Source organism: Aethalodelphis obliquidens, unplaced genomic scaffold (assembly GCF_003676395.1).
Source record: "Aethalodelphis obliquidens isolate GAN/ISIS:26980383/991018 unplaced genomic scaffold, ASM367639v1 scaffold7, whole genome shotgun sequence".
In the NCBI taxonomy this organism is placed as follows: Eukaryota; Metazoa; Chordata; class Mammalia; order Artiodactyla; family Delphinidae; genus Aethalodelphis; species Aethalodelphis obliquidens.
In genome coordinates, this window is record NW_020837951.1 from 26,170,310 (window position 1) to 26,242,398 (window position 72,089).

Below are 72,089 nucleotides of genomic sequence, written 5' to 3' on the forward strand. Positions count from 1 at the left end.
TTCTGGAGACAGCAAAGAACATTCTTCTTCCCTTTCTCCTTTCATCCTTTCCTTCTTTCCCTCTTTCTTCCTTTCAACAAATAATTCCTGAGCTCCAACTTCATGTGGGGTGCTACCTTAAATGCTGCGGTACACAGAGAACAAACAAAGCTTTGTCAGAGGAACTTATGATTTACTGGAGGAGAGACGTATAAACCCAGAATCACAGTATAGTGTAGTAAGAGCTGTAGGCACTGTGAGCTGCTTAGCAATGCCTGCTGTGATTGAAGGAACTAGGAAAGGCTTCCTAGAAGTGGTGACTCGAGCTAGATCTTGAAGGCAATAGGGAAGGGCTCAAAGTGTGGGAGAGGGTGGTGTCTTCAAGGAAATGTGCACAGTTGTGTGGCTGCTGATTGAGGCCATCTCAGGGCAGACAGAAGCGACATGAAGTGGCTGGAAGGACAGCCTAGAGGTCTGAGCTTGCAAGCCTAACATTTTGCCACTGAAATCACCAGTATGGACAACACCATGGCACCAGAAAACTTTTTTTTTTTGCTTGGAGTATAAGTTGATTTACAGTGTTGTGTTAGTTTCTGATGTATAGCAAAGTGATTCAGTTATGTACATATATATGTATATATATATTCCTTTTCATATTCTTTTCCATTATAGTTTAGCGCAAGATACTGAATATAGTTCCCTGTGCTATACAGTAGGTCCTTGTTGTTTATTTTATACACAGTAGTTTGTATCTGCCAATCCTAAACTCCTAATTTATACCCCTCCCTTCCCCCTTTGGTAATCAGAAGTTTGTTGTCTATGTCTATAGGTCAGGTTCGTAAATAAGTTCATTTGTATCATGTTTTAGAGTCCACGTATAAGTGATATCATATGATATTTGTCTTTCTCTGTTGGACTTACTTCACTTAGTATGATAATCCCTAGGTGCATCCATGTTGCTGCAAATGGCATTATTTCATTCTTTTTTATGGCTGAGTAATATTCTATTGTATGTATGTACCACATCTACTTTATCCATTCATCTGTCAGTGGACATTTAGGTTGTTTCCATGTCTTAGCTATTGTGAATAGCGCTGCTATGAACCTCAGGGTGCATGTATCTTCCTGAATTAGAGTTTTCTCTGGATATATGCCCAGGATTGGGATTGCTGACACCCGAAAACTTTTTTCGTTGTTAACATCTTTATTGGAATATAATTGCTTTACGATGTTGTGTTAACTTCTGCTCTATAACAAAGTGAATCAGCTATATGCATACGTATATCCCCATATCCCCTCCCTCTTGCATCTCCCTCCCACCCTCCTTATCCCACCTTTCTAGGTGGACACAAAGCACCGAGCTGATCTCCCTGTGCTATGCAGCTGCTTCCCACTAGCTATCTATTTTACGTGTGGTAGTGTATATATGTCAGTGCTACTCTCTGACTTCGTCCCAGCTTACACTTCCCCCTCCCCATTCTCTATGTCTGAGTCTTTATTCCTGTCCTGCCCCTAGGCTCATCAGAACCATATTTTTTTTAGATTCCATATATATGTGTTAGCATACGGTATTTGTTTTTCTCTTTCTGACTTACTTCACTCTGTATGACAGTCTCTAGGTCCATCCACCTCACTACAAATAACTCAATTTCGTTTCTTTTTATGGCTGAGTAATATTCCATTGTATATATGTGCCACATCTTATTTATCCATTCATCTGTCGATGGACACTTACGTTGCCTCCATGTCCTGGCTATAGTAAATAGAGCTGCAGTGAACGTTGTGGTACATGACTCTTTTTGAATTATGGTTTTCTCAGGGTATATGCCCAGTAGTGGGATTGCTGGGTCGTATGGCAGTTCTATTTTTAGTTTTTTAAGGAACCTCCATGCTGTTCTCTATAGTGGCTTTATCAATTTACATTCCCACTAACTGTGCAAGAGGGTTCCCTTTTCTCCACACCCTCTCTAGCATTAATTGTTTGTAGATTTTTTTTTTTTTTTTTTGCAGTACGCAGGCCTCTCACTGTTGTGGCCTCTCCCGTTGCGGAGCACAGGCTCCAGACGCGCAGGCTCAGAGGCCATGGCTCACAGGCCCAGCTGCTCCGTGGCATGTGGGATCTTCTCAGACTGGGGCACAAACCCATGTCCCCTGCATTGGAAGGTGGACTCTCAACCACTGCGCCACCAGGGAAGCCCTGTTTGTAGATTTTTTAATGGCCATTCTGACCAGTGTGAAGTGATACCTCATTGTAGTTTTGATTTGCATTTCTCTAATGATTAGTGATGTTGAGCATCCTTTCATGTGTTTGTTGGCAATCTGTATATCTTTGGAGAAATGTCTATTTAGGTCTTCTGCCCATTTTTGGATTGGGTTGTTTGTTTTTTTGATATTGAGCTGCATGAGCTGCTTGTATATCTTGGAGATTAATCCTTTGTCAGTTGCTTCATTTGCAAATATTTTGTCCCATTCTGAGGGTTGTCTTTTTGTCTTGTTTATGGTTTCCTTTGCTGTGCAGAAGCTCTTAAGTCTCATTACGTCCCATTTGTTTGTTTTTGCTTTTATTTCCATTTCTCTAGGAGGTGGGTCAAAAAGGATCTTGCTGTGGTTTATGTTGTGGAGTGTTCTTCCTATGTTTTCCTCTAAGAGTTTTAGAGTGTCTGGTCTTACATTTAGGTCTCTAATCCATTTTGAGTTTAGTTTTTTATGGTGTTAGGGATAACATGTTAGGGATAACATCTTTTACATGTAGCTGTCCAGTTTTCCCAATACCACTTATTGAATAGGCTGTCTTTTCTCCATTGTATACTCTTGCCTCTTTTATCAAAGATAAGGTGACCATATGTGCATGGGTTTATCTCTGGGCTTTCTATCGTGTTCCATTGATCTATATTTCTGTTTTTGTGCCAGTACCATACTGTCTTGATTACTGTAGCTTTGTAGTATAGTCTGAAGTCAGGGAGCCTGATTCCTCCAGCTCTGTTTGTCTTTCTCAAGATCTGAGCAACCTTCTTAAAGGCTCTGCTGTTAACTTTTGTGTAAGACAGCATTACATGGTGGAAAAGCTGTAGAATTTGTATATTAGTTGTTGCCCAGTGATGCACCAGCCTTACATCCTGTTAAGTTTCTGTGTTTCTCTCAGCCTTCTTTGCTTCCTTAGAAGTCCTCATACGCTAGCCTTTGATTAACCTTTTCTTGGGAAAGCTGCAGCCACGTGGACTCAGGGGTTCCATAGTAGAAGTACACATACAATGAGAGGGAAAGAGAGTGGACTCCAGTCTCTTCAGGGGTGGATGCCAGAGCCACCAGCTGGAGTTGCAATGAAAGCTTTGGGGGAATTAGAGCATGGTTACCACCAGCTTCCTGGGTGAAGTAAAGGATTTAGAAAATCAAAGTTCTCCAGTCAGTAGCCTTTGGCTTCAACAGGGCCATTCTACTCAAAAGGCACACCCAGGCATGGAAAATCACAGACTAGAAGAATCATAGGGCACCAGTACAAGAAGGAACCTTGTAGATCATTGAGTCAAATTCCCACATTGCACAGAGGAGAAACCAGGACTGGGAGATTCTAGGGGGGCTCAGCTAATCAAGCATCATTAAGCACCTCTTTAATCCCCTTTATTAGGAACTTTAGTAGTGGAAACCTGGTGTTGGAAACAAGCTTATTTTGCCTGAGCAATTGGTTTGTTCCTTGTCTTTTGGGCATGGAAAACATAATTACCGTTAGTATTACCAGGTAAGATACAGGAAGCCCAGATAAAGTTGAATTTCTGGTGAACAATAAATATTTATTTTGTATAAATATGTCTCAAATATCATATGGGACAACTTACACTAAAGTTATTCATTTTTTAAAAACAAATTCAAATTTAACTTGGCATCAAATTATTATTATTACTATTATTATTATTATTTTGCAGTATGCGGGCCTCTCACTGCTGTGGCCTCTCCCGTTGCGGAGCACAGGCTCCGGACGCGCAGGCCCAGCGGCCATGGCTCACGGGCCCAGCCGCTCTGCGGCATGTGGGATCTTCCCGGCCCGGGGCACGAACCCGTGTCCCCTGCATTGGCAGGTGGACTCTCAACCACTGCGCCACCAGGGAAGCCCCTAATTATTATTTTTTTAGCAACCCTAATCATAGTGTCATTTCATGTATCACCATTGCCTCCTAATAGGACTTTATGGTATGCACTTAACTTTATCTTTCCTTCCCATTTGTTTGTGTTCCCTTCACCTTCTTTTGTTTATTAAAAAAAGTCAAATTGTTATAAGTATCTCAGTAAGCCATATCAAAAACTTTGCTTTTATATGATTTAAAAAAAGAACAACACAAGATTAAGTAATTATTAAGGGCCAGACCTTGTACTGTATCCTGCAGATGTTAATGTGAGTAATAATTGCTATTTCATCTCAAAAACCCTAGTCATGTGGAGGAGATAGTCATTCATGTAAACAATGATAATGTAGAGAAATGAATGATGAATATGGCCCAAGGTCACATAGCTAGTTGGTGGCAGAGCTAAGATGTATTTCATCATGCTATATTCCATGTAGTTGGCTAGCTGACAACTCTTTCTTAAACATGTCTACCTGTAAATGCCTATAGGACAGTGCAGAGGACACTGGCTTTCTCGGAACTCATCCTTTTTCTGGAAATAGCACCCCCTTTGGGGGCAAAATTGCTCCCCCTCTTACTTAAACTTTGTAATATGAATAGGAGTTAACAATCAGAGAACTTGTCCTCCACAGTCTCGGGTGATTGCTTCAGAGTGTGGACACATGATCCAAGCCAGGCCCGAGTCCTTCCCCAGGAATTTCCAAATCGGAAAAGGCAAAAGCCAGTCCCTCTCTGGTGGCAAAGAAGCAAATATAAGTATCCGCCGTATTGTCTGCTGTGTCGACAAAGCCTGGCTGAGCACATACAGGTAATATGCAGAGAGCAGCAGAGACAAGAGATGAGATAGCTCTTGTAACAAGTGAGTTTTTAATTTCAGCTGTTCTCAGAGCTCAGCTGCAAATCTGCTTAATCCTTTTAGCCTAAAATAATTTGAATTGTGTTCTGTCACTTGCAATCAAAAGGGCTGGAGTTAATAGAGATGGTTTGAGTTGAATAGCATTATCATCTCCCCAACTCCTAAACCATAAAGGGGCACCAGAGTGGGCTTTTGGAATTCTGTGGCTCAGAGCACAGTTTATACACAGAGCTGCTGATTCTGCCTCCAAACAGTGAAGAAAACCTCCTGACCTTCTAAAGACTCTGCCCAAACCAGTGTTTTCCCGACCTGCTTCCATGATGCCCTCAAAATTCTTTCACTTATGACAAGGTTGTATCCAGCAAAATCAAACAGCACTGCGATGGGTCGATGCTGAAGAGCTAAGCTGACCTCAAGATCTCTAAACTAGCTTCATGCTGCTGTTATAACTGCTTTGATTTTAAAGATGGGGACATTGAAACCCAGAGAAGAAAAGTAGGTTATTCAAATTCATACATACTTGGCTAGGTGTATTCTAGAATCTATATCTTTTGCCAATTAGAACATTGCATCTTTCCAAGATGCTCGCTCTTAATGGCTGGTATCATTCATTGAGGATCCTCAATGTGGAAAGAAAGTGTTGATTGTGATGAACATAAAAAGAGCAAAAACTTTTCAGGCTATGTGGTTGTGTATTTAAATGAAACGGTCATTTGGGGGAGAAAAACCGGGAACGTTGTTAAGACATAATATTCATTTGAGCATCTCCATTTTGGGTACACATCACAGTCATTTGTGAAACTTTTCAAAAAGAAAGATTTTGGGGTTTCCTCCACTCACACCAAGATCTACTGAGTCAGAATGTTTGGGAGGTGGGTGTCAGATTTTATATATTTAAAGATCTCCAAAGATAATTTTGGATTGAACTGATCTAAGGACCAGCATTTGGCATTACTAATATAGATTTCTTGGTCTACATCATCTGTTATTTTATTAACAACACTTAGGAAAAAAACCTCTGTTAGGTGTATTGATGTAAAATCAACACAACTGTTTATACAACCAATGTAGACCTGCTATTTAAGCAATGCTATAACCCACTCGGTCAACAAATATTTACTACTTCCCTACGAGTTGCTGGGTTCTGTGCTAGGCTCTTGGATTCAAAGATGAGTCGGATGGAAACCCTGCCCTCCAGGAGCCTAGAGGGGGAGATAACACATGTTCAAATGAGGTTGGGATGTCAGAGCACCATGGGTGAGTGTTCCAGGGAAGAAGTTGGAGAGAATTAGGCAGAGCTTTGTGGAAGAATATTTGAACAGGGTCCTGAAAGCCAGGTAGGATTTGGATTAACAGATGAGAGGAATCAAGTCAGACAGAGGAAAAAGCATTAGCCTGGGAGCAGGGAGATAATAGCAATAATTATGATGATAGTTATAATAATAAAGCAGCAAGCCATTTTTGAGAGCTTGCCATATGTACCAGTTACTTTTATAAGTGCTTTACATGGTCATCTCTTAATCTTCACCACAAAGCAATGAAGTAGGTCCTTCTGTTATTCCCACTATACAGCTGAGAAAACTGAGTTCATGGTAGATTTGGTAACTCGCCTAAGGTCCTGCCTAAGTTCAAATAAATTAGGTGGTGGAAGAGGGGCATATCTATTTTGTTCTATATTTGTTTGTGGAATGAATAGATATTTTAATTCAACACCTTCATTTCACAGATGAGGAAACTGAGGCTCAGAGAGGTCAAAGGACCTCCCCAACGTCACCCAGCTGGTTAGTGGCAGAGCCAGGATGAGAGTCATTTTAGTGCGCTTTGTACTATGCCACGGTGCCTGCGTGCACTATGCATGCAGTGTGAGACTGAGTGAGAAGAAAGGGTTAGGATAGCATTTCCTTTTATCATAAAAATTTGGAGGAAATGTGATATCTGGAAAGGTAACTAAATCCAGAGCTGACCCCTAACCAAGCTAAAGCTTTTAAATGCAGGAGAACAAATACAAGGAAGAGGAAGTAAGTAAAGCACAATAGAGTAGAACTCATTTTGGACAAACCTTACCTTTGTGTCCTCATCCGTAAAATGAGGAAATTAGATGGTTCTTCCGTTTTGGCTATTCTGTGTGATCCTAGGAAGGACTAGAAATAGAGATCATGTCCATGTCTGTCTGTCTGTAGGTTTAATGGCCTGAAATATAGCCAGCAATGGATAATCATGGTCTGTGAAACCTACATCTGGGGGCCACAGGGCAGCTGCTAGATAAACGGAGAGAACAGCATTCTTCGGCTGAGATCTGATTCTACACGTATGGGGCTGAGAAAAATCTCTTTATCCATTTATGGAAACTTCCAGGACCCAATCAGTTTCCTCCTTCCAAACGAAGGGACGTAGCAAGAGAGAGCATCATTTTCTGTGGTGGGAAAGCTGAAGAAAAGACAGAGCAGATCTTGGGTCGAGGCCACCTGGCCTTTTCTGGTTGTTGTTTGTTTTAGCCCAGACAGCATGCCTCACTTGACCCCAGAATCAAAAGCTTTACCCCCTTTAAGTAACAACACAGGTTCACATGTATTCCTTGTGCTGTGCTATATTTTTTTTAATTAAAATAAAAACAATTAAAATATATGAGAGTTGAGGGTTGTTTATAATTCATTTTGATTTATGCCTTTGCAACTAATGCCATCTGTAGCTGCTTTACCTCTTTAGCAGCCTGAGAAGAGCAGGGATCCTGGAAAACATTTTTTTCCACACAGAAGCAATGATTACACTTTGAATTTAAACAGCACCCATTTCTGGAGAGCCTCAGAGAGACCTTGAGAATATTTTTTCATTTCTCATTTTAAGAAGACTGTGAGGCTGGTTAAAGAGGGTCTTTTGCCAGGTAGACAGTTAGACAGTGAGGCAGACAACTAGCCTCCTGATTTCCTGAAAACTTCTCCAGTGAGTCTTTTCATTGCCAAAGTCAAGGTTTTACATGACCCAAGCACTAAAGGACAGTGCTTATTTATTGAGTCCCTGTTCTCTGGTGAAATGCAAAGGCAAGGAAAGTCCTTGCTCTCAAGTTTTGTTTGTTTTGTTTTGTTTTTTTTAATATCAGAGTCAATATTGAGCATAATCAGAGAAGAAATTTATAAATATGGAAAAGGGAAGTCTAGAAAGAAACCTGAGGTGTTAGTTTGTAATTGAAGAGGGAATAAATTCATAGCTTTGCTTTGAAATGTCTATCTATCTATCTAGATATAGAAATACACATAGATATGTATACATGTATGTATATGTATGTGTGTTAATGTATGTATATATGTGCACAAGTTTCTTACCTCTGTCTGCTGAAAGGGCCTAGAAGCAATGCCATTCCCATAGCAATGAGCACACCAGGCCCCCACATCTTGCTTTTCAAGTAGAATTTTCCACTAAAAGGAGTCAAGGCCCCTTGGAAAAAAGGGTTGACTCCAGAGTTGGGGCATGAAAAGTGTAACATGAGCTTCCCAATTTTTGGCAACAGAAAGTAGGAAAGGGCTGGAAGAATATGGGGACAAGTCAAAAGGAATCAGGGGTTTCTGCTGACCAAATCTAGGACAATTTAAGAATCAAAAGAAATGGTTGTAGCAGATTGCCTCCTGTTGCAGAAAACAGGAATTACTGGGTCTGTCGTGAAGAGAGAGAGAAAGAGGAAGAGAGGGAGAGAAGAGAAAGCTCTTCCTTGTAGTAAAACGCCAACTAATCAACGATAAATGTAGTGAGGATGAGGAAAATAGGAAGTGCTTATCAGGGCAGTGGCTGTTTCAGGCAGGAATTATTAATGAATGCCAAAGCAGGTGAGTGGAGGCTTGTTGAAGTACAAGATATTGGTTAGTTTGGAATATCTTGCTATAAAATATTTATTAGTCACAAAGATAAATTCCAGAGTGGAGAAACCTGGCAGAAAGCAATTTGGACCACCTGGTTGACCAATTGGGGCTGGTTAGAGTGACATTAGATACCTCCCCATGGAATGCATTATGAGGAACAGAGCAGCAAGTCTATGATATTTTTGCCAAAAGTACATGCTCTGGGTCTGTTCATGAGGAGACATTGGATGAACCCAGATTGAGAGACATCCTATGGAATGAAAGGCTTATCATCCTGTCAAGTTCAAGAAAGACTGGAAAAGATGGAGGAACTCAAGAGACATAGCAACTAAGTGCAATTCATGACACTGAATTGGATTCTAGACCATGAAGTGAAAAAGGGACACTGTTTAGAGAGAGAAACAGCTGAATGGGACCTGTAGATGATGGTGCTATATTGATGTTGATTACCTGAGTTGAATGGGGACACTGGATTTTGTTGGAAAGGGTCTGTCTCTGTTTTGGGGATATACATATTGATCTCAACAGATTAAAAAAAGAAGAAGAATATTTAATGTGTGTGTGTGTAGGGTGGGGAGCAAAAATACAGCCCAAGGCTGACAACTGAGAAATCTGGGTGAAGAAGATATAAGATCTCTTTGTACTGCTCTTGCAACATTTCTTTTTAATTTTTTTAATTTTTAAATTTATTATCATATCTATTTTATTTAGTTTTTAAATTGAAGTATAGTAACTGTATAGTATTATATAAGTTACAGGTGTACAATATAGTGATTCACAACTTTTAAAGGTTATATTCCATTTATAGTTATTATAAAATATATCCTTGTAGCTTCTTTTATACCTAATAATTTGTACCTCTTACTCCTCTACCCCTGTATTTCCCCTCCACCTTCCTCTCCCCATTGGTAGTCACTACTAGTTTGTTCTTTAGATTTGTCATCTGCTTCTTTTTTAAGTTATATTTGGTAGATTGCTGTATTTTTTAGATTTCACATACAAGTGATATACAGTATTTGTCTTTTTCTGTCTGACTTATTTCACTTAGCATAATGCCCTCCAAGCCCATCCATGTTGCTGCAAATAGCAAAGTTTCATTCTTTTTAATGGCTGAGTAGTATTCCATTGTATGTAGACACCACATCTTCTTTATCCATTCATCTGTTAATGGGCACTTAGGTTGCTTTCATATCTTGGCAATTATAAAAACTGCTGCTATGAACATTGGGCTGCATGTATCTTTTCAAATTAGTGTTTTTGGCTTTTTTGGATATATACCCAGGAGTGGAATTGTTGGATCATATGGTAGTTCTAATTTTAGTTTTTTGAGAAACCTCCATACTGCTTTCCACAGTGTGCTCTTGCAACATTTCTAAACATTTAATACTACTAAACAATCAGAGCTAGTTTTGTGAGTTCAGATGAAAGTATGCTTCAGTCTGAAGCCTTTCTCATGTCCCCACACCCTAATCGCAAATATAGTCATTAAAAGAATCATTCTCTCCACACCAAGAATTTGTTTATTTATTCAACAAACATTTTCATGTACTTAGTACAAGGTACAAAGTATGGTAGTAGATGATAAGAAAGGTAGAATTAAGCTATGGAGCTCAAAAGTAAGAGATTGTATTTCATTGGGAGGACAGATGAGATTTCATAGAAATGAGGTTTGAGATACGTCTTTAAAGCAGGTTAAAATGCAGTCAGGGAGAACCAGGAAGAAGGCATTCAAAGCAGAGGAAGGAGACAGACAATGACATATAGTTAGGGAAAGAGGAGTGCTGACATCAGTACTATTTGGATTATAAGGGGCAGAAACCTATTCAAACTTCTCAAGAACAAAAAGAGACCTTATTGTTTCCTACAAATGAAAAGTATATAAGTAGTCTAGCGTTAGGTATAGTTTGAACCAGGTGCCTACAATATGCCAGTGGGACCAGATTCTCCATCTAGAGTGGCTCTGCTTCCCTCTGTATTGACCTAATTCTCAAGTCACCTCTCCCTAGTACTAGCTGCAGTGGAAAGGCGCAAGAATCTTGGTGGAAAAAAGAGTTTTTCTTTCCCAAGAGCTTGGGAAAGAATTACACACCAATTATCCCCCATTGGTGTAGCTTCAGTCTCAGGCCTGTTTCAGAATCAATCACGATAAAAAGAATAGAATACTCTAATTGCCAGGTCTTGCCATTATTCTTTACTGGGGTTGGGGTGGGGTTAGCCCTGAAGAACCACAAGACTGAGAGTTGAAGATTAGCAGTTTTCTAAAGGAAAACTCAAGTGCTGTAACCAGAAAAAGAAAAAATGGGCATGGAGCAATCTAACTCCACCATTGAGTGTTTGGGGAGCACTGACTGGTCCAAACTGACTCTAACATGGGCCATGTTAAAAGAAGAATAGTAATTAAAGTGGGAAGCAATTGTTTGGAAGGTCTTAAATGCTAGACTGAGACCATGGTTCTTACTTTTTTTAACATACATTTTTTAACAAATTTATTTTATTATTTTATTTTATTTTATTTTATTTTTTGGCTGTGTTGGGTCTTCATTGCTGCGCGTGGGTTTTTCTCTGGTTGTGGCGAGCGGGGACTACTCTTCGTTGCAGTGCATGGGCTTCTGATTGCAGTGGCTTCTCTTGTTGCGGAGCACGGGCTCTAGGGTGCACAGGCTTCAGTAGTTGTGGCACGCGGGCTCAGTAGTGTGGCTCGCGGGCTCTAGAGTGCAGGCTTCAGTAGTTGGGGCTCATGGGCTTAGTTGCTCCACGGCATGTGGGATCTTCCCATGTCCCCTGCATTGGCAGGCGGAGTCTTAACCACTGCGCCACCAGGGAAGCCCCATGGCTCTTATTTGATGGGTTAGAGCAGGGAGTAGCAAGCTCTTTCTATTAAAAAAAGATGGAAAATGTTTTAGGCTGCAAAGGTGATATCGTCTCTACCACAACTACTCATCTCTGCTGTTGTAGCGTGAAAGCAGCCATAGACAATACATAGAAAAAGAACATGTCTGTGTTCCAGTAAAACTTTATTTCTGAAAATAGGTGGTGGTCTGGATCTGGCCTGTGGGCTGTAGTTTATAGATATGTGATTAGAGGAAAAGCCATCTAAAGTTTTGAGCGTACAAATGATATCATCAGAATTATGCCTTGGGAAGAGGCATCCAGGTCCTGGATGGAAAATGGATTAGAGGGAATAGATTGAAAGTGGGAATACAAATTAGGAGGCTGTTGCAATGGTCCAGATGTTTGTACCATGAAGAAACCACAGCTTTTATGAGCCAAATGTACCTGGGAGTTTGGCCTTACAGACTTTAGCTGGCGCACAGCTGGGTCTGTCTGTCCTTAGCTGACCTAGTTTCTCAACATCTTGCCAGTTCAGCCACCTCTGAAATCCTAGCCACCTCTGAAATCCTGTGTCGGAGTTTGTAAATCATCTTGGGAACTTGATTATTCCTTTTCTTTGCTCTACAGTATTTTTGATTTTGAGGACTAAGTCTGTACTATTTGTATGAGACGGAAAAATCAATAGAAAGAGAAAGTTTAATAAAAAAAATACATTCTCCATTGACTTTAATTAACTTGGCCTTAGGTTTACAACTCTGGCAAGTATGGAAAATAGAAAAAAAAAAAAACCCCAACCTTACATCTCACCCTATACACCAAGCTTTTTAAGACTAAAATCTCAAATTAAAATTCATGTGTATCAGCAATTTATTTGCCAGCAATAAGTGGAAGAAAAAGAATAAGAAAGGAAAGAAAAGCAATTTTCTAGTAGGATCTGACTGAACAGCCTGGCACTTCTGATTCCCACGATAAATGACTGAGTACCAAAATCAGGTCAATGATTTACTGATGTCAGAGAACCTTGCATTTTTCTCAGATGCTCATGGCTTTGCTGTGTTCTTCAGTCTCATGACTCAAGACTCATAGTCTTTAAGACCTGTCTGCTTGTCCCTTCAGCATGGCTGCTTTCTGCTTTAGGGTGGGGTTCTCTTGTGAGGGGGAATGACATGACATGGGTACCTGCCTTCTGCCAGGTGCCTGCAGAGAAAGCCCATGAATTTGCAGACAGTTCATATAACTGTGAGATTTTCCTATCATTTACAGTGACACATGGCTATCTGTAGACATGTACGCTAGTGTAGTACATAAACACACACACACACACACACACACACACACACACACTCATGCATATGGGGTGCCACTGCAGTCCATAAACTCACATGTACATTCAATTGCACGATAGGTACATGAATGAACCATTATACCATTATCATAGGTATAGCTTATCTAGACATAATCAAATGAACTGTGTCACACAAATATATACATACTATTTCTATTTCTCTATATGTATATAACATATTTAGACAATAAAAATACACATAAGGCTAAATGCATTTAAGACTAAAAATATAAACATGTCTCTGTGTGTATTCCACATACATGCATAGCATCATCGTATTGTACCCATATGCTTTATATGATCTGGTCCCCAGCACCTCTCTGACTATATTCCCTAATACTCTCCCTCCATCCTTAACATTCCAAGATACTCCTTGCTGTTCCATAATGTCAGGTTACATTCTCACCTCAGGGTCTTTGCACTGATGGCAACTGGAAAACCCTAGCCAGCAGCTATCACATAGACTATTTTCTCACTTTCTATAAGTCTTTGTTCAAACATCAGCTTCTCAATGAAATCTACATAACACTCTATCACTCTGTTTAAAATTGTAACCCACCCACTCCAGCCACATTTCTCATCTCAGTCCATAGTAGCACTTACCTTCTAAGATACCATAAAATTTATTTATTATGTTTACTCTTTAACATTGTGCCCCCCCACCCCAGAATGTAATTTCTAGAAGGGGCAGGGATATTTGTCTGGTGTGTTCACAGACATATTCCAAGCATCTAGAACAGAGCCTGATTCATAGGAGACATTTGGTATATTTGTTGAATGAATGAATAGATATATTCGTATATGAATATGTAAATATTTGTAAATCAACATATATGTATGTATGCTTGCTGGACCATATCCATATAACAAGAGTGGCAACATCCATCCCTATAAAAATGTGCATTGTGGCATAATCTGAATACATGTATATATACGTGTGTGTGTGTATGTGTGTATGTTCAAAGAAACTGAGACACATTGGTAAGGGGTGTGTGTATGTGGCTGTGTGTGTACTGAAAGTATTTGCTCCTGTTAACTGTGCTCAGCAAAATTCACATTAGGGTGTGGAAAGAGTTGGATCTCACGACTCTCTGTGAGCCCAGCTACAGGAACCTATCATTACAATCCATAGAGAGAGAAGTTCAGGGTGATAAGAAGTTTTGGAAAAGAAACTTCCTGGACACTGGGACACAGATTTTGGACTACAAGAACTATGTTAGTTCTTAGAACCTAAAGTTTACGCATTTAGCTCTGTCTTCTGTTAAGCTTGATAACGAACACAGAATTTCAACTTTGAAAACTTTGCCATAAGGTGAGCTAGAGGAACAAGGCAGAACAGCTTTTACGGCTTTGGATCTGGGCTCAAATATATCTCTCTCTTTCAAGATTTCCATCGCGTTCAACCTGGGGAATATGAACAAGATGGGATGTTTAAGTCAGAAGCCTTGACTTTTGGAGATTAGAGAAAATAGAAAAAGTCACATACTTCTCTGCTTCCCTCATCACTAACTAACTCTGTGTCTGTGTGTTTGTGTGTATGTGCGTGCACGTAAGCATGTGTATAATGGGGTAGGAAATGTTTAAGAGATAGTTTGATTTTTTCCACTAATGTAACAAAGAAACCAAGTCCAGATCTGAGCCTCCCTCAAGGAGTTAGATAGATGCAGCCCATCAGAGACTCAGGATACCCCTAAGGCTCCTTGAGCGTCTTCTGGAACTACCAGAATTTGAATTGTCCTATCTGGCTTTCTGACTGCCTTGTGACTTCTCTAGAGACATGGCAAATTTCCAGGTCCTAATCTCCCTCACATCCTTTGTTCTTTGACCTAAAAATATCTATGAGACATAGCTATGGTGACCATATAATTTATTGGCCAAACTGAGACCCTTTGGAGAGTAACGGGGACTATATTGCTAGTTATGTCTCTTCTGCCTGTTCTTCCTCCTCTTCGTCTTGCTTCCTACGTATTCACATGACTGTTGAGTATGTATTTTGTGCCAGCTACTGTGCGGGTCCTTAGGCATACAATGATCTGCAAAAATAACAGTATATGTCCTCATGGAGCTTTCGAGTTTAGTGAAAGAGAGGTGCTGACTCATTCTTTCAACAAATAGTTCTTGAGTATCTACTGTATATTTGGTGCTATTTTAGACACTGGGACACAGCAGTGATCAAAATAAATAAAGTCCCTGCCCTGCCTTTATGAAACTTAGAAACAGACATAAATAAAATTTTCATTATAAACTGTAATTCCTTCTCTGAAGCAAAGAGGTACAATGCTAGGAAAATCAAACAACACCCAATTCTATTCTGGGGTCAGGAACGACTCCTCTCAGGAAATGATATTTGAGTGAAGGGTTAACTAGATGAAGGAGAGCAAAAGGATAGAGAAGGAACCTTTGGGGCAGAGGAAAGAGCATGTGCAAAGGTCTTGAGGCAAGAAGAAATATGGTGTCTTCAAGGAACCAGGAGATTGGAGTACAGATGCAGGGTGGAGGTGGGTGGTGGGTGACATGAGGTGAATCTGGAGGAAGCAGGAACAGACCTCATAGAACTTTGTAGGCTGCGGTAAGGCCCTACTTTCCACCTGGTTGCCCAGGGAGATGGTGTGTTCCTGAGATAGTTCCTGGGGTATTGCAGCAGCTTCCCAAAGTGCTCAGGAAGATGAGCCTGAGTGTAGCCCCACAGACAGGGTCTAGGGCTCTGATAAGACACAGAGAACAGTCAGATGTCTTCCTGTGTGGTCACACACAGGACAGGAAGTGGCAGTGAGAACTGGTGGGACAGAGGAAACCTGTGGTCATGATAAAAAGATGCGGTCTCAGATGAACTGGTAGAGACCATGCCTGGGGGTACTGTTTATATTCATGCATTTATTCAGTCATATTTACTGAGCCCCTAGAAACCTTGTTAGGCAGTGAAGAATCAACCATTACCATGATAGATGCTATTTCCACCACCAAGGGAATTATATTCTATTTGACAGAAGAGGTCTAGGCACCATATTTTAAGAGGGACACTGAAAACTAGAGTCTGGGCCTTACAAAAATGATAAAGAATCTAGACGTCGGAGCCCATAGAGAGTTGAAGATCAAAGGTCAACACGGTGATTGTCTTTCTGTTCTCCGCAGGAGAGGGTGCAGGAGTATTCTGTTGTATTTCAGGAGGTGGGAGTTGAAGCAGGGGATAAGAGTTCTGAAGAGGTCTGTTCTGGTAAAAAATAAGCAAGAAGACTGTTTTCACGGCAGAAGAGTTTTGAGATACAGTAAGGTTCCCTTTCACAGGAAATGCTTCAAGTTTGATCTAGTGAGCATCCAGTATAGATACTGCTTCCAGGGACAGAAGATGAGCTGAGAATTTTCAGTTTCCTAAGGGACCAAATGTATGTATATAATGTAGAAGAAGTAAACCCAAGAGTGGGGAGGTGAAATGAGGTTGGTGAAGAGAAACGGTTAGTTGTGCAACACGGAAGGCTCAGGCTTCCTGGTTGTACCCTGAATCACTGGTGGTAGGTACTTCATTATTCAACGTGCCATCTCAGAGCTCTGGTAGGTAAAAGGATGTCCTCTCAGGTTTGGGAACAGAAAAATTGTCTGGTGCGACACTGTGCTGCTCTATCAGCTCCTAGCCAAGTGGTCAATGGGAGGCAAATCTCTTGGATCTGGAATCTTTCAACTATAAAATTTTTTAGTTTTAAGTCTCGGATTCTATTAGGCAATGTTTAAGCAGTGGATTCTGATCCTTAATGAAAGTCTGGTGATAAAGTTCATCGAAGATTTTTGTTATCCCTGAGACTGCTCTTCACCTAAAGCCAAACCTTGAAAGAAATGTGTTGTGAAGTCACTTTGAGAAGGTAAATTCCTCCATCCTTAGATAATCTGGCAGGGACGCTGTTAAAAGGATTTAGTGTTTGTGTGCTAATTTTAGATCCTTGGAAGAGCTGATGAGAGCAGCTATTATTATAGTTATCTCCATTTTAGAGGTGAGAAACCTGATGCTCACAGAAGCAAGAGTTTTGTTCAATCATCTACGGAAAGGACTTGCATCAGTCTGAATAGACTGGATTATATGGCAGTAACAGGCAACCCCCAAATCTGTGGGATATCAAATAATACAAGTTTAATACCCTCTCATGCGAAGTGTGGAATTGAGGGTCCACTAGGAGGCCTGCTCTGCATCATCAGGGTCCTCACTCTGGGACGCAGACTGACGGGGCAGCTGTAATTGGTGCATTGGCCATCACCATGACAACAAGAAACGAGAATTCACCAATTCTTTAATCTGCCATTGAGAAGTGGCTCACCCGACTTGTGCTCATGTTTCATTGGTCAGACTTAGACCACAGCTAACTTTAAGTGGGTGGAAAATTCAGTCCAGCCTGGGAGAGGAACTGGACTATTTGTAAATGGCCCTAGTGACTGCCAAAATGCTAGGGGTGGGATTCCAATTCATTTCCTCCATCCTAGCAAATCCATTTCCTTTTCTCTGAACTCATTGTCTCTTCATGCTAAGTGTGGAATCAAGACTGAGGTTGACATAAGCAGTCCTAGCTGGAAAACTAGCTGGAAAAATCCATTACTTGCTCGCTTCTTAGTTTTGTCTCTTGGTTTCTTTTTTTTCCCCTAGACCACAGCCTTTTGGATGTTAACATATGTCAGGTTCCTCCTTCCATGTGACAGTGTGGTCTGGCTGGGAGACATTGGACTAGGCTCCTCCGAGAAAATTTAACTGTTATAAACCTTGTTATATTTCCTTAAGTGAATTGTTCAAAGATTTACCTGGAACACAAGTCCAAAGGAATGATAGCTATTCTCTCCATAGAGGAAACACATTTCATCTACCATTAAAACATGCTTCCAGCTCTACCACCAGCCTTCTCAATACATACATACATACATATATACATACATACATAAAAATTCATAAATACATAAAATTATTGGTGGGGGGGAGACAGTGGAGGAAGTAATCCCAGAAACATTGTTACTTATTGTTCCCAAATGTCATCTTTGATCCTGTGGACACTGTGTCTTCAAGAATCTCTAGCCTAGACTACTATGTGTTGAGTTTTTTTCAAATAACTTGAACTACTGCAGACAAGAGAATCCTAGAGTCCCTCATTTCTCCAGTAAATTAATCCTAACATTCATAGCGGCATCAGAAGTGAGAGAAACAGTATCAGCTAAAAGAGAGAAATGAGATATTTATTAAGAATTCACACAACAAAAATAATAAATAATCAGGTAAGCAGTAGTAAGAAGGAATCTCAGCAAAACCAAAAAAGGTAAATGGTGATGATTTTTGACTGAAGTTTCTCTTCTCTGAACCCAGTGTATATAACTGGAGAGTTTTGAACCAATACCCTTTTTACTCTTTTGTGCCCTGGATGTTAAAGACATCTAGATAAAATGAACATATAGACAGAATTGTCAAGTCGGTAGAAGATGTGTGTACTTGCTACACCTTGATTTATGGCCCCTTATGCCACAGAGCCCAATAGGTTGATGGGAAGAAGGAGAAAACATAAACTGATCAGGATCCATGCTTGGTGGTCTTACATATATTAACTTATTTAATACTATGCAATCCCTGCAAGTTAAGTGTTACTATCCAGTGAGGAAGGGAAACAAGGATCAAAGAGATTTAAGAGCTTTCTTAGGAATACACAATTGGCAGAGCAAAAATTCAAACCCAGATCTGGCTGACTCTCAGATGCAAGCTTTTTTTTTTTTTAAACATGCATTACTTCCTCTTGCTGACCATAGGGCTCATACCTGAGAGGACTAGCTAATGATTTAACCAAATTGTAATTCCCTAGAGAAATGCCAACAAGGGCTAAAACTGGGCAACCCCATCATGCAAGGTGGTACAATCCACTGGCTGTGGTTGGAGCGTAGGTAGTATATGGTAGCATCCTGGATGCAGCTGTTCATTTGCCACGGAGGAGGGTGTTGGAACAGATTTCTATTGTGAATGTATGCTGTACACAATTTGCACAGCTGTATATGGCACTGTTTCCTGGACGAAAGGTTTAGAAATGTGGACAGCACTTAGCTTTCCATAGATGGGTGTAGGCAAGAGTTAGCGTGGAATCCAGGGCCCAGCCAGGCCTGCTGGGCTGAGAGCTGGACTCCATTACCAACAAGTAAGAAAGTGCTAGTTAGCAAAGAGAATCCAAATGTCTTCATACACACTAAGTAAACACATGTAATATAAGGACCCAACATTTCAAAGTCGATCAATCATTGCTAGAGATAGGCGGAATGTTTAATTACTTGGGATTACAACTCTGTAGATGGGACAATGGCCAAAATAAATGACCTGCTAAGCTTCTTGGATATGGTGACGTCTGAGCTTAGTCTTGAAGGACATATGTGAGTTAGCTCTGAAAGGTCGGGAAGGACACTTCAGTAAAAGTGAGCGGTATGTGCAAAAGCAGAGAAACAAAAAGAAGGTACTCCCCATTCCAAGAATATGTATTTCAGCGTGGTTAAAAGAAGTAGCACTGAGATATGACCCTGAAAAGGAGACAGGAACCAGATCACGAAGGGCCTTTTATGCTATGCTAAAGAATTCCAACCTTATCCAAGGGCAAGAAGAGTCCACGAAGTGTTTTAAATAGAGGAATACCATAAGCAGATCTGTAGTTTAGGTAGACACCGTGGCCATAGAAAACAGATTGTTGGAGGCAAAGGAGGGGGACAGAGATTGGGACAGAAAGATCAGTTGGAAACTTGCAGAAATCCAGCCCCCAAATGGAGCAAGGCAGGAGGTTATGGGTAAGGAATAAGGAAAAGACAAAAGAATCTTTAAGTAATAGTCCCATAGAACTTGGTAATTTACAGGATGTGGGGTTGGGAGGAAGAATAGAAGTCAAGGATGAAGCCCTTATTTCTGGGAGCGTGAGAGGGTGGTACATGCAAGCAAATGAGGAATAAAGGAGGAGGAGCAGGTTGGGGATTAGAAGAAGGGATGTGCTAAGTTTAGACTGGGGTACATCCCCCAATCTGAGATTCCTTGGGGACATCCAGTGAAGACATGCCATGGGATGTCATGCGTATGAGTCTGTTGCCCAGGAGAGAGGTGTGGGATTTGTATTCCCCGGATTGAGTTGGGACTCATCCAAGCACGAGCCATGGTTGAAGCCACAGGGGTAGTGAGATCATTCAGAAAGAGCAAGCAAATTGAGAAGATAGCCAAGGACATGACCCTGGGGAATATCAGTGTGTGCAGTATGGGCAGAGAAGGAGAATTCTGGCGAATTAGATATAGAGGAATGATCAGAGAAAGAGCAGAAAGGCCACGGAAGTGGAGTGTAATGTAATGCAAGGGAAGTGAGAGAGCCAAGGAAGGCATGTGCAACAGAATTAGATGCTACGGAGAAGGCAAGTCGTATAAGGACTAAATAATTTTAAGTGAAGTTGAGGACGATAGAAGCCAGACGATAGGGAGTTAAGTATGAGGTGCAGACAGGGAGTGTAGACTATTCTCCAACTTGAGTCTAAGGACATTTATTAAATACAAAATAAGTATGTAAATTCCCACACGATAGTAACTATTCCTTTTTCAGCCAACAGTTGCCCCTTGCAAGTTCTCTGTCTGTTCCACCAGGACCCCAGATATTCCCAGCTCAGAGGCTTCAACTCCTGGGAGCTCTTTGAAGGAAGAGTCCATGTGAGGGGAAAGTGTAAGAAAGGTTGTCTCTAAAAGGTTGAATGTTTTCTGCCCCCCTCCCCCAAGATGGAAGAAAATGGAGTATGCTTCTATAATAGTAGCAATGAAATACGTTTGTTGTCATTAAAACCTGAGGTAGATTTACCTGTCATTCCTACAATCCTCATAGCTATGAGGGAAAGATATTATCACGCATGTTCCTGCTTCCTCATCTACCAAATTCAAGTGGGAAAATAGGTTTCCAAAATTATGATTTAATGTTAGTAACTATGTAAAATAAAAAGTTGACTTCTGCTTCTATCAAAAACAATCATATTTATGTTTAAGAAATGAACAACTATTTGTAAGAAAGTTCTTTAATAAATAAAAAATTTAAAGCTACTTTTAAAGATTATTTAGTTATGAAGCTTCAACTATTTGATTTTGGAAAAAGATTATTATTCTTTTCTCTGACCATGTTATCCTTGGCTAATCTAAAGAAATAGATTAAGAACCAGGAACAATTGCCGGTCCCCCTCCCTATCCTTATACATGTAGGGAATGTACCTTAGGGAGAGAGTCTCTTCTTGGGCAAAGTGTCAACCTACCAGAGTCTTGGTTTCTTCATCTTTAAATGGAGAGATTTATCTTTACCTTATGAGATTGTTTTGAGAATTAGAAAATTAACACAGCGCCCGACACATAGGTGTTTCATAGATGGCAGCTCTACTAAATGCTCATGATGAGATTAATTGCTCACAATAAAGTGAAAATCTTAGCTTTATAATGGAGTGATCAAATTTAGCATCACTAATCACAGAACAGCCTGACATTATGTGTTTCTGAAGGAATATGGAATACTCGGCATCACCATTGAAACATTCTTGCAAAATACCATATTTAGCTTGAATCGAATCAAGTTTCTAGTCTTAGCTTCTAGGTTAGAGGAAACACAGGTAATTGAAGAAGCAGTTAAATGACACCACAAAGAAACCATGAGACAAATTCAGAATGTGGATATTTTAATGACAACTGACATGGTATCTCCAAAAAGTGTCATGATACAAAGTTTGTGTGGGGACTTTTGTAGAGTAGAAGAGACAAAAGTGACCGAACAATCAAACAAAATGTAGGAGCCCTCATGGATCCTAATTTTAAGAAAATCCATAAAATATAATTTGGGATCAGTTTGGAAAATTTTTAATATAGACTAGTCATTAAATGAAGATTATTTTCTGGATGAAATGGTGGTATTGAGGTTATGTAGACTAATGCTTTTATTTTTAGGGGATGCAGGTTGGAATATTTAGGAGTAAAGAGTCATAGTGTTTATGAATTATTTTCAGCAAAAAATAAACACATATATGTATAGATAGAGGTATAAAATAAATACAGCAAGATGTTAATTATTGAGTCTAGATGGTGCGTATATTAGTGCTCATACAATTCTTTCAACTTTTCTGTGTGCTCAAAAATTTGATAATAAATATTCAGAAGAGAAATGGAAAAGAAATTACTTAGTAAGATGACGACAGCCAAACTGACTTAATCAAAAGCAGCAAATTTAGCAACAGAATCTCAGCACACTATCCATAGCATGGAAGAAAAGTGTTTGTATATTTTTATATGAACATGGAATGCTAAAAATAAAATAGAGATAAAATGTAAACAGTTTATTATATACTCTAAGCAATTTCATAAATTATTTAAATAAAAATACATTCAGGAAGCTAAGGGTTTATCTGGCACTAACTTGAACTTCTTGAATTTGCTAATACTGAGAACTAACCAGGTGGTAATAACTATTGCTCCCTCTTTTGGAGAAGAATGTAGATCTGTCTCACTTTTATTTTTTTCTCTTTTGGGTTCTGACCATTGTAGCAAGGGTGGGTGGAAATTTTTCATCCATCCCTCCATCCATTTATCCATCATTCATTTATTCTAGTCACTGAGTTCTAGGGATACGGAGATGGAGAAGCCCACAGCATAGTGTGAAAAACGAGCATTTGCGTGAATAACCACAATGCAGCATTATAGGGGGATTAGGAAAGGCTATAAAAAGTGCTGTAGGATATTAAAGAAGGGAATATCCAACTCTGGCAAGGAAAGTTTGAGAAAGTTGAATTTGAGTTAGTTAATAGGAGAAAGCAAGGGACAAATCAAATGCACTACTTTTTTAGAACTCCATTTGAATTTATCTACAGACTTGTAATTTATACCTATTAAAAACTTTTGGTTCTTGTACCATTTCACAGAAAACATAAGACTTAGTGAGAATTTCTAGAGGTCCTTCTCTATATAGCTCTCTTCTTTCTAGTACCTTGCCTTGCAAATTCTAGCTGCCATAGCAGCCCTGAATTCTGATCTACCTTTCCTGTTGCCCAGGGAGACTGATGCTTTCTGTTTGGCTCCACTTCTGTGAGCAGAAGTTTAAAAAATACTCCCATGCAGAAACCTAGGATGAATGTGGAGCTCACCTTATGTGTTTCCCTGCTCTCAGAATTAGAGTTCTGTACTCTGCTGTGCAATGCCTGAAAACAGTTGCTTCATGTAGTTGTCCCATTTTAGAGTTGCTTACAGTGGGACAGTGAGAATGATACCCATTAATTCATCATGGTTGAACTCCATGACTATTAAAAAGGTCACAGGAGAGTATTGTCAAGCCCATGTTATAAGGTACAGAGAAGATATGTATATATCTAAAATATATATACATACATATTACATGCATGTCACTGTATCACTGCATATCAATAAATATCTATATAGAGTGATATATACAAAAAATATATGTATATACCATGTGTTATTTTACATTTCCCTCAATGCATTCTTTCAGAAAGATGTTTTAAAAGGGTCCTATTTATTCTTCACTCAATTTAAACCAGTTTGTAGACATAAAAGACCAACTTACCAATTTGGGAGAATTTGTCAGTGAGGCCTCCAGGACTATGGATAACATCTAAACCCCCAGTGGCATTGTAGTTAAGCCTTCCTCACCCTCTGCCCTCATTTCCTGTTATTTCATATCCCATCCCAACCCCTGTACCATTTAAGGCCCCTAGAAATCTACTTGTGATTTCCTAAATATATCATACTCTTTCACACCTCCATGCCTTGCATATGCCATTGTCTCTGCTTGGTATGTCCTTCATTTCTCTGCTTTTTTTTTTTCTTTAAAGATAACTGTTTCACCTTTTCTTCAAAGGCTGTTTATTTTCCACCAGAAAAACTAATTATCCTTCCTTATTGCTTCCATAGCTTTAAATTCTTTCCTCTAATATGTCATTTATCTCAGTGTCTTGAAATTATATCTTTATGTATCCATCCCCCTACATCCCATCCCCATTAGACCATAAAATTAGAGTCGGATCATGTCTTATTAATTGGTGCACATTCCCATCACATTCGCAGTACCTGGAACGTAGTAGATTCTCCGTGAATGTTTGCTAATTAGATGAATTAATAAATATACATATGGTGAAATGAAAATAGATGTTGCTACTTTCTAATGATAATACTCCTAACTCCTGGACAGTAGGATCTAAAGACCAAGTCACATGCTTCCCAAGCTGTCCAACATTCACTCTTTTGTCTCCGGGTGCAGATCTGAATTGTATCATTTCTCAAAGACCATTAAGAAGCCTTCAGAGAAAGCACGAAAAATTACCGCCAGTGCCGGTTTGCAATAATGTCCTTTTGTTCTCAGATAGTCTCCAGTTGACAGTTATCAAGGTTGTTCTAATTTGTGTCAAACGGGCCATCTACAGGGAACATTTTAGAATAGGGAAGGTTCAAGAGACAGAAAAAAAAAGTAATGAATATAAAGTGTAAATGCCATAGTAAAGTAATAGAGACGTATAATAACATCAAGGGAAATTTGACCTTCTGGCCAGAAACTCGATCGTGAACCAATTGGAGAACTTTAGAAAATTGGATCAGCCTCAATAGTCACAGAGTAAACATGGGAAGTGCAATCCAGTCTTATTAAACATAATGCACACTTAATGCATAATTTTATTGCAACCAATTTCATGCTGCTGCTTTAAGTGAAGCTGGGTTTACTTCCATTGCACCAGTCCACTACCATTAGTGCCCCTTAAGAGAACAGCAAGGCCAGTAAACTGTTACTGAGCTGATCTCTTCCTCAGCCCGTATTTTCTGCTCCATAAATTCACCCTGCTCCCACTGCTTGTACTGAGATCTTGTCTCCATTCAGAACATGGCTTTTGAAACACTACACTATTTTGGCAAGTTGTTTGCATATGGGAATGTTAGAGCATTTCCATTTTATGCCAGCATGGAAAGCAGTGAACCTTTGTCATGGTAGAATGTTTGTTGAATCCTAGACCCAAGACCTAGGGTTCCTATTATCTGTACATTCAGTCTGGGACAGAGGTAGCCTCTGCTCTGTGATAAGAAGGGAGATGTGATTATGAACCAAATAAAAAAAAGAGAGAGAGAATAAAACCCACAATATGCCTCTTCTTTGCCTCTTCTTGAGGCAAATTTTTTCCTGTTAATGTTAATTTTGGAAAATATGTCCTCACATTGTTATGTTTGTCTTGCTCTGGGGTCTGGTCTTCATATGTCTAAGTATAATGGGATAAGGTGAGATGCTAAGGAGAGATTATAAAATCCAAAGCCTGATTACTGATTTTGGGGTCCCAGTTCCGCTGTTACCTGTGTGTGCACTCAGGAGATCATGACACCTCTCTCAGCCTCTTTCTTCATCTCTAAGATGAAGTCCATAGTCATCTTGCGAGCAGTAGTTGAGGGCAGGCTGCAAAAGTACTTTGTAAGCTTAAAAGTGGTTTGCACATGTTATTGGAATGAAAGAAAAAATATCAAATGTGTTAAGTTATGAGCAAACAAAATCCTGGAAAAGCCACACATCTTCCTGTAATCTAATAGACATTAGATTTCTAAAGATACCTGAAAGTGTATTGGATGCCTTTTAATTCTTCCACAGAATTCTGAATTCACCTCTCCAAAAACAAAATCTACATAAAATTTTTGTGTGGAAACAAAATTTCTGAAAATATTTTCCATCTGCTATGAGGTGAGAAAGCAGATAGTACCAAAGTCTATGAACATAGGCAACAGCAGCAGAAGAGCTTCAGAGATTTCCGGGGCTCTTTAAATCTTGTACAAAGCTTTGCTTTCCCCTTGAACAGCTCACTCACCACAGGACTCCCTTGAACGCGCCTCTCTGCAGGAGCCGTGGAGAGCTCTGACACTGGGGTTTGTAGAGGCCTCGTAAGAAGTACTCTCAAGGAGGCCACGGGAGATCCAGAAAGAACAAGACTCATCTGCATTCTGAATTCTGGATTCATCTGTATTTCAAAGAACATCTATAGAGGAAGGCAACTGCTTCCGGATAGTTAAACATTAAGGCCAGTCAGAGTTTTCTACAATTTCCAAAATCTACCTAGTGTTGTAAAGGGAACAGTGTTCAGTTGTGCATCACGCTATGGCTGTTCAAAAACGCTAAGCGAAGCCGCTCCAATGTAGCAGAGGATTGGGGCTGTGCCGCTGGGGAAACTGAGGCTGGTTTGGGGAAGGGCAGAGGCAGCATAGGCTACAAATTCCCTTTGCTTCTGAGATCACCAACATTCTGACATTGTTTTGTTTGTTTTTTAAATTCTTTATATGTGTACTCTGTCCATTTCCAAATGGAATTGGAGGTTCATTGATTTGTTCACCAATAAACATCAGCAGAACCCAGGATACTGTTAGCTGGTCCTGTGCTAGGCCCCCAGGATACAGAGAGGATTCTTCGCTGAAGGATTTATAATCTATCAAAGAAACAATCCAGACCTGAAAGTAGCATAATAGAAGATAGGGTGCAATTAAGACCCCAGAGAGAGAGATGAAATTCAAGGTTAGAGAAGTTCAGAGGAGAGATTGGTCATCCCAGCTGAAAAGATATTTATTTTGTACTATATCAAAATTAGTTATTAGTACTCTATTATTATTAATATTATTCTTATATAATCTTTAAAAATCCTTTCCAGATTTAAAACATAATGTTTTAAAAATCTGGGCAGCACACATCACCTGCTCTAGGGCACATCAAGTTATCTACCAGATGTGTGGCACCCACAGCATGAGGTACCAAAGCTCAATGTTTAGTATGTTAGGAATGAAGCTGTAATTGGTGAGTACAGTTTTAGATGACCCCTGACATTAAGTGATGGGTTGAAAGGACCATGTGAATCTGGCATTTCAATGAATCTAATCTTCATTGAAGAGGTGGCCAGCTTACCTTCGGGTCATTTTTCTGCATTCTTGGACATCATTGTCCTTCTTTACTTCCATGTGGTAACTCGACGTTTAACATTTGCTACCTTACTTCTCTCTCTCCTCCTCCGTTCCCTTCTCTTTATTCTCTTTCTTCTTCTCCTCTTCTTCCTTTTCTCCCCCTCCTCCTTCTTTACATCTTTAAATTGAGATATAATTCAAATATCACCATTCACCATTTGAAGTGTACAACTCACTGGTTTTTAGTATATTCTTAAAGTTGTACAACCATCACCACTATCTAAATACTTCACCCTCTGAAAAGAAACCCCAAAACTCTCAGCCATGACTTCCCTGCCTCCCACAAACTCCTCTTTGTGCTTCCCTAACCCCAGTCCTAAGCAACCACTAGAAACCTTTGTCTCTATGGGTTTGCCTTCTCCAGATATTTCGTGTAAATGGAATTGTACAATATGTGGTCTTTTATGCTGCCTCCTTTCATTTAGCATGTTTTCAGTGTTCATCCGTGTCGTAACACGTATCCTTTGTATGGTTGAGTAATATTCCTTTGTATGAATATACCACATTTTGGTTATCCATTCATCAATTAATTGACATTTGGGTCGTTTCCACTTCAGGTTATTATGAATAATGCTACTATAGATATTTGTAGACAGGTTTTCCTGTGGACATAACGTTTTTATTTCTCTTTGTTATATACATAAGAGTGGAATTACTAGGCAATTCTAAGGCAAGTCTATGTTTAACATTTTGAGGAACTGTCAGACTGTTTCCCAAAACAGCTACACCATTTTCCATTCCCACCAGCCATGTGTGTAAGTTATAATTTCTGTTCGTCCTGGTCAACATGTGCTCTTGTTCGTCATTTAGATTATAGCCGCCGTAGTGGGTATGACGTGGTATCTCATTGTGGGTTTTATTTGCATTTTCCTAATGGCTAATGATACTGAGTAATCTTTCATGAGCTTACCGGCCATTTGTATATCTTATTTGGAGAAAAGTTTTTTGCCCTCTTTTGATTATTGAGTGATAAGAATTCTCAATATATTCCAGATAAAAGTTTATCAAATATATCATTTGTAAATATTTTCTTCCATTCTTTGTGTTGTCTTTTCACTTTCTTGATGTCCTTTGAAGCACTGATGTGTTTGCTTTCAATGAAGTCCAGTTTTCCTATGTTTTGCTTTACTCACTGTGCTTTTGGTGGGATACCTAAAAACAAGGCTTTGCTTAACCCAAGGACACCAAGATTTACTTTAATGTTCTCTCCTAAGAGTTTTATAGTTTTAAGCTTCTACATTTAGGTCTCTGATCCATTTTGAGTTGATTTTTGTATATGGTCTGAGGTAGAGGCCAACTTCATCTTCTGCCTGTGGATATCCAAATGTCCCAACATCATTTGTTGAAAAGACTACCGTCTCCCATTGAATGGTCTTTGAACCTTTGTCAAAAATTCACTTCATTTCTTGATCAGTACAAGACATCCACAGTGGAGACTTGAGAGAAAACTACCACATTATTCTAGACAAGGGAATAAAAGAAGTCTAGGCATCTAGATAACCCTGATAATTGTGTGTTGCTGTAAGATTGGAGGAAAAATGATTAATCCAGGAGTAATAAGCAAAAGGAAATATGGCAATATTACGTGAGTCCAGTTGTTTTTCCTATCCTTCTCTACTAATACTAAGTGTGTGCTACAGGCTAGAGATTGGCAAAGATCTTAGAGATCTGATAGCAATATACAGAGTTAATGTTTCTCATTAGAAAGAATGCTTGGAGTTTTTTTGGGGGGTGTATGTGCAAATCTGGGAGCAGTACACATTTCAGAGGCATTGAATAAGGACACAGGAAGGAAGGAAACCTCTCTCTCTCCGTCAGCATCCATGGGTGGACAATATGGGCATTCATAGACTCAGATGGCCTAGCATCGTATGTAATTCACAGGCATAATGCTTCTTGTTTTGTTTTTTTATGTATTTATATATGTTTATTTGACATGTTTATTTGGCATGATGATTACAACAAACATATCCTTCATTTTGGGGGGTTTTTTTCAGCCATAGTTTATTCTTGAAAAGATGATTAAGGAAGGTAAGATTATAATTTCTTATTTTAACAAAAAGAAATATCTTTGCCAAAAATAAAACTGCTACATTAACATTTTTAGATAATTCTACATTATAAAAGGAATGAGAATTATTTCATATTCTTTGTGTAATTTTACTTTTCTGGTCACACACTACTGGAGAGGTACTATAATATGAAAAATTAGTTCTCCCTCAATAGAGTAGAGCAATGGTAAAGAATATTGCTCAAGAGTGATCATCCCCAAAACATGACTTTGATACCTACTTTTACATTTACATTTGAGTTAGGGTTATAGTTAATGATCGGGCACCTTTACGTGCTAAAAGAAATATATTTTGCATCTTATGTAAAAGACCTAGTTCTTAAACATAATTAATTTAAGTAGTACTTTGAAAAACATGCAATACAATGCAAATGACCTATTTAAAAATTAGTTTTTTTATTTATAAAAATTTATAAAAAATTTATAAAAAATTTATAAAAATTAGTTGAAAGAAATGTGTAATTTTTTAATATAGGAGGAAACCTAAAAATACTAACTCCTTTAGTCAAAGAAAATATGAGTCTTGGAATTTCTCATTTGGTACCTTTTATAAGTACTTTAATTCCTTTCATTTCATTGATATATTTATCTCTGTTTAATTTTTTGTCATTGTTTTTTACTTTTTACTGTGAAAAAAATTTTTTTGATTTCAATTTTATTTTATTTATTTATTTTTATACAGCAGGTTCTTATTATCTATTCTATACACATCAGTGTATACATGTCAATCCCAATCTCCCAATTCATCACACCACCACACCCACCCCCCACACCCCGCTTTCCCCCCTTGGTGTCCATACATTTGTTCTCTACATCTGGGTCTCTATTCCTGCCTTGCAAACCAGTTCATCTGTACAGTTTTTCAAGATTCCACATATATGCGTTAATATACGATACTTGTTTTTCTCTTTCTGACTTACTTCACTCTGTATGACAGACTCTAGGTCCATCCACATCTCTACAAATGACCCAGTTTCATTCCCTTTTATGGCTGAGTAACATTCCATTGTATATATGTACCACATCTTCTTTATCCATTCACCTGTCGATGGGCATTTAGGTTGCTTCCATGAACTGGCTATTGTAAACAGTGCTGCAATGAACATTGAGGTGCATGTGTCTTTTTGAATTACGGTTTTCTCTGGGTATATGCCCAGTAGTGGGATTGCTGGGTCATATGCTAATTCTATTTTAGTTTTTTAAGGAACCTCCATACTGTTCTCCATAGTGGCTGAATCAATTTACATTCCCACCAACAGTGCAAGAGGGTTCCCTTTTCTCCAAACCCTCTCCAACATTTGTTGCTTGTAGATTTTCTGATGATGCCCATTCTAGCCGGTGTGAGCTGACACCTCATTGTAGTTTTGATTTGCATTTCTCTGATAATTAGTAATGTTGAGCATCTTTTCATGTGCCTCTTGGCTATCTGGATGTCTTCTGTGGAGAAATGTCTATTTAGGTCTTCTGTCCATTTTTGGATTGGATTGTTTGTTTTTTTGATATTTAGCTGGATGAGCTGTTTATATATTTTGGAGATTAATCCTTTGTCCATTGATTCATTTGCAAATATTTTCTCCCATTCTGAGAGTTGTCTTTTCGTCTTGTGTATAGTTTCCTTTGCTTTGCAAAAGCTTTTACATTTCATTAGGTCCCATTTGTTTATTTTTGTTTTTATTTCCATTACTCTAGGAGGTGGGTCAAAAAAGATCTTGCTGTGATTTATGTCAAAGAGTGTTCTTCCTATGTTTTCCTCTAAGAGTTCTATAGTGTCTGGCCTTACATTTAGGTCTTTAATCCATTTTGAGTTTATTTTTGTGTATGGTGTTCAGGAGTGTTCTAATTTCATTCTTTTACATGTAGCTCTCCAGTTTTCCCAGCACCACTTATTGAAGAGACTGCCTTTTCTCCATCATGTGTTCTTGTCTCCTTTGTTGTAGATCAATTGACCATAGGTGTGTGTGTTTATTTCTGACTTTCTATCCTGTTCCATTGATCTATATTTCTGGTTTTGTGCCATTACCATACTGTATTGATTACTTTAGCTTTGTAGTATAGTTTGAAGTGAGGGAGTCTGATTCCTCCAGCTCCATTTTTTCCCCTCAGGTTTGCTTTTGGTATTCCAGGTCTTTTGTGTCTCCATACAAATTTTAAGATATTTTGTTATACTTCTGTAAAACAAATTGCCATTGGTAGTTTGATAGGGATTGCACTGTAGCTTGCTTCGGGTAGTATAGTCATTTTCACAATATTGATTCTTGCAGTTCAAGAACGTGGTATATCTCTCCATCTGTTTGTATCATCTTTAATTTCTTTCATCAGTGTCTTATAGTTTTCTGAGTACAGGTCTTTTACAGGTAGGTTTATTCCTAGGTATTTTATTCTTTTTGTTGCAATGGTGAATGGGATTGTTTCCTTAACTTCTCTTTTGGATCTTTCATTGTTAGTGTATAGGAATGCAAGAGATTTCTGTGCATTAATTTTATATCCTGAAACTACCAAATTCATTGATTAGCTTTAGTAGCTTTCTGGTGGCATCTTTAGGATTCTGTATGTATATCATGTAATCTGAAAACAGTGACAGCTTTACTTCTTCTTTTCCAATTTGTATTCCTTTTATTTCTTTTTCATCTCTGATTGCCATGGCTAGGACTTCCAAAACTATGTTGAATAATAGTGGCAAGAGTGGACATCCTTGTCTTGTTCCTGATCTTAGGGGAAATGCTTTCAGTTTTTCAACATTGAGAATGATGTTTGCTGTGGCTTTGTCATATATTGCCTTTATTATATTGAGGTCGGTTCCCTCTACGCCTGCTTTCTGGAGAGTTTTTTTTTTTTTATTATAAATGGGTGTTGAATTTTGTCAAAAGCTTTTTCTGCATCTATTGAGATGATCATGTGGTTTTTATCCTTCAATTTGTTAATATGGTATATCACATTGATTGATTTGCATATAGTGAAGAATCCTTGCACCCCTGGGATAACTCCCACTTGATCATGTTGTATGGTTCTTTTCATATGTTGTTGGATTCTGTTTGCTAGTATTTTGTGGAGGATTTTTGCATCTATATTCATCAGTGATATTGGTCTGTAATTTTCTTTTTTTGTAGTATCTTTGTCTGATTTTGGTATCAGGGTGATGATGGCCTCATAGAATGAGTTTGGGAGTGTTCCTTCCTCTGCAGTTCTTTGGAAGAGTTTGAGAAGGATGGGTGTTAGCTCTTCTCTAAATGTTTGATAGAATTCACCCGTGAAGCCATCTGGACCTGGAATTTTGTTTGTTGGATGATTTTTAATCACAGTCTCAATTTCAGTGCTTGTGATTGGTCTGTTTATATTTTCTATTTCTTCCTGGTTCAGTCTCAGAAGGTTGTGCCTTTCTAAGAATTTGTCTATTTCTACCAGGTTGTCCATTTTATTGGCATAGAGTTGCTTGTAGTAGTCTCTTACGATGCTTTGTATTTCTGCAGTGTCAGTTGTTACTTCTCCTTTTTCATTTCTAATTTTATCGATTTGAGTCCTCTCCCTCTTTTTCTTGATGAGTCTGGCTAAAGGTTTATCAATTTTGTTTATCTTCTCAAAGAACCAGCTTTTGGTTTTATTGATCTTTGTTATTGCTTTCTTTGTTTCTCTTTCATATATTTCTACTCTGATCTTTATAATTTCTTTCCTTCTACTAACTTTGGGTTTTGTTTGTTTTTCTCTCTCTAGTTCCTTTAGGTGTAAGGTTAGCTTGTTTATTTGAGACTTTTCTTGTTTCTTGAGGTAGGATTGTATTGCCATAAAATTCCCTCTTAGAACTGCTTTTGCAGCATCCCATATATTTTGGATCATTGTGTTTTTGTTATCATTTGCCTCTAGGTATTTTTTTATTTCCTCTTTGATTTCTTCAGTGATCTCTTGGTTATTTAGTAACGTATTGTTTAGCCTCCATGTGTTTGTGTTTTTTATGTTTTTTCCCCTGTAATTGATTTCTAATGTTGTAGGGTTGTGCTTGGAAAAGATGTTTGGTGATTTCAGTTTTCGTAAATTTACCAAGGCTTGATTTGTGACCCAAGATGTGATCTATCCTGGAGAATGTTCCACGTGCACTTGAGAAGAAAGTGTAATATGCTGTTTTTGGATGGAATGTCCTATAAATATCAATTAAATCTATCTGGTCTATTGTGTCATTTAAAGCTAGTGTTTCCTTATTAATTTTCTGTCCGGATGATTTGTCCCTTTATATAAGTGAGGTGTTAAATTCCCCTACTATTATTGTGTTACTGTCGATTTTCTCTTTTATAGCTGTTAGCATTTGCCTTATATATTGAGGTGCTCCTATGTTGGGTTCATATATATTTATAATTGTTATATCTTCTTCTTGGATTGATCCTTTGATCATTATGTAGTGTCCTTCCTTGTCTCTTGCAACATTCTTTATTTTAAAGTCTATTTTATCTGATATGAGTATTGCTACTCCAGCTTTCTTTTGGTTTCCATTTGCATGGAATGTCTTTTTCCATCCCCTCACTTTCAGTCTGTATATGTCCCTAGGTCTGAAGTGGGTCTCTTGTAGACAGCATATAGATGGGTCTTGTTTTTGTATCCATTCAGCGAGCTTGTGTCTTTTGGTTGGAGCATTTAATCCATTATAGTTAAGGTAATTTTCAATATGTATGTTCCTATTACCATTTTCTTAATTGTTTTGGGTTTGTTTTTTCAGGTCCTTTTCTTCTCTTGTGTTTCCCACTTAGGGAAGTGCCTTTAGCATTTGTTGTAGAGCTGGTTTTGTGGTGCTGAATTCTCTTTGCTTTTGCTTGTCTGTAAAGCTTTTGATTTCTACATCGAATCTGAATGAGATCCTTGCGGGGTAGAGTAATCTTGGTTGTAGGTTCTTCCTTTTCATCACTTTAAATATATCATGCCACTGCCTTATGGCTTGTAGAGTGTCTGCTGAGTAATCAGCTTTTAACCTTATGGGAGTTCCCTTGTATGTTATTTGGCGTTTTTCCCTTGTTGCTTTTAATAAGTTTTCTTTGTCTTTAATTTCTGTTAGTTTGATTACTATGTGTCTTGGTGTGTTTCTCCTTGGGTTTATCCTGCCTTGCACTCTCTGCACTTCCTGGACTTGGGTGGCTATTTCCTTTCCCATGTTAGGGAAGTTTTCAACGATAATCTCTTTAAATATTTTTTCGGGTCCTTTCTCTCTCTCTTCTCCTTCTGGGACCCCTATAATGCAAATGTTGGTGCGTTTAATGTTGTCTCAGAGGTCTCTTTGCCTGTCTTCATTTCTTTTCATTCTTTTTTCTTTATTTTGTTCCACAGCAGTTATTTCCACCATTCTGTTTTCCGTTCTTCTGCCTCAGTTATTCTGCTATTGATTCCTTCTAGTATATTTTTCATATCAGTTATTGTATTGTCCATCTCTGTTTGTTTGTTCTTTAATTCTTCTAGGTCTTTGCTAAACATTTCTTACATCTTCTTGATCTTTGCTTCCATTCTTTTTCTGAGGTCCTGGATCATCTTCACTATCATTATTCTGAATTCTTTTTCTGGGAGGTTCCCTATCTCCACTTCATTTAGGTTTTTTTTTGGAGTTTTATCTGGTTCCTTCATCTGGTTCATAGTCCTCTGCCTTTTCATTTTGTCTGTCTATGAAGGTGGTTGTCATTCCACAGGCTGCAGGACTGTAGTTCTTCTTGCTTCTGCTGTCTGCCCTAACATACCCTTTATAAATTAATTATCTGTCTTTCTATATTCTTGTCCAAAGATTAACTATCAAGGGGGTATGGGCAAGACTCCACTTGTTCTGCCTAACAGACATTCCCGGTACTGCTGGAAGCAGCCTTCTGGAAGTGCGAAGTTTGTGTGTGTGTGGCTGACGATAGCTTAAGACATGCACATGTTGCTTTTGAACTTTGGAAAAGCTGATTTCAAATGAAGACTAGCCATAATTCCACAACCTGCCTCTCAGAGTGGGGAAGGTGGGAAGAGAAAGTGAAGCAAATCTTAAACAGGCAGTTCTGACTGTAAATCTATGGGGCAGCCCAAGTGGGAGAGATTCTAAGAGCAAAGATGGCTGTAACCAAGGAAGAAAGGAAAAACAGCATGTAATAGAAGACAGTAGGAGAAGGCATGGTAGAGAAAAGTTAGGATGTATCAAAACTCTTGGAATGTATGAAGGCACTAGAAAAGGTGAATCAAACATGGTTAGAGGGAATCAAAGCCCATCCATGGTTTCCATTATGTTTCATATCATGTATTTGCTTTTACATCTTTACCTCCCACTTATGCATCATTCATCAACCATATGGTTCTGGCCCCTCCACCTTCTCTAAAATTTTTCTATCCAATATTACCAGGGACCACGTAAATTCTAAACCTTATAGGCATCTTTTAGTGTTCACCATCTTCTGCTCATCTTCTCTAAAGTATTGCAAAGCTCAAACAGTTCTTCCTTTTTGATATTCTCTCCTCTCTTGACCCTTCGCTCTCCTCCTCCTTTCCTAATTTCTAGTTTATTTCCATCTACCAATCTTTTTTTTATTGGAGTATAATTGTTTTATGATGTGTTAGTTTCTGCTCTACAGTGAAGTGAATCAGCTATATGTATACCTATATCCCCTCCCTCTTGGACCTGTCTCCACCCCCATTCCACCCATCTAGGTCATCACAGAGCACTGAGCTGAGCTCCCTGTGGTATACAGTAGGTTCCCACTAACTATCTATTTTACACATGGTACTGTATTTATGTTAAACTTAATCTCCCAATTCATCCCACCCTCCCCTTCCCTGCCGTGTCCACATGTTTGTTCTCTACATCTGCCTTTCTATTCCTGCCCTGCAAATAGGTTCATCTGTACCATTTTTCTAGATTCCACATATATGTGTTAATATGTGATACTTCTTTTTCTCTTTCTCACTTACTTCACTCAGTATGACATACTCTTGGTCCATCCATATCTCTACAAATGACCCAATTTCATTTCTTTTTATGGCTGAGTAATATTCTATTATATATATGTACCACATCTCCTTTATCCATTCACCTGTCAATGGACATTTAGGTTGTTTCCATGTCCTGGCTATTGTAAATAGTGCTGCCAGGAACGCTGGGTAAATGTGTCTTTTTGAATTATGGTTTTCTCTGGGTATATGCCCAGGAGTGGGATTGCTGGGTCATATGGTAATTCTATTTTTAGTTTTATAAGGAAGCTCCATACTGTTCTCCACAGTGGCTGTATCAATTTACATTCCCACCAACAGTGCAAGAGGGTTCCCTTTTCTCCACACCCTCTCCAGCATTTATTGTTTGTAGATTTTTTGATGATGGCCATTCTGACTGGTGTGAGGTGATACCTCATTGTAGTTTTGATTTGCATTTCTCTAATAATTAATGCTGTTGAGCATCTTTTCATGTGCCTCTTGGCCATCTGTTTGTCTTCTTTGCTGAAATGTCTATTTAGGTCTTCCACCCATTTTAAAATAATTAATTAATTTTTGACTACGTTGGGTCTTCGTTGCTGTGCGTGAGCTTTCTCTAATTGTGGCGAGCAGGGGTTACTCTTTGTTGCAGTGCGTGGGCTTCTCACTGTGGTGGCTTCTCTTGTTGTGGAGCACAGACTCTAGGTGCGCGGGCTTCAGTAGTTGTGGCTCGCAGGCTCTAGAGCACAGGCTCAGTAGTTGTGGTGCATGGGCTTAGTTGCTCCGCGGCATGTGTGATCTTCCTGGACCAGGGATTGAACCTGGGGTGCCTGCATTGGCAGGCAGATTCTTAACCACTGTGCCACCAGGGAAGTCCCCACCCATTTTTTGATTGGGTTGTTTGTTTTTTTGATATTGATCTGCATGAGCTGTTTGTATATTTTAGAGATTAATCCTTTGTCTGTTACTTTGTTTGCAAATATTTTCTCCCATTCTCTGGGTTGTCTTTTCATCTTGTTTATGGTTTCCTTTGCTGTGCAAAAGCTTTTAAGTTTAATTACGTCCCAGTTGCTTATTTTTGTTTCTATTTTCATTACTCTAGGAGGTGGGTCAAAAAAGATCTTGCTGTAATTTATGTCAGTGAGTGTTTTTCCTGTGTTTTCCTCTAAGAGTTTTAAAGTGTCCGGTCTTAACATTTAGATCTTTAATCCATTTTGAGTTTATTTTTGTGTATGGTGTTAGATAGTGTTCTAATTTCATTCTTTTACATGTAGTTGTCCAGTTTCCCCAGCACCATTTATTGAAGAGACTATCTTATCTCCATTGTATTCTTGCCTCCTTTGTCATAGATTAGGTGGCCATAGGTATGTGGGTTTATCTCTGGGCTTTCTATCCTGTTCCATTGATCTATATTTCTGTTTTTGTGCCAGTACCATACTGTCTTGATCACTGTAGCTTTGTGGTATAGTCTGAAGTTGGGGAGTCTGATTCCTCCAGCTCTGTTTTTCTTTCTCAAGATTGCTTTGGCTATTCAGGGTCTTTTGTGTTTCCATACAAATTGTGTAATTTTTTTGTTCTAATTATGTGAAAAATGCAATTGGTAATTTGATAGGATTGCATTGAACCTGTAGATTGCTTTGGGTAGTATAATTATTTTCACAGTATTGATTCTTCCAATCCAGGAGCATGGTATATCTCTCCATCTGTTTGTGTCATCAGCATGCCCTGCAGTTCACTCACACTCTAAGAGTTTTGTATAATTTGTCCAATAATGAACTAATTATTTTTCTCAAAAATTATCATCATCCTCCAGCATAGACAGCTGCTATAAATGCCAAACTAGTATCTCACACTCAGCTTCTCCCTTCTGCATTCACTAGGTACATTCTCCGTGACATCTTTCTCCATCACTCTCTAACACCTTTAATGACTCCCCATCATTCACAAGTTCAAGCCTGACTATAAGGCTTCATTTCTCTTTCTGGGTCTTTAGACCAAGTTTCCTGGTTCCCAGGGTTCCAGGCCCCATCGTGGTTGATGGCTTTGGGATTTTCTTTATGATCTCCCTACTCTGGTCCTGGTTGCTTGACCCTACTTCTCGGATTATGAATAAAACCATTGCCCCTTCACTCCATCTTTGCATATGAAATATTCTCCAATGTTCTCAAGTCATACTGCTGTCATTTGACACAGGTGATTTTGTCAATGTTCGATTTATCTTTACACACACATAAACACACATATTGCACCATTCAGTTGACCTGAGCACCCATTATTTACTCAAATGCGTGCCTTTGTTCATGTTAAACATGCATGCATGTGCTCGTGCATGCACATATATAGCGACATGGATCATGATGAGTTAACTCTAACAGGTGTGTAAAAGCCTTTGAAGTTATGGTGAACAAGAAGCTGAATATGAATCGATAGTGAGATGAATTTGTCAAAAAAATGTGCGCGCTATCTTGGTTTGAATGGAGGGAGGTAAATCATACATTCATCTAACAGTATTATTGATTTTCTATGCTGGATGTTCCAGATGTGATACAGTTCCTGCCTTTTTGAAGTTTAATGTCTATAGGGAAAATATACATTAAACAATTGTATCCGTAGAAATGAGTATAAAATTATAAATTGTGATAAATTCTGTAAGGGAGAAGAACAGAGTGCAGGTATAATGGAGAGCTAATTTGGATTAGGAGGTGAGAATGGCCTCTCTGGGGAAGTGAATGAGAATTGAAGGGCAGAGCCAGCAGATGTGTGAGAGGAAGAGAATTCCAGGCAGAAGGAACCAGGTGACAAAGGCCAGGTTAAGATGCTGAATATTATCATAGGTTTAATGGGCGATCATTGAAGCTGGGTTTTAGTGGATAGGCATCATCTCTTTCATGGTGGTTATACCACCGCAGTGTGGAGTAGACTTTTTATTCTATTTTGCAAAGTTAATGTTATTATAGATAGATTATAACTTTTAAAAACCAGTGTTGCAGATGAGAAGAGCCCCTGAAAGCCAGGAGGAAGCTAGTGGTGATTAATCTGGAGAAGACAAGATGCCAAGAAGAAGAAAGGAAAGAAAAATAGTATTTATTGAGCGTTTGTTATATGGTAGTCACTGTGTTAGGAACTGTCACATATATTATCTCATCCGATCCTTACCACAACCCTGAAAGGTAGGCATTAGTTCCATTTTACAGATGGAGAAATTGCGGTTGGGTAAGATTTAATTGTTTGCACAGTTAATAAATGGTAGAACCAGCTTTCAAACTTAATTTTACTTGATGTTGGTGCTCTTCTGTGACACCATTTTCACAAGATAATTATTTTCAGATCTCCAAAGGGTTGTCAAGAGTCAGAAAGATAAGCTTCCTAGGTTCCCATAACAGACTAAGGCAGCATGTGCAGCTGAGGGTAGAAAGGGTTCAGTTGAAGCAGCATCAATGGAAACCACTAGTGGAGTTAGGAGCCCCATCAGTGAGGAAGTTAGGTGAGGCAAATAGACCTGGAAAGCCAGGGGTTAGCAGAGGAATGCAACCGAGCGTCTGGAAGATGCAAAGGAGAGTCTGAGAGTGGGGGGAACCTATTCAGTGAGTCCAAAGCTGTGGCAGCCATATGTGCACTCCTTGGACCACCCCTAAAGAACGAGCTGGGCCGTGAGCTGTGAGGTATAGAGCCTTGGAGCCACACTCTTCCTGGGCATTCTTCTCTGGCTGGTTACCAAACACAGTAGCCATACTAGGGCCTGACCACTTCTGCCCAGGGCGAGATTCCTCAGGCAGGCATTCTTTGCTCCGGAGCCTCTCAGTGGATTCTCTAAGACTTTGTCAGAGGGTCATTGAAGTCTAAAGCTCTCCCTGCCCAATCCATCTGCTTCCCAGAAGACCTGAACTGACGCAGAAGCAAAAAGTAGAGGGAAACTAGGAGTCAGGCTGCTGGCTTGGACCATGATATTAATAACGAAGTTTTATATAGCACTTATTATGTGCCAGGCACTGTCCTAGAACCCTTATGTCTATTTACACAAATAATACATTTAATCCTCAAGACACTGTGAGTGAGGACTACTATTATTATCACTTATAGATGGGGATTCTCAGAAAAATACATAAACTACTCTAAGATCTCACAACTAGTAATTTGAAGATCCAGAATTTGTACCTGCGCAGTCTGACATAGAATTAAAGTTTATAACCCCTGAGTTCTCTTTGGGCAACCCACTTCAGGGCAGTTATAGATAAACTTGAAAGACACAGGATGAAGACCTTGTAAAGTATTTGCCTTGGTGTGGGGTGGGCTTCCTGATCTCTCTCTCCCCTCTCACTCTCCTACACTTTGTTCCCCCAACAATGGGCTTCCTTTCTTTTCCAGATTTCTCTGGGCCCTTTGTCTTCAGGGCCTTCACAAGAGCTATTGCCTTGGCCTGGTACCCTCCTCCTCACATTTGTCTAACTTCCCTGGTCCAAAGTCTACCGATCCCCCAGGTCTCGGATTATCACCATGGCCTTGAGGAAATCTATCCTAACCACCAGCCTGTGTTCAGTCACCCCATTACACTCATTCATGGCATCCAGTACTTTTCTTCCAGAACTCCTATTACACCTTCAATGATGTAACTAATTTGGTAATGACTTGTTTGATGGTCATGAATACATTGATTGGATGTGGCTCTACCCCAGCAGCTTGGGTCTCAGCCAGAAAGGAGAGAGGGTAGACAGAGGCTTACAGGAGATGCACATCCTACTCAGAAGAAGAATATATGTTTGAAAAGTAGGTCGGGATGCCATAGACAGGCATTGCGTGTACCATCACCAGAGGTTATGAAGAGGATAGTTGACACGTGGTGGGAATTTGGGAGAGGAGAAGCCACATTGCAGGTCTGATTACAGAGCCCATTGTAAACCTTCTGTCTCTGAGCATCCCCGAGTGACCTCTCTGATGTTATACGTCCACAGGTGACCTTCCATCACCCAGAGGATGTGTATTTGATCCTCATAAAATAAGGCAGCACAATGTGGTGAAACATCTAGAGGCAGAACGTGGAGCGTCTTCTCTGTTTTGGGTTTGGTTTTTATTCCTGCACTGCTGAAAGCCAGGCCCCTCCTTCCCCACACCACCCATCCTGTTTCCTTAGCTGAGAAATGAAGAGATAGACTAGATGATCCCCAAGGTCCTTTAATTCTGAGAATTATAGGCTATATTTCTTAGGATGACTGTTCCACCCTTTCAGAGTCCAACCCTTTTTAATATCATAGGCCTTTTTCCTGCCTTATCAGTGATCGACACAAGGAAAAAATGATCCTTGCCTAATACAGCTGTAGCTTGAAAGAATTGTAATGAAAAAAATTATTTTCTATAAGACTTTGAACTTCCTAAAGCTCTTACATAAATAAATTGTTTATCTAATTTATCTCAAGAATGATGTGACACGGATGATATTATTTCCACTTTACGAATGATGAAACTAAGTTTCAAGGAGGAATGTGATATGCCCAGGGTCTCAGTGCTGGAAGCATTTCTGAGGCTTGAACCAGCTCTGAAGCTCAGCAATGTTGTCATTATTGTATGTTGTCAAGTAGGGTCAAGGAACAAAATTTAAGTAGTATTTGTACGCAGTGAACGTGCATGTAAACTTGGTCACTGGCTTTGTATATGTAATCATAACTGAGAACTGAAAACCAATTATTTCATTCAGCGGATTATTTCACTGAAGATCAGTTCATTAAAGAAATATTTGTGGAAGTATTTAGCAAGTGAAAAATCCATATATTCTTGCTATGAGTGTACTTAATAAAGGAAAAAACCCCAAGGACACCTGTTTCAGTCATTCTTTTTCAGGCTAAACATTCCAAGTATCTCAGCTTTTACAAGTGGTAACCAAGTAATATATCTAAGTAGTGGGGAAGAAAAAGAAATTTGGGGAGAAAATTATTTTGGTATCAGTCTTTCAAAGAGTTATTGTTTGAAGGCAGATTTTTAAAAAAATTCTGAAAAGTACCTTTGTTTTTTTCTCTCTTGATGGCTGAATGGGCTTTATGTTGGAGTGGTTTGGGTGGGGAATGTTTTCTCCAGAAAGACAGCATGGTTGGGGGATACAGACTGGGGTTGAGCGGAGGTGGACTAGGTTCTCATCTCAAGTCACTGGTCTCTGGGAGATTCTGGATGAGCCAGTGTTACCTGTCTGGGCCTTCCATTCCCTAACAGTAAACTGGGAGTAACTTGTCAAATGTTCAGACGTAATGGCCAACATAGACATAGTTACTTTAATCCTTGTGTGTAAGACTTTAGACAGCTTAAGTTCTTCCTTACTCATCATCTTATTTATTTTCTCCCCAATTCCTGAGACATAGGTAAGAAAGAGAAGTGCACGTCCCCTTGGTAGACAAGGAAACTATTACCCAGGTGAGGTAAATGGACTTGCCCAAAGTTGTAGTGCTAGGATGGTGGGGAGCCCGGACTTGACCTCAGGTCTGACGGTTCTAATCTGGGATGTTTTCTCCTCCACCATGAGGTGCTGACTTGCAGAGGCGAGCCAGCTGAACGAAAGTTCTGTGTTTCCTTTCTAACATGCAGCTCTGGAGAAGGATGTGTAAGGTGACTGAGGCTGGTGAGAAAGGAATTTATGTGGAAGAGGCATCTGTGCATTAATGCGGTGAGTGAGAAGTCGAACTAACATCTAATTTTAGTTTGCAGCTAGTGCCGTGTTCCTGTTAATCGTATTCAGTCAGGCTGACTAAGGAGAAAAGAATAAAATAAACATTTCACTTAACCTTTACAATTTGTATATTTTGATGGTCCCACCAGCTTTAGAATACCATTCCCCCTGTAATTGTCAGCCATTGTCTATGCTCCCCACATACTCAACTGCTCTCAGTTCTTTCTCTTCTCCTCCTATTTCATCCTTAAGATGTTTCCTTCCCCTGCTTCCTACCTCCTGGCACCCCTCACGCCCACCGCCTTCAGTCCCGAGTCCCTGTTTGTTCTCTCTTCTCCTCCTCTACTTGGAGACATGAAGCTGGTGCAAGTGGAGTTGGAACAGAGGTCACTCAGAGGTGACCTATTAGATGTTCTGCACACAAGGATCTCCAGGAAGAGGAGGGGCATGAAACCCCATAAACCACAGAAGCAGGAATTTGACAACCTCTTCAAGGCACAGGAAACAAAGGAGGAGGAAAAGAAAAGAAGCAAGTGAAAGAGTAAAGTAAAAGAATCTTTTTATCTTGACATTCTCATCCTACCTAGGAAAAAACCACCACCAGGAAAACATGAAGTGAAGGCTATGGAATGGAAGTACTCTTTGTGTTATTGTGTTCAACGTGGTAACTATGAATGCAAGAATTCAACAATAATAATACAAGAGATTGGGGTGGATGAGGCAGTGGAGTTTAATACAGAGGGATTATCATGGTACAACTCCTCAGTGGGAGTTGGAAGTTATTTTCAGGTTGATCTGAATCAGAAAGTTATATATCCCAACAAAATGTGAGCAGGGTGCAAATCTCTCTTACTGTAGCCAGCTGGCCAGAACTCAAAGCCTCTAGAGTAGATTTGTGCTGGGCTGTCCAATGTGGTAGCCACTAGCCACATGTGCCCTTGGAACACATGCAATTTGACGAGACCAGATCCAGATGTTCTGCAAGGCTGAAACACACACCAGATTTTCAAAACATAGTATAACAGAAAAAAATAAAAAGGAATGTGAAAGATCTCATTAATGATTTTTGAAACTTGATTACATGCTGAAATAATGTTTGATGATTTTTAATATATATATAAAATTATTTTTTTACTCTTTGTAATGTGGCTGCTAGAAAATTTGAGAATACATATATGATTCATATTTGTCCGTCTCATTCTGTTTCTATACGACGGCCCTGGATTAGAGTTCCAGAGTTGCAATTAGGAACAAACAGAAAGAGAAATCCTTTCCAGAATAATGATCAATATGCCCAGTCTAGGCAACACTGGAGAGTATGTGAGGCAGAAAATTGTCTTAAGAGTGTTGTTGATAAAATCTAGGTACTGCAAGTGAACGTTGAACAACTGTGGGTAGAACTAGAAAAAACAGGCCGATGTTGGCAGCGTGTGGTAACAGAAACAACTTCTCGGAGAAGGCAGTGCATGGAGCGAGTGGAGTTAGAATCCCTCCAGGAGGGGAAGCCAGGCCAGATCAGCCAGACTTTTCATTTTCACTATATTTCCCTGAAGTTGTTTTTGGTTTTAGTGAGGAAGAATGGAAAGTTCTTAGGAGAAACATATTGTTACCTACATATTATTATATAAGACATTGTGCTTATTTGCATACAAATGGTTACACTTAATGTAAAATTGCAGTTAGTCCTGCACGGAGCGTGAATTTTATAATGCCCAATAAATCCTTTTGTGGGCTTTGTTAAGGTCCATTTTAGGAACTGCTTTAGGTATTCTTGTGGCTCTCCATCTCAATTTGGTTTTTTTTGGCATGCAGGATCTTAGTTCCCCAACCAGGGATCAAACCTGTGGACCCTGCAGTGGAAGTGTGGATTCTTAACCACTGGACTGCCAGGGAGGTCCTTCCATCTCAATTTGGAACTACCTCAGACAAAATTCCAGCGACCAGAGGATCCAAAAAAAAAAGCAAGTGATCCTTCATAATGAATGTGACTTCAGCCAGGCCCATCTTAGCAGGAGATGCTTCAAGTCCTGTTATTAACATTCCTGTTCACTGAAATCCAGTTGTTCAAAACCCACTGTGAAAAGGAGTCCTAACTTAAGATCTTTGTAAACCCAGTGATCCAAGAGGAGACACACCCATCAAGCCATCAGTGTAACCATGTATGTGTGGGTCACTTCCACAGGGGGAATTTAATGACGATTTCAACTGTTCCTTCTGTATCCTAAGGCCACTCTTCCCAGCGACGGTGGCTGTGGACCAAGCTGGGTCCCTTTGGGTTTTCTGTTAAAAATATAATATTGGTTTTTGAAACAATCAAGAAATCTAATACGAGAAACTTTTTTTTTCCTTTGTCTTTAGTCTTCTTTGGCTCTAAATTGCAACATAAGAATAGAAGAGGTGGCTGTTTTTAAACCTGAGAGATAATAGGTAACTGAGAGTCTTTGCTTGTCTAACATAAACACAAATGAAAGGGAAGCCACTGCAGGATGAAACCCAAAAGCCAGATTTTAACCCTCTAGTGGGAGATACAACAAAAAAGACTGAAGTTTTTTGCATTCTGTTTAGAGACACCCCAGTAAAGAAGTCTTCTCTATTCCTTCTAGGTTTAGAAATACTCAAGGGAGAAGCTAGTCCCATCTATAAACACTCGTCATAAGCACGTGTCTTACAGCTGCCTGCTTCAGGCTTATCAACAGCCTTGCCTCCTGGGTTGACCATTAAGGACATCTGCAACTTACTGTTTCTCTTCTTCTGTTTTTCAACAGTACAGGTACCAGTATATAGTTTCTTGATTACTGTCATCAACATAGGTTGCCAAGCTTTATAAACTTTTCCATTTGGTAGTTTTTCACAGAATCAATATCATGTTCTGACCTTAGTATTCAAGATTCTAATTGTATCATGGACAGTCAAGCTCCCGTTCTGTCCCTTAAAAGTTATAAGATCTTGGGCAGGTTATATAATCAGTCTGAGACTTAGTTCTCCTCATCTATAAAATAAGGATAATGATTTTTCCCTCATCTGGAGATTGAGTGAGATGTGATCTACAACATTGAGTGAGATGTGATCTACAACAGCTATGCTCTCTGGGTCACACAGTAGGGAGGCAAATCATGGTTGCTGAATAGCTGCTTCTTAAACGTGGTTCTAAAAGGCTATTTTAAGAGACAGCTGCAAGAAACCTCAATTTTCTCCCACAATGATGCGTGGTGATCAACAGTGCAATTCTGTTACTGCCAATCATTACAGCAGGAAGAGATGGAAACACTTGGGGCAGGGAAAGAAGCTGAAGGAGGTTTTGGGCTCTTCCATTTAAGTTAATAATCAAAGAATAATTGTTGAAAAGTTCCCAGTTCTCAATGGGTGTGGTCTTACCCCAGAACCTCATTTCACAAGATGTTGGCTACCATTGTGATCCAGGTTAAATGCAGATCATGTTACCATATCTTGATATTGCTCAATTCATTCCTCATCCACTCATCAAAAAATGTATTGTGCTCCTAACAGGTGACAAGTACTGTTCTAGTTATTGGAAATACAGGTGTCAGCTAAGTAGGCAGGGTCCTGGCCCCCACAGAGCATCCACTCTGGAAGGAAACTGGCATTTAAAAAAATCACCAAAAATAAATTCACAGAGAGGATCTATGTTAAGAACAACACAGAAAGCATATTGCCTTGGAACTTCATAACAGTAACCCACCATGGCAGCACAGATCACATCATGTTATATGGAAATGAGCCTGTAAGGCCCCGGGGAGCCAGGAGCAGAGGTGAGGCTGGGCTTTTCCAGCTCCACCACCCACTACAGGGAGCATGCTGGGGCCGAGGATGCAAAATAAATAAATCTTCAGTTTCCTCATTGTAAAAAGGGGAGAATTCCTCACTCTTGGGATGGTAAGAATTAAAGCAGCTATAGAAGAAAAGTGCTTAGAACAATACCTGACACTCAGGTTTCATTTAAAAACACATGGTAGCGACCTTCAAGATGGTGGAGGAGTAAGACATGGAGATCACCTTCCTCCCCACAAATACACCTACATGTGGAACAACTCCTACAGAACACCTACTGAATGCTGGCAGAAGACCTCAGACTTCCCAAAAGGCAAGAAACTCCCCATGTACCTGGGTAGGGCAAAAGAAAAAAGAAAAAACAGAGACAAAAGAATAGGGGCGGGACCTGCACCTCTGGGAGGCAGCTGTGAAGGAGGAAAATTTCCATATACTAGGAAGACCCTTCGCTGGTGGAGATGGGGGGTGGGCGGGGGAGAAGCTTTGGAGCCACGGAGGGGAGCACAGCAACAGGGGTGCAGAGGGCAAAATGGAGAGATTCCTGCACAGAGGGTCAGTGCTGACCAGCACTCACCAGCCTGAGAGGCTTATGTGCTCACCCGCCGGGGCGGGCGGGGGCTGGGAGCTGAGGCTCCAGCTTTGGAGGTCAGATCCCAGGGAGAGGACTGGGGTTGGTGGCGTGAACACAGCCTGAGGGGGCTAGTGTGCCATGGCTAGCCAGGAAGGAGTCCAGGAAAAAGTCTGGAATGGCCTAAGAGGCAAGAGACCATTGTTTCAGGGTGTGCAAGGAGAAAGGATTAAGAGGACCGCCTAAACGAGCTCCAGAGATGGGCGCGAGCTGCGGCTATCAGCATGGACACCAGAGACGGGCATGAGATGCTAAGGCTGCGGCTGCAGCCACCAAGAAGCCTGTGTGCGAGCACAGGTCACTCTCCACACCTCCCCTATCAAGAGCCTGTGCAACCCACCACTGCCAGGGTCCCGTGATCCAGGGACAACTTCCCCGGGAGAACACATGACGCACCTCAGGCTGTTGCAACATCATGTCGGCCTCTGCCACCACAGGCTCATGCCTCATTCCATACCCCTCCCTCCCCCTGACCTGAGTGAGCCAGAGCTCCCGAATCAGGTGCTTCTTTAACCCTGTCCTGTCTGAGTGAAGAACAGACGCCCTCAGGCAACCGACACACAGAGGCAGTTCCAAATCCAAAGCTGAACCCCAGGAGCTGTGAGAACCAAAAAGAGAAAGGGAAATCTCTCCCAGCAGCCTCAGGAGCAGCGGATTAAATCTCGACAATGAACTTCATGTACCCTGCATCTCTGGAATACCTGAATAGACAATGAATCATTCCAAAATTGAGCTGGTGGACTTTGGGAGCAACTGTGGACTTGGGGTTTGCTTTCTGCATCTAATTTGTTTCTGGTTTTATGCTTATCTTAGTTTAGTATTTAGGGTTTATTGTCATTGGTAGATTTGTTTATTGATTTGGTTGCTCTCTTCCTTTTTTTCCATATATAGATATATATATTGTTTTCCTTTTTCTCTTTTTGTGAGTGTGTATGTGTATGCTTCTTTGTGTGATTTTGTCTGTATAGCTTTGCTTTTACAATTTCTCCTAGGGTTCTGTCTGTCCGTTTTGTTTGTTTGTTTGTTTGGTTTTCTTCGTATAGATTTTAGCACTTGTTATCACTGAAAGATTGTTTTTTAGGTTTGGTTTCTCTCTTCTTTCTTTTTTATTACTTTTTAAATTTTTAATAATTTTTATATTTTATTTTAATAAATTAATTTTACTTATTTATTTATTTTTCTTTCTTTCTTTCTTTCTTTTTTTCTTCTGAACTGTATGGCTGACAGGGTCTTGTTGCTCCGGCCGGGTGTCAGGCCTGTGCCTCTGAGGTGGGAGAGCTGAGTTCAGGACATTGGTCCACCAGAGACCAACTGACTCCACATAATATCAAATGGCAAAATCTCTCCCAGAGATCTCCACCGCAACACTAAGACCCAGCTCCACTCAACGACCAGCAAGCTACAGTGCTAGACACCCTATACCAAACAACTAGCAAGACTGGATTGCAACCCCACCCATAAGCAGAGAGGCTGCCAAAAAATCTTAATAAGGCCACAGACACCCCAAAAGATGCCACTGAATGTGGCCCTGCCCACCAAAAAGACAAGATCCAGCCTCATCCACCAGAACACAGGCACCAGTCCCCTCCACCAGGAAGCCTCCACAACCCACTGAGCCAAGCTTAGACACTGGGGGCAGCAACCAAAAACAATGGGAACTACGAACCTGCAGCCTGTGAAAAGGAGACCCCAAACACTGTAAGTTAAGCAACATGAGAAGACAGAGAAACACACAGCAGATGAAGGAGCAAGGTAAAAGCCCATCAGACCAGACAAATGAAGAGGAAATAGGCAGTCTACCTGAAAAAGAATTCAGAGTAATGATCATAAAGATGATCCAAAATCTTGGAAACAGGATGGAGAAAATACAAGAAACGTTTAACAAGGACCTAAAAGAACTAGAGGACAAACAAAAAATGATCAGCAACACAATAAATGATATTAAAAATTCTCTAGAAGGAATCAATAGCAGAATAACGGAGGCAGAAGACAGATAAGTGACGTGGAAGATAAAATAGTGGAAATAACTATATTGAGGACGGTCTCAGAGACCTCTAGGACAACATTAAACACACCAACGTTCGAATTATAGGGCTCCCAGAAGAAGAAGAGTAAAAGAAAGGGACTGAGAAAATATTTGAAGAGATGAGAGTTGAAAACTTCCCTAATATGGGAAAGGAAATAGTCAGTCAAGTCCAGGAAACACAGAGAGTCCCATACAGGATAAATCCAAGGAGAAACACGCCAAGACACATATTAATCAAACTGTCAAAAATTAAATACAAAGAAAAAATATTAAAGCAGCAAGGGAAAAACAACAAATAACACACAAGGGAATCCCCATAAGGTTAAGAGCTGATCTTTCAGCAGAAACTCTGCAAGCCAGAAGGGAGTGGCAGGACATATTGAAAGTGATGAAAGGGAAAGCGCAACAATCAAGATTACTCTACCCGGCAAGGACCTCATTCAGATTCGATGGAGAAATTACAACCATTACAGACAAACGAAAGTTAAGAGAATTCAGCACCACCAAACCAGCTTTACAACAAATGCTAAAGGGACTTCTCTAGGCAGGAAATACAAGAGAAGGGAAAGACCTATAAAAACAAACCCAAAACTATTAAGAAAATGGTAATAGGAATGTAAATATTGATAATTACCGTAAATGTAAATAGATTAAATGCTCCAACCAAAAGACAGAGTGGCTGAATGGATACCAAAACAAGACCCGTATATATGCTGTCTACAAGAGACCCACTTCAGACCTAGGGACACATACAGATTGAAAGTGAGGGGTTGGAAAAAGATATTCCAAGCAAATGGAAATCAAAAGAAAGCTGGAATAGCAATTTTCATATCAGACAAAATAGACTTTAAAATAAAGTCTATTATAAGAGACAAAGAAGGATACTACATAATGATCAAGGGATCAATCCAAGAAGAAGATATAACAATTGTAAAATATTTATGCACCCAACATAGGAGCACCTCAATACATAAGGCAAATGCTAACAGCCATAAAAGGGGAAATCGACAGAAACACATTCATAGTAGAGGACTTTTACACCCCACTTTCACCCATGGACAGATCATCCAAAATGAAAATAAATAAGGAAACACAAGCTTTAAATGACACATTAAACAAGAAGGACTTAATTGATATTTATAGGACATTCCATCCAAAAACAACAGAATACACTTTATTCTCAAGTGCTCATGGAACATTCTCCAGGATAGATTATGTCTTGGGTCACAAATCAAACCTTGGTAAATTTAAGAAAATTGAAATCGTATCAAGTATCTTTTCTGACCACAACGTTATGAGACTAGATATCAGTTACAGGAAAAAAGCTGTAAAAGTACAAACACATGGAGCCTAAACAATACACTACTAAATAACCAGTAGATCACTGAGGAAATCAAAAAATAACTAGAAACAAATGACAATGAAGACACGATGACCCAAAACCTATGGGATGCAGCAAAAGCAGTTCTAAGAGGGAAGTTTATAACAAAACAATCCTACCTCAAGAAACAAGAAAAATCTCAAATAAACAACCTAACCTTACACATAAAACAATTAGAGAAAGAAGAACAAAAAAACCCCAAAGTTAGCAGAAGGGAAAAATCATAAGTTCAGATCCGAAATAAATGAAAAAGAAATGAAAGAAACAGTGACAAAGATCAATAAAACTAAAAGCTGGTTCTTTGAGAAAATAAACAAAATTGTTAAACCATTAGCCAGACTCATCAAGAAAAAAAGGGAGAAGACTCAAATCAACAGAATTAGAAATGAAAAAGGAGAAGTAACAACTGACACTGCAGAAATACAAAGCATCATAAGAGACTACTATAAACAACTCTATGCCAATAAAATGGACAACCTGGAAGAAATGGACAAATGCTTAGAAAAGGTCAACCTTCTGAGACTGAACCAGGAAAAAATAGAAAATATAAACAGACCAATCACAGGTACTGAAATTGAGACTGTGATTAAAAATCTTCCAACAAACAAAAGCCCAGGACCAGATGGCTTCACAGGCGAATTCTATCAAACATTTAGAGAACAGCTAACACCTATCCTTCTCAAACTCTTCCAAAATATAGCAGAGGGAGGAACATTCCCAAACTCATTCTACGAGGTCACCATCACCCTGATACGAAAACCAGACAAAGATGTCACAAAAAAAGAAAACTACAGGCCAATATCGCTGATGAACGTAGATGCAAAAATCCTCAGCAAAATAGTAGCAAACAGAATCCAACAGCACATTAAAAGGATCATACACCATGATCAAGTGGGGTTTATCCCAGGAATGCAAGGATTCTTCAATATATGCAAATCAATCAATGTGATACACCATATTAACAAACTGAAGGAGAAAAACCATATGATCATCTCAGTAGATGCAGAAAAAGCTTTTGACAAAATTCAACATCTATTTATGATAAAAACCCTCCAAAAATTAGGCATAGAGGGAACTTTCCTCAACATAATAAAGGCCATATATTACAGACCCACAGCCAACATCGTTCTCAGTGGTGAAAAACTGAAGCCATTTCCACTAAGATCAGGAACAAGACAAGGTTGCCCACTCTCACCACTCTTATTCAACATAGTTTTGGAAGTTTTAGCCCCAGCAATCAGAGAAGAAAAGGAAATAAAAGGAATCCAAACCAGAAAAGAAGAAGTAAAACTGTCACTCTTTGCAGATGACATGGCACTATACATAGAGAATCCTAAAAATGCCACCAGAAAACTACTAGAGCTAATCAATGAATTTGGTAAAGTAGCAAGATACAAAATGAATGCACAGAAATCTTCTGCATTCCTATACACTAATGATGAAAAACCTGAAAGAGAAATTAAGGAAACACTCCCATTTATCACTGCAACAAAAAGAATAACATACCTAGGAATAAACCTACTAAGGAGACAAAAGACCTGTATGTAGAAAACTATAAGACACTGATGAAAGAAATTAAAAGTGATACAGACAGATGGAGGGATATACCATTTCTTTCACTGGAAGAATCAACATTATGAAAATGACTGTACTACCCAAAGCAATCTACAGATTCAGTGCAATCCCTATCAAACTACCAATGGCATTTTTCACAGAACTAGAACAAAAAATTTCACAATTTGTATGGAAACACAAAGGACCCCGAATAGCCAAAGCAATCTTGAGAAAGAAAAATGGAGCTGGAGGAATCAGGCTCCTGGACTTCAGACTATACTACAAAGCTACAATAATCAAGACAGTATTGTACTGGCACAAAAACAGAAATATAAGTCAATGGAACAGGATAGAAAGCCCAGAGAGAAACCCACGCACATATGGTCACCTTATCGTTGATAAAGGAGGCAAGAATATACAGTGGAGAAAAGATAGCCTCTTCAATAAGTGGTGCTGGGAAAACAGGTCAGCTACATGTAAAAGAATGAAATTAGAACACTCCCTAACACCACACACAAAAATAAACTCAAAATGGATTAGAGACCTAAATGTAAGGCCAGACACTCTAAAACTGAGAGGAAAACATAGGCAGAACACTCCATGACATAAATTACAGCAAGGTCCTTTTTGACCCACCTCCTAGAGAAATGGAAATAAAAACAAAAATAAACAATTGGGACCTAATGAAACTTAAAAGCTTTTGCACAGCAAAGGCAAACATAAACAAGACCAAAAGACAACCCTCAGAATGGAACAAAATATTTGCAAATGAAGCAACTGACAAAGGATTAATCTCCAAAGTTTACAAGCAGCTCAATATCAAGAAAACAAACAACCCAATCCAAAAATGGGCAGAAGGGCTTCCCTGGTGGCGCAGTGGTTGAGAGTCCGCCTGCTGATGCAGGGGACACGGGTTCGTGCCCCGGTCTGGGAAGATCCCATGTGCCACGGAGCGGCTGTGCCCGTGAGCCATGGCCGCTGAGCCTGCGCGTCCGGAGCCTGTGCTCCTCAATGGGAAAAAAAAAAAAAAAAAAAAGCAAAAATGGCCAGAAGACTTAAATAAACATTTCTCCAAAGAAGATATACAGATTGCCAAAAAACACATGAAAGGATGCTCAACATCACTAATTATTAAAGAAATGGAAATGAAAACTGCAATGAGATATCACCTCACACCAGTCAGAATGGCCATCAACAAAAAATCTACAAACAACAAATGCTGGAGAGGGTGTGGAGAAAAGGGAAGCCTCTTGCACTGTTGGTGGGAAAGTAAATTGATACAGCCACTATGGAGAACAGTATGGAGGTTCCTTAAAAAATTAAAAATAGAACTACCATATTACCCAGCAGTCCCAGTACTGGGCATATACCCTGAGAAAACCATAATTCAAAAAGAGACATGTACCACAATGTTCATTGCAGCACTATTTACAATAGCCAGGACGTGGAAGCAACCTAAGTGCCCATCGACAGATGAATGGATAAAGAAGATGTGACACCTGTATACAATGGGATATTACTCAGCCATAAAAAGAAACGAAATTAAGTTATTTGTAGTGAGGTGGATGGACCTAGAGTCTGTCATACAGAGTGAAGTAAGTCAGAAAGAGAAAAACAAATTCTGTATGGTAACACATATATATGGAATCTAAAAAAAAAAAAAAAAGGTCATGAAGAACCTAGGGGCAAGACGGGAATAAAGACACAGACCTACTAGAGAATGGACTTGAGGATATGGGGAGGGGGAAGGGTTAGCTGTGAGAAAGTGAGAGAGTGGCATGGACATATATACACTATCAAATGTAAAATATATAGCTAGTGGGAAGCAGCTGCATAGCACAGGGAGATCAGCTCTGTGCTTTGTTACCACCCAGAGGGCTGGGATAGGAGATGCAAGAGGGAGGGGATATGCGGATGTATGTATATTTATAGCTGATTCACTTTGTTATAAAGCAGAAACTGACACATCATTGTAAAGTAATTATACTCCAATAAAGATGTCAAAAAAACAAAAAAGAAATGTAGAACTTGAACAGGCTTATTAAAAAAACCCAAAAAACAAAAAACCACATGGTAGCTGCTGTCAAAAAGTACCTAGAAGACGAATAACCATATAATGGTGTCCTAAAATTCCTAGGCAAAGGTCCTAGTCGCTTCCAGAAGAGAGATTGACTGTAGCAGAGTGTGCAGGAGCCTAGATGGGTTTCGAACATGAAATAGGAGCGTGAGGTGGGACCTGGCTGTGATGACATGAGGAAGTAGCACGCCCCACACATGAAAGAGCATGGCTCGTGGTGGAGGGTAGACTGTAATTGCTTCTTATGGTTGGAATACGAGTGCCCTGGAGGAGGGGCGAGAGATGGGCTGGCTGAGCCCAGAGAGTAATCCCCTTTTCCATGGCTGTCAGGAGCTCCGGAAGGTGATGAGAGGACAGAAGAGCCGGAGAAAACCTCCCAGACCCAGGCGCAGACGCGGTGGGACATTTGGACCTCCATCATCTGAGAGGTGAAACCCCAATCGTGTGCCAAGTTGCCTCTTCAGGCTCTGGTCTCTCCCCACAGTGGACTGTTTGCCTGTCTGGAATGAGATAATTTGTCAGACACCAGCTGCTGATCATGCTTTCCTCATGGGCACATTTATTATGATGTTACAACGTGCATGAAGAATCTTTACCATCTCTCGAGTGAAAATTATTAAACTTTTTTTTTGGCAGAAATTTTCAAACCTTCCCTCTGCCAGAGACAGCATCGGTCACAGACTGTTTCGAGGGAGCAGAGCGAGGGGGCGATCCTTGTCATAATGAACAAAACAGCAAGCAGAGAACCCCAGGGTGTGGGGCTGGGGAAGGAGGACCCTCCAGAGCTTTGTGAGTAGCCTGGGAGTTTGGGAGCGAGGAAGTTTGGGTTGTGCGTTTCTGAGAGAGTGCAGAGGATGCGCTGGCTGGCTGGCTGGTTTCTAGAAGTGCACCATGTCTAATTATGTACCAGGAAGCAAGAAAAGGTGTAGGTCTGTCTTTCCAGTTCAGAGGGAGGAAAAAAAGATGTGGTGTCTCGCGTCTAAGAAACGAACAGGCTGACCTTTTCAGAGCGTCTGAAAGAAAAAACCAGATGTATTCCTCAAGAGTCACTGTGACTGAAGGCTTGCATTGTACACTCACATAAAGGGGGAGCTAACCAGAAAACAGCAGCTGATGATCTGAAGCCAGGCTGTGCTATTGTCCGGCACACAAATGTTCTACAAGGACCCGGACCACCATGCGGTTCTCTGTCCACAGACTATGGAGGTTGGAGGCGGGGCTGGGGAGTAAGGGCTTTTTTTCCCTGATTTTCTTTCTTCCCCTTCTGAAACCTTTTCCTTCCAATCCCTCTCCAACCACTCACATTCAACTGCTAGCAATTCTTCCCACTGACCCTCTTCGCTCTCCAAATGGGGTGTGGGTCTCTGAAGGTTTTTCTCTTTGTACCTGACAATCCCATGTTGCAGGCAGGCTCCAAGGGAGGAGGTGAGGAGGTCTCAGCTCCCTGGGGACAGTGACCGGGAACGGAGTGGCTGTGATTTATTTTCCATCGAGCAAAGTCATAGCCAGGCAAATGTGGCTTGGGAGGCAGACAGGAGATTCTCCCCAGCCTCATCAAGGGCTGCTTCCCTATTGTCCTTGGGGAGGCTCGGGTGAATGCGGGTGGTGTTGGAGGGGGGAGGGGGAGGGGCAGCAAGATGAAAAAGAGGAGGCAGCTGAGGGAGGTGAAGTGAGATCCCGTGTCCATTCCAGGTCAGGTCTTTTAGGTTTGCTTCATCAGCCTTCACCATCCTCAGCTTCACTGGAAACACTGCAGCCTCCCTACAAACTGTGAAGTCCTTGAAGGGAGACGCTTGCCTTATCCTCCTTCTTGCCTTTCCATTGCCTTCACTCTTATATTGGCTCCAAGCAGGTTCCCAGTGAATGTCTACTAAATGGCATTAACTCTGTGCCCCCAGATCTTTGGATCGGGTTCATCCTTGTCATTCACAGAGTATCTCCTCCCAGCAGCAGCTCCATTGACTAACTAATGTGAAGAGGCTCCTGTCCCAGAAATTTTTTAACGCTTCATTCTGCTGGAGTTTTTAATTGGGGGCGGGGCATGTCTGTAGACATTTACTAAACAACATTTATTGGCCAGCAGACAAAAAGAAGTTCATCTAACAAAATGAAACCATAGCTCTCTGTCCTTTTAAGTGGTCTGACCACACTTTTCATAATCCGCTTGAGGCAGACTCAACAATATTCCAGAAGCAGGATCTTATTACTTCTGTAGTTGAGATGAGAAATCCTACTACCTAATGGCTGGACACTGGAACACTTCGGGTCGAGCCTCAGGTGCTGTCCCTAAAGTAACAGGTTATACCCTGTTTTATATTTGCCATTGCACTTTGCATTGAAAAGAATTCTGATCATACATGTTTGTTTCTTGTCTCTTTCTCCCACTGGACTCTAAGTTCCAATGTAAAGACAGCAACAACAACGATTAATATTTATGGAGTGTTTAGTGTGTGTCAGGTACTATTTCAAAAGCTTCCCATGTATTATCTTATTCAACTTTTCGTTTTATGAAACTGTATTCCCAGTGTCAAGAAGAGTGGTGGGCACATTTGGAATTTAATAAATACTTCTCGAACCAGTAGAAGGAATGAATGCTAGACTCTTCCAAGATTGCAACAACTAACAATCAAAGCAAAGTCCTAGGGAAAAAAAAAGGTGTTATAAGGATGTGACCAAGTCAAAGGAATATCCCAATGCATCCTCGAAAGTACAGGTAAACCTTGTTTTGCGTGATAAATTTCATGGCCCCTGGATTTTTCAGGATATAATCTTATTTAAAAAGCATCAAGGAGTTAGTTATTTTAAGCCAGTTCTGTTGTGGAGTCTTTTGTTAAGCAAAGACACGTTTTGTAATGAAAATAAATCATCCCCCTCTTCGAAGATAGTAATCACTGGCAAGAACATCACAGATTAGCATTCTTCAAAGTGCTTTGCTACATACATACACATATATTTACACATAGGCTTTTAGCATCACCAGAGAACTCAGGCATCTATTCAGTGACAGTTCCTTTAAATACTAAGAAGCAAATACAATACTCCATTGAACAGATAAGGAAACTGAGGTGCAGGGCAGTGACATAATTAGTCCAGAGAAAGTCCCTTTGACAACTTCTGCCTCTGAAGGGTCGTCTGAGGCATGTTGTCATTTTGAATCTTGACCTGGGATAATTCAAACTTAGAATTAGCCTCACTGGTTAGGTTGTTTCCTGATCAGAGATGCCTGTTTCATACCCAGATTTAATAATTTATTAAAAAAAATACTTATTGAAGTCCTTTTATGTGGCTGGCATTGCTCTGGGAACTGGGAAATCTGAAAGGAAACAAAATAGAAAAAAATTCATGCTCTCAAAGACTTTTCTGGTAACTCACTGTCCAAAATGATAGTCACGAGCCATATGTGGCTATTTGAATTTGAATTAAATTAATACATGTTTAAAAAATCAAAAATTCAGTTCATCATTTTCACTAGCAGATTTCAAGTTCTCAAATACTTGAGTTTTAAGTCAAGTATTAGTTGCTACATACGACTAGGGGCTCAGGTATGGGAGGGCACAGTTATAGAATGCTGCAGAAAGTTCTATTAGATAGTGCCACTATGTAAGGGACAACAGACAGACAATAAACAGATATCAGTACATACAGTAATGTGTCTGGTGGCGGTGAGGGCTGTGGAGCTGATTAAAGCAGCGTTAGAGGACAAACAGAGATGGGCAAGGAAGTGCTCATTTATACGGGGTAGGAAGGGAAGATCTCTGAACAAGGGCCTGAATGGAGATGACTCAGACCCCATGGGTGGCTGGGGGGTAGAACATTCCAAGTAGGGAAGTGCTTTAGTACACTGCCCAACAGGTAGGATGCTTGTGAGGCCTTTCTGGTGGGAATGGGTGCATGAGGAATGATTGGGGCTGAAATTAGAGTGGAAGGCTGGACCAGATCACACAGGGCCTCGCAAGTCATGATAGACCTCGGATCTCCTTGAGGGCTGAGTGCCAGCGATTTGGGATTTGCCTTTACCTTCCCTTTCCTCTTTTCCTCTCAAACTTTCCCTCATTCTCTTTCTCCCTCACACCCCTGTGCCTTCTAACAACTCATGTCTTTGTAAGAATAACAACTGGGGGAGTCACACTTGGTTGACATTTTCACCTTCTGGCAGAGAGATACTGTGGGTAGTAAACAGTAGTCATCAGGGTAATCCACGCGAGTCCTAGACTTTACTATTCACCAAATCAAGGTGCTACACCATTTTTCTTCTTCATGCATCTAACTCCTTTATTGAGCATGTACTGTGTAACCAGTGGTTTGCCCAGGAATGAGGGGATTCCCAGGACACCGCACTTTTCATGCTAAAACCAGCAAAGTCCCAGGTCAATCGTGGTCTGCTTGGGGTGGACATTGTGACTATAAAAACACAGTGCCGTATATACACTAATATGTATAAAATGGATAACTAATAAGAACCTGCTGTATAAAAAATAAATAAAATAAAATTCAAAAACAAAACCAAAAACACAGTGCCTGCCTTCGAGATGTCACAGCCTGGGAGAGAAAACAGACAATACAGAGCTCTGAGTGCTTTGATGGAAAAGAACACAGGAGCTTTGGCAAGTCGTACACTTGGAAGGCCTGAGTGCAGTGAGGGCAATGAGGGAGGACCTTGGCTTTAATTCTTTTTTTTTACCTCTCTTTTTTTAAATTGAAGTGTAGCTGATTTACAATGTTGTGTTAATTTCTGCTGTAGAGCAAAAGGATTCAGTTATACATATATGTATTCTTTTTCAAAAATTCTTTTCCATCATGGTTTATCATAGGATACTGAATATAGTTACCTGTGCTATACAGTAGGACCTTGTTGTTTATCCATTCTATATGTAATAGCTTACATCTGCTCACCCCAACCTCCCAGTCCATCCCTCCCCCAACCCCCTCCCCTTTGGCAACTACCAGTCTGTTCTCCATGTCCATGAGTCTGTTTCTGTTTTGTAGACAGGTTCATTTGTGTCATATTTTAGATTCCACATATAAGTGATACCATATGTTATTCGTCTTTCTCTTTCTGACTTACTTCACTTAGTATGATAATCTCTAGTTGCATCCATGTTACTACAAATAGCATTATCTCATTCTTTTTTATGGCTGAGTAGTATTCCAGATGTACCACATCTTCTTTATCCATTCATCTGCTATTGGACAGTTATGTTGTTTCCATATCTTGGCTATTGTGAATAGTGCTGCTATGAACATAGGGGTGCATGTATCTTTTTGAATTATAGTTTTGTCTAGATATATTTGGCTTTAATTCTTGAAGCTGACTAAAGATGTCTACCTTGCTGCCTCAACTCCCATGTCTTTCTGGGCTCTCTGCAGAGACTTCATTAACAGGTAGACTGATGTGCACCCACGTGGCCGACTGTTTTCCACTGTGCCTTCCCCACTGGAAGACCAGATCACCACCTGACCTCAGAGATGCCACCAGCTCCCAGTTGCTCCATTCCTATTGCTTTGTTTGATTAGGAAGTCCTAGAAGGGGAAGGAGTGACTACATATGTGTCCACGGGGGTATCAATATTTGGGCAAAAAAGGCTGTTGATCACATCTGTCATTCTTTGCTGGCATCAAGAGAACTCGAGGGCATCTTCAAGAATGTATGTTCATCTAAATACGTGGGACAGAGGCGTCAGGCGGAAAGGCTTTTCCGAGGCATGCTGCATCTTGCTCGGTGAGTACGCATTTCTCAATTCTCTCTCTGAAGCAGACGTTAAAACCTGCAGCACAGTCATTTAGAATTTCAAAGGTTTATTCTTCAGGGGGTGGGCCACAAAAGACACCACCATTATTCACATAATGCTGGGATGGTGGGGAACAGCCACACACCATTAACGAAGCCTGTGCAGCAAACCTTTATGGAGAAAGGCAAGAGCTATTCTGCCAGGATAAAGAAGATGCCTCATTACAGTGGCTTTAAGAAAAGATTATTATCATTATTGCTTTTTAAAATGCGCTCCTGCATCCTACCTAGGTTGGGAGAGCTTAAGAGGAGAAAAGCCAATTTTTAAAAGTAGTTCATAGATCACTAAAAAGTCACAAAACACTCAACATTCAGTACACATCTCCCCCCACCCCCAACCCCATTCTCCTCTCAGAGTTGAGGATGTCAATCTGCTTTTAGAAAAAAAATCCAACACCCCCATCAAGAGACCCTTCCTTTCTTCAGACAGACACCTCTCAGTACTGCTCTGCCTGGTTTTAAATGGTGCCAGAATCCTAGCCAATGGTTCTAAGGACCAAACAAGATGGAGCTTCTCACACAGAAAGCTGCTGGTCCTTCAACATTATCTTGCTTGGCTTCACCTGTCATCTCCCTTTCCTTTGTTTTGGAATCACAGGAGGCGAACGCCACAGATCTGAGTTGGAAAACCAGGAGCCCAGGCTGCAGAACAGCCAGCAGACAACATTGTCTCTGAACTGCTATTGTTTCTATTTTAGGAGCACATTGAGTGATTAGCTTGGGTAACAGTAACATCGCATTACCTTGCACAGGCTGGAAATGTCTTTCAATAAGGAGGCAACACGGAGGCCATGTGATACAACCCCGTAGACAGAGCCAAGTGGAATACATCAAAGAGAGCCTTGATGCAGATGTTTCATGCAGAAGAAAATTAGGTCAGAGACCACTTCAATTTCAGCTTCTGCCAGCCTCGTTTGAGAGCTTCCAGTGAATTCGTAATGAATAGCTTCTAGGGCACTTTTCTCTCACTCAGTCACAGGCTGCCACAGCCAGATGAGCGTTCCATGTGGAATCTTCTCTCATTATTTAAAACTGCTACTTTGTGTTCTGAAATTCCAGAACCCTTCCAATGCACCACCACTCTGGCCTGAAACAAAAAGACTTGGAAAAGACAGAGAGACAATAATCTGTATCATATCCTCTCTCTCTCTCTCCTATGCATCATACACATACATGTTTTTTAATACATCCCAAGCCCCTTTTTCATCTGTCTGTGCAGGTACATAAACCTTTGCTGAGGAATATTGGCGATGTCAGGCTTTTTTAAATCTTACTCAACTTTGAAGAAGCTGAGTGGCCTATAGATGACCAAAATGCTTTGTCGGCTTCTTGCAGGGAGCGTGCATGCGTGAGTGAGTGCGGCATGCATGTATAAAAAAAAAAAAAGCTTTTCTCTGAAAAGAGCACAGAAGGGCAGTGTGACCTCCATGAAAGTGAATGATGCATCTTTTCCCTGCCCACCCTCAGCCCCATCGCACATGTTATTTATTATATTGGAGGGTGAGATTCTAGAGCACCCTGGGATCTTCCTGTTTCAGATGCTTTTTCTGCCTACCCTTTGCAGGGTTCACACTGACAAATCCTTGCTGATTGGACTGGGGGTGTGTGGAGGGATGACTTCAATTCATGGCAGGAGAAGAATCATTAGATTCTGAATGCATTTAGAAGAGGGGCAGAGAGACAGACACGGAGGATCACAGAGGCTGCTCAAAGCTGGTGACGCTCCCATTTCCCATGGGAAAGGAAAGGAAGTGGCGGCCACCGCTCCAGCTCCCCATGACACAATTGCTTTGTCTTTGCAACCTCCAAAGCACCAGGGCATTCATTCAGGGTTTTTCTCAATTCTAGGGTTTGCACAGCGGTGGCAGAAAGCCTCGGAAAAGCCCTCAAAGGTCTGCTTCTGCTCCAGTCAAGGATGGAAAGGCACCAGGAAGATGTTGCCTCTCTGGTCCTGTCATTTAAAATGCTTTCTCTGCCTTAAAAAGACACTAGTCTTTCTGCCATGCTTCCCCAACTTGGTCTCCTCCCTGCCAGCACTGTCCTGTGATCTCTTTCTTTCGATTTCACAGAGATGCACACACACACGCACACGCACACGCACGAGCGCTCACGTGAATACATGCTTACACTCACACTCAGTTAAAATTTCTGAGGAGGACAGAAGTGCAGCGGAGGCAGTTACAGTGAAATAAAAAGATGACCTGATGGAAAAGGAGAACTAGTTTAAGCTCCACCTATGTGTGAACTTGGACCAGCACCTCTCTCCTCTGGGCTCAGGGTCCATATCCGGAAAATGTGGGTACCGATCCCTACATCCCTCACAGCTTTGATGCTGACTCAGTAAATGATCTTTCTCATGTGTTATAAGCAATAGACATCATCTGGAAATGTTTGGCTGTGATTGTAGCCCCAGATCTACCTACTGAGATGCTAACAAAGACCTATGATGCTCATAGACTAGCAGCAAGGAACATGGGCTTGGTCATGCAGCAGTGAGACAGCGTGATTCCTTCCAGACACACTGCAATGGGGCAGCTCAACACAGCAGAAATAACATTGCCTTTGGAATCAGCTAGACTTGAGTTTGAATTTCAGCTCTGTCACTTCCTGGCTGTGTGACCGCAGGCGAGTCACTTAGGTTCTCTGATCCTGAGTTTCTTCCACAGTAATACTGGGATGATACTCACTATGAAAGGTTGTTACAAGATTAACTGAAATATATGAAATATATGTGCCTGATACGTGGTAGGTACTCAGCAAATATTAGTGTTATTTTTATTATTGCTATTAAAATTAATAATGGAGACATTCATGCATATATGCAGAAATGGCACGTATGACTTAATGTAGTCAAAAATTAACACTTTATTTGAATTGATTTTCCTTGCTCCGTGTGGAGAATCTAGACACATGTATAGACACGCACAACATACCACATGTGTGCACGCATGAATACACACATGAAATGCAGTTTATAAAGGCAGTAGCAACCATTAGTTATTTCAAATGCTTATTAGAGATTTTGGCAAATAAGTGCTCAGTAAGTGCTAATTACATTTATTTTTATTTACAACAATATCTTTTGGTGTGAGTTCCCAACGTATCATGTACCCCTTGCCCATTCTCTTCTCTGAAAAGGCCTCTTCTTAAGAGGCAACTTGGTGCAGAGAAAATCTGTGTAAGTAGGAGTCGAGAGCCATCAATATGCTGCTGAGTTCTTGATCACAAAACCGTAGCACTTCAGAGCTTGGCAGGTGAGAAACTGAAACACAAAGAGATTACGTGACTTGACCAAGGTCATAGAGGAGCCTCAGTTCTCATGGAGTCCTCCCCTATGTCCTTCAGCATCATAAGGTTCAATGGAGGCCCTGAGCCTGAAATGCTTGGCAGCAGTCAGGTGCTTTCCACCTGCCAGTGCCCCCTTCCCCAGCACCTGCCAGCCTTCCTACCGCAGCCCTGGCAGAAGGCCATCATCACTGCAGTGACTGCAGAGCTGTCTGCCACTAGTGGCACCACTGTCCGACAGAGCACTGCCTGCCCAGAACTGGATTTTGTCCCTGTCAAGTTATGGGCCATGGAAGACAGCACAGCCTTGGGAAGGATGTCCGTGGCCCAGCACGCTGAGCAGCCTGGGCCAGTACCGAGACTGAGAGTCAAATATTGGTCTGCCAGGCTCTGGCTCTGTGTGCTGGTGTGTGACCGTGGGCACTTCCAGAAGCTAGAGAGGCCAAATCGGGGGAAGAGAAACACCCATTTGTTCTGTTCTACACCTATTCATTCGCTCACTTGCGTACTCATTTCCCCATTCATTCATTTAGTTATTCTTTGTTGAAACAAGGCTTCTACGATTTCACTATTTAGTGAAAGAGATTACATGGATAGAGGTACGAACCAATTACAGTACAATATGGCGAGTGTTATAATAGCGAAATACCGTGGCCGCACAGGAGGGGAGGCGTTCGGTTTTCCTGCTTTACAATCACTAGTGGAAGTAGAGATTGTGTAATAGTCAGGGTTGGATCCTAGACATAAAACAGCTGATAAATAAATGTCTATATACACACATTTCTACAGACATACACACATATGCATTATACATATGCCTATATTTGTAGAGATTTGGCCTTATACGATTGTGGGAGTTGGTTTAACAGTCTATACATGGCTGTTGTCTGTACCAGGGTTTGGGAAGCTTTTTCTGCCAGATAGTAAATACTTTAAGCTTTGCAAGATATGTGGTCTCTGTAGCAACTACTCAGCTCTGCCAGTGAAACACAGAAGTAGCCCTTAACAATTCATAAACAAATAGGCATAGCTATGTTCCAATAAAACTTTACATGCATAAACAAGACAGGGGCCGGATTTGTCCTGGGGGCCATAGTTTGCCAACCCCTGGTCTTTGAGACTGGGTATGGAGGCCAGAGTCAGTAGGATGGACACTGGGGAAGGAAGATGGATGTGAAGGGGAGGAGAGCAGTGCACACTGGAGCCCATTGACCTGGGACTTGTGTCAGTCTCTCATTGCCTTCAAGTCTTCAGCTTCAGTGATGTATGTGTCTTGCAGAAGAAGTGGTGCCTTTCATCCTGGAGCTAAACCTACACGTGACCCAGGAATTGGAAAACCTGATGGAAGGTTCATTGGGAACTGGAGTTGCTGCTGGTTTGGCTGCTGCCCCATGACAACAAGGTAAGTCAGCAGATAAATAACAATAGTGCCTGGTGGTCTTAAGTTGGTTGACCTTCTGAGTGTAAAATGCATATAGCTTCTGCTTCAATTCAACCGTCCAAAACTCATGCAAAATGACACTTAGGACCCACTCTAACTTGGAACAATGTAGGGAAGGAAATTCCGCCACATCATTCTTGTCTAGCTAAGTGATTCAATCAAGTCCACACAGATGAGAACATTTCAGAAGAGTTAACACTGAAAGCGGATGTTAAGCATGGGTGAGGATTTTCCAGGCAGAGGGCGTCTGCAGAATCCTCAGACAGTGTGTTTTGTGAGTGATCCGTTTTAAAGTGACCCCAACACAGAGCTCAAAAGGGAAAAGAAACAACCTGTTTTTTGCCTGCTAAACATTTGAAAAATTTATTTTCCTAACTTTTCACTGATTAACCATTTCCATCAGAATCCAGATGTGAGCAGTAAATGCTCACAGACTTGACTCAAGTCCCCACCCCCCAGCTCCCGCATCCCTTGCAGAATGAGGATCAGTCTGCCTGGCCATCCCCAGCAGGCAAACCCACTCCTGGGACAAGCTGGCTGATCTGTCCATGTAGCTCTGGGCATCTAATGAGAATATTCACATTTAGCAATGGTTTAGCAGACAATTCCCATAAAGCTCTATTTCGAGTCACAGCACTGAATGTTTCCCCCTTTTTTAGTAACTTGTTCTTTCTTCCTGTGTTTTGTCTTCATTAATGCTGTCAGATTTTACTAGATGTCCTGGAACCAAGAGTTACATTTAATGCCTTATTCTTTCCAGTTCTTTCACTATATTGACATTACCTCCACAATACTTCTGGTCACCATCCACTCATCCATTCTCTACCCATATGTCCATCCTTCCATCTGACTTTGCATTTATTTGTCCATCCATTCATCTCCTTTTCTTTTTGGGTTACCATCCCATTTCAGTCTTCTATCATCTTTTGCTTACATGATTATAAGATCCAGTATATTTATTTTACTGAAAGGCTGAGTGAATGAATAGGATGTAGAGCAACCTAGGCTTAGATTTGAATTTGTGTCTGTCCTTTACTAACTGTACAACCTTAAGCACATAATTGAAACTAAGTCTTACTATTCATGTCTCAGGGTTGTTGTAAGCGTTGAGATAAGGTGTATGTAGTAGGTGATAGAATACCAGGCACATAAGAGGTACACAGTAAGTATTATTTTACCCCCTTCTCCCTATTTCTGCCACTACCTTCTACCTTTTTTCAGATATCTTCTTCATAACTGCAACCAATTGTTACCTAACATCCCAGCCTTTGCTGAAGCCATACTGCTTTCTAAAACTGTATCCTCAATTCCTCACTTACTATTGAGATTCACCACTATTTGTCTCTGGGTCTTTGATCATGGAAACTCTTCTCATCAAATTATCCATTGTCTTATTTTTTTCTTTGTAAGAAATTTATCTGATTTCTTGGATCTACCCATTCCCCAGATAAAATGCTACCTCTTCCCATAACCCTTCCAGAATCCCCCAAATTGAAACTTTTGCTTCCCCTGCATTATTATAAGACTTTATTTGATGGGAAGGGGAAAGGGAACTGCGTTTTTGAGCACTCTATTGAGTGTTGATACTTGCATCATATATTTTTTACAACCTTATAAAGTAGTTATTATCTTCGTTTTTCAGCAGAACTTTCCCAAGGTCATTCAGCTAGTGAGGACCAGAGCAAAAATTCCAACCCACATCTATCTGATTCCAGATGTCCTTTTCATTTCACTCTGCCTTGCCTTCCATTTTCTACACAATAATAGTGATAATTACATTTTGACATCTATGAAATATTAAAAAATAAAAAACATGATTGGTTCCATTAATGAATTATATTAAAGGATAGGGATAGTATTTTATTTTTTCTTATATCACCTTAAGTGTTCTGGTTTAACAATTTAAACATACCATTAAGGATATGGTAAATGTTCAATTAAATAACCTTCGATGAGCATATAGAACTTTCACTAGAATTCTTACTCTTGGGAGGTTTTTCCCCAATTTCAAATGTGGTAAATGACCAAAAATCCTTCAGCCATCACATTCTCAGGGTATGGTCAATTTCAGCTTTCTTTATTTTTAGTAAGGATGTCTAAAACAAAGAGAAAATTATTATTATTTGGTTAAGTTCTTATCACAATGGGCTATTTTGTGAAAATCCTTGGGCCGATCCCTGCAGCCAGCAGGCAGCCAGCCCACTTGTTTATCTCTCCATGGCATTAGTAACCCTGTAAAAGTTAAATTTGTTTTATTTATAGGTTGGAAGAGACTTCACCCATGAGGAGTACTGCATAAATAGACTTCCGCCATCATTCTCCAAAGAGGTTGGGAAGGAACCACTCATGAGGAAAGCCTGGAGGGGACAAATTGTCAGAATGAAGTATGGTCCTTTGTTCAGAATCAGAAGAGTTACCCAGTCGAATCATAAAATACCAGATGAAGCTCACTTCACTAAACATGGGTGAGCAAATGGAAAGAAGAAAGACATGGTGACAGTGAAAATGCCCAAGATGTAGTCCCTCCAGCTTAAATGAAGGCAAGTTCATTTGGGATCCCAGAGGTTATACTTTTGCCAAAGCATGCTTTGAGTTAGCACAGAAAAGAGTTAGAGCTTTATTCTTTCTTTCTTTTTTTTTAATAGAATGAGATTGATTGGGCAATGTAGAATAGCCTGCCTGTGTTTATGTCTAGTTATTTGTCCTTGAGTGTAAGAAGAGCAACTCAAAGTTATTTAATTAGGGGACTGCAAAGACCAACCCATCATTAAATATATTATGAATTGAATCAACATCAGTTAAATAATCATGGTATATCTTAAGTCTGCTAACTCTTTGGAGAGGAATGAGATAGTTATGCTCTTTGATAAACCCCCAAAGTCTGTGCTGTCCTCATAAAAGGAGATGCTGCTGACTCACCATGAGCTTTGAGATCTTTTCCAAGGGAAAGAATGGGTTTTTGTGGCACAGTCCACGTGACCTTGCCTGGTGCCCCTGCTGATTAATGGCATTTATTCCCCAGAGAGCTGCCTGAGGCTGAAGGCAGAGACATGACATTGAGACAGAGCTAACCTAACTGGCTCTTATGGGGATCAATCTCATGCCTGACTCTTCACTACAGTGTTCTAAGCGTTTCAGTTAACTGGGTGTGTCTCCCCTTCCAAATAAGTCTCAGCCAGTCCATAAAGGGGAAGATGGCATTCTCAGGTATCAGGTTTCAGGCACTGTACCTTTAGGATGAGTGGAGGTTTGCTTTCAAAGCTGGGTGTGGGACCTTCTAAAGAGAAGCCCTGCATGGTCATAAACTATTCATGTAACTTATCATGTTTCTAGTACTAGCTACTTTCTAGTTCCCTTCCCTTGTCTCATCACCACCTGTCTCATCTTGACAACTCTGATCTCAGATCTGCCTTCCATTTATTTTTATTATATTCACCCTCTCATCCTGGAAATGACACCCAGTCTTGTCGATTTGATACCTGACCTTGACTTACCCTGACTCCACTTTCCCTACTTGTACTAGAGGTGGGTGTTGGCATCAGACACATTTGTCAGTATCTCTTCTTGATTCCATCCCCTGCCCCATTTTTGGCTTTGCTCTCTTTATGAAAACACTGGTAACTCCCAGACATCTCACTCCATGGTGCAAAGCCAAAGGCAGGACAGGGGACCGAAAAGGCTCCCACAGATGAAGTCTGAAGTGTTGTACGCCTGAGGGAACATACTCCATCATCCTTGCACCCAAGCCACAAAAGGGGTAGTGCAGTTTCATATATTCCAGAGAACTCTTAACTAAAGAGGTAGTTGCACCCATTTCAGACTGTACCTCAATGTGTCTGTGTCTTGAGAAAAACCAACTATGTCATTGTGCATCACCCAATGTGATACAATAGAATATCAAGTGTTTTGGAGTCAGGCAGACTTGGGTTTGAATCCCGATTCTACTCTTTGCTCACTGTGTCCTCTCAGTTAAGCATCTTAACTTCTCCAAGCCTCGGTGTTTTCATCTATAAAATGAGAATACCTACTTTACACTGTCATTGTGAGAAATTAAAGAGGTAGTGTACATAAAATACAGAATGTTGCATGGTGTTTAAGAAGTAGGGTTTATTATTTTTTTTATTATAGCCATGATAAGGTCCTAATGCCTACATTCTGGCAAGAATGGAGAAATTCTTAAATATTCAGGCAGCTCATTTACTGATAGATGGGCCACAGGTTTCTTCAGGCGCTAGGCTGGTTGTTCAGTGTTGTAAGTCACCAGCTGGCTTCCTGCCTGAACTTTTAATCTTGTCCCCATCTCAATTTAAAGAGGGTGAGAAAGCAGAGACATCAATCGTTTCCTTGTCAAGGACAACAGCCCCTTCCTTCTTCCTTAGTTCTCTCCTGGGGCCCCATCCACCCAGTGCCAAGGGAGGGCGCTGCCGCTGAATACAAATCACCACGTGGTGGGGAGGCTTTGTGCCTCCATGGGAGCCTGGAGCAACTTCACTGTCTCTGTGTAAGGCTGTGATGAGTCCCATCCAGTCCTCCCACTCCTGGGGTTAAGCACCCCACCGTGTTCCACAGTCTCCCTGGGTAATGATGTAACCACAAGCATGGCAGTTACCCAAGGTACTGGGACACAGACTTTATTGATTTGTTCTTCTAATGCATTAGGAGGAAACAGGAAACCTCAGGAAGGTCACAAACGACAATTGTGCATTGACTGGCACAGACATTGACTTCATTCAGGAAAGAACAACTCAAGTGGCCTTGCTATCAGAGAGGAAAGGAGACCATAGATGCATGACTCAAAAATGAAGACGATAAGCATGGGCTGGATCCAAAGGAATCAGAAAGAACTGAAGCATGTAATGCTCAAGCTCCAACTTGAGGGAAAGTCTTTGTTCATTGACTGGCAAGGCCAGATACTCAATCAATGTTGCTTAACAGTGGGATGAAGAAATAAACCAGGCAAGAGTGATCCCCTTAGGTCTTTGCCCTATTAAGTCCCTAAGCAGCTCTCTAGTGTTCTGCTACTTGATCCTGCGGTTACATGTCCTTCCATCCCACCTTCATGATCTTGAAAGCTGAGCACTTCAGACAGCTTCCCATGCATCCTCGCTCTTCTCCCTAGCTTGCTCCCCTCCATGATCCACCTTGGAATCATTAATCATTAAAAACTCACAGCATGATTGAAACCACCCTAGACTTTCTGCACCCTCTTTCTTTTCCAGACCTGTGTTCTGAACGTTTGGGGTCTGTCTCCCGTATGTCTAGGCCAGCCTTGTCTTCCCTGATGATTGGAAGAGTTGAAATCTTCCTCTGAGGGTTCTGATTATTTCAATGTTATCAACAAATTCTTGTTTGCTGGTGAGAAATTATTCCAAAATGTCAACTCCGCATGTTAGTCCTTTATCTTCTAAGAAATGAAACCTTCTACAAAATCAAGCCTTTCCAGATGTTCGGCCTTTAATCATTTCAGGAGATTCTGGATAGGATGCTAAGGTCCCTTCTAATCCCATGAGTTTAGATAACTAAAGCCAAATCATTGGTCCAAGACTCGATGGAATATTTACATTTTTCTAGAAACATTTCCATATTGATTACTAGAAATGGAAAAGTGACAGAGTACCAAGGAGACATGGGCCTTCAGAATGTACTTTTGTTTAGGCCTTTGTGGGCTCTGTATTGACATTTAGTCTCTAATCCTGATTTGAGCAGCCGTATGAAATACCATCTTGGCATTGGGAGAAGCAACAGAGAAGTGGTATCTCTAACAAACAACATTATGCTAGAGTTTACTCATAATCAGTGTGGAGACTGAGTAAGGACAGCCCAAGGCTTCTGTGGAGGTCAGATTCTAGCAAAGGGATATTGCTTGTCCCAACTCTGCCAGTCACTCTCTCTGTATCTTAGGTACAAGACATAAATTTTGTGGGCCACAGTAGACTCATGTTTCAAAGGGATTTCTAATAAATTAATTTGGAGTTGCTTTGAAGAGTAAATGAGACAGTGGATTGTAAATAGCTTAGCACATAGTAAATGCTCAATAAACATGTGTTTTTTCCCTAAGGGTCCATAAGATGTCTAGTCAGTGGAATGTAGTTTCACTCTTAGGATTAAACAGCTAATATTTATTAACCACTAACTATATGCAAGGTAATGTGACAAGCAATTTGAAAGTAATATTTTATTTACCTAGATACAAGTTTTATACTTATTTTTCAAATAACGAAAGTCAGGCTCAGAGGGATTAAATGACTTTCCTTACATTATACAGCTAATCACTAATAAACCAAGATTCACATCTTAAACTTTCTCAGTCCAGAACCCATTCTCTCAATCACTTTGTTGTAAGGACATTTTAGAATGAGAAATCAGTGGTATGACTTTAATAAGCTAAAAAAGAAAAAAAAAAAAATCCAGTGAACTGTGGAGTCCCTGGGGAAATAGAGGCTGGAGAGTAGAGGTGGAAAAGCACTAAAATAATAGATTCCAGTATCGATCTAGTGAGCTGGGCTAAGGAGAAGGAAATTAGTAGGATTTGTAAAGTTGTTATTAGTATTTGCCAAAGATGTTTGCCATCTCCCATGTTCTTGGAAATATTGCCTTTTGAATATATTTCTGGCAAACAAGATCACACACAAAAAAAACCCATTCTTCTTTCCTTCTTACTCAATCTTTTCAGCATTGGGTGCCATATTAGGTACTGAGAGTACAGAGATATGGAAAATGGGGCAAGATTTTCTTTTTTTAACATCTTTATTGGAGTAAAATTGCTTTATAATATTGTGTTAGGTTCTGCTGTATAACAAAGTGAATCAGCTATATGGATACATATATCCCCATATCCCCTCCCTCTTGCATCTCCCTCCAAACCTCCCTATCCCACCCCTCTAGGTGGTCACAAAAAACCGAACTCAACTCCCTGTGTGATACAGCTGCTTCCCACTAGCTATCTATTTTACATTTGGTAGTGTATATTTGTCAATGCTACTCTTTCACTTCATCCCAGTTTACCCTTCCTCCTCCCCATGTCCTCAAGTCCATTCTCTACATATGCATCTTTATTCCTGTCCTGCCACTAGGTTGATCAGAACCTTTTTTTTTTTTTCATATATATGTGTTAGCATATTTCTGACTTACTTCACTCTGTATGACAGACTCTAGGTCCATCCGCCTCACTACAAGTAACTCAGTTCCGTTTCTTTTTATGACTGAGTAATATTCCATTGTATATATATGCCACACCTTCTTTATCCATTCATCTGTTGACGGACACTTAGGTTGCTTCGATGTCCTGGCTATTGTAAATAGTACTTCAGTGAGCACTGTGGTACATGACTCTTTTTGAATTATGGTTTTCTCAGGGTATATGCCCAGTAATGGGATTGCTGGGTCATATGTTAGTTCTATTTTTAGTTTTTGAGGAACCTCCATACTGTTCTCCATAGTGGCTGTATCAATTTACATTCCCACCAACAGTGCAAGAGAGTTCCCTTTTCTCCACACCCTCTTCAGCATTTATTGTTTCTAGATTTTTTTGATGATGG